We start from the raw sequence: 72,089 nt of genomic DNA, 5'->3' as shown, positions 1-72,089 counted from the left end.
ACATACTGGGCTTTCTGAACATGAAAAAGGAAGTATTTCCAAGGAATGCTTGGAATGTATTCAGCCAGAAAATATATTTAATTATATTGAAACTGAATCCTAACCTTATTATAGATGACTACTCTTGCTGATAGCTAAGGACAAAGAAGGATTTAAGGAAGGAATTGCAAAAATATGGTCAAGGGGCATAAGCACTAAACAAGGTTAAGGGACAAAGGTGCTAAACTTACCATACTTTAGCCACATTAATCTTTCCATTAGTACATTAAAAAAATCACAACTTTCCATCTCAAGTCATTATGTTGATGGGGTATCTTTGATCTGAAAAAACAGCAATGATCCCAATGGGAAGTAAGAAGTGTTTTTGATTTTTATCTGTAAAGTCTAAAATTCCTTAGGTGAAATTCAGTATGAAATGCATCCATGCAATGATGAAGGTGAGTGAATATGTCAACATCTGTGCTTTATTAAAGTTGGACTACTTTTACTAGGCACTGAACCAGAGAGACCAAATACCCTGATAAAACCAGAAACTCCAGGAAGGGTTCTTTGAAGGTATTTCTTGCTGTCATGTAACTGAAAAATAGATCTTAATGTTATTTTCCTACATGTTTAATAGAACCAGTTTGGCCCATTGCACATGGTGATCTGAAACTGTCATCTTCTAAAAATGTACAGGGAACGAGACAGATTTCTCTTGCTCACCATGGGTATCAAATGCATCATGAAAATGTGTTTTCTGATTCCCTGAGTAATGGCACTTTTAATAAAATACAGCTAAGTGTGGCTAGTTCCAGAAACCTAAAATAAATAATCAGAAGCATATGTCATTGGGACTAATTGCTAGGATCTTGGGCTTCCAGAGATGCGATCTTTCTGATGAACGAATACTGTAAAGTGAATATTTTTAAGTTCAAAATTCAAAGGAACTATACTGATCCTGTCACTTGAGTTCCTGTTTAGCTCAATGTTCTGCCTAGTTAATGAGTTGTGGAGTTAAGCCGACCCAGCAGAAAGGCAATCAATGCTGCTCTGGAGACACCGATGATTGTGATTTCACAAAGAGAAACTCCAGCATAAGAGTAGGAGGGAAATGGAAAGTAGAGGGTGTGGAGATTGCTCATTTAAACTCTGTGTTAGTGATGGAATAATTCCTTAATCTAGGTGAGCTTCAAATTAGGTCATACTCTCACTGCAGATGCTCCATTTCAAGAAAGAATGACTCTAAATGCATCTCTGTGCACAGACAGTAACCGGAGCTTTTCTTCATGGCTGGGGAAACATGAATACATGTAAATTTGTGCATTTTTACCTCAGTTCAATTTCTATATATTCATATATGGAAAAATTCAACTTGCGTTAAGTCAGCAAGAGGCCAAAAAATGAGGTGCCATACAAAATATAAAATATGATAAAAACTGCTGAAGACATCCTTTCTAAGCTATGCAAAGAAGATCCATTGCAAAAAAAAAAAAAAAATCATCTGTCTGGTTGACATTAATTCAATTACTGTTCAGGGTATACTTCTGTGTATTTCCATAGAATTTCTCATGTCTCTTTGAAACGTGCTTGTTAGCTATGCCTATAACTATGGCAGACTTGCAAATTCTGTGAGACAAAAAATAATTTAAAATAAAGGTATTGGAAACCCAAAAGTAAATTACAAAGTAATTACAGAAGAACTTTAACACTACATAATTGGATTGGATGTTATTCCATCAAGACGTAAAGAGAGGGAAAATTATTCAGTCTTTCACAGTTCAAAGAACTTTTGTCCTATTTCTAGCAAATTGCTCTGATGATAATACAAAAATATAAAATCAAAACCACAAACTGGTATCAATGTCAGTATAATACTGACTCTGGAAGTTCAAAGGAAATTTGTGACACATCAAGCCAGCTTAAGGCCACTGCATTCGGTTGTAAGAACCAAAGTTTTCTTCAGCCAGCACAGAGAAACTGTGATTATCTGTGGGTCTCTGATATGTTTTTCCCCTTGCTTCCCCATTTGAAATACACAGGAATGTAGAAGGTAAAACAAGAAATTGATCCATCATAGTCTTTAGTGCCAAACCTCAACCTTACAAGATTCTCTTCATGTGCTTAGGCTAATTCCTGCTTGGATATAGATTCATCCCAAAATTCCAATCCTCCACATCAGTTCAACAAAGATCTGCTCCAACTCTCCACTTTCAGCAGTAGGTGGACATGTTTTCCCTGAAACCATTGGGTCCCTGCAATTGGAAATTCCCTTGAGCTGTAGAGTTCAAAGCTAGACACAGACAGTACCAAAGTTCAGGGTTACATATACAACTAAGTAATTGCCATTCTAGAAAACCCTCATCTCTAGTTTGCCATCAGTGCAATCACAGCAGAATTCCCCCCCTAGTATTCAAACTTTGCAGAATGTCATGTGTCCTAATATTCCCTTTTCTTTCTCCTTGAGCTCTGGGCATTCGTCTCCTTATCAAAGAACCTGTTCCAAAGCTCACTCAGGGCAACAGAATTCTTGAAGACAGATTCAAGAAGCAAAAGCAGTTACTGTGCCTGTAGGTGTCATCTCTTTTCAGTGTGTTTTCCAGTGTGAGATAATGCTTGCTTTCATTGCTGCCAACATGTAACTATCTTCTATGTCTTCTAACATACCTGCTAAGACTTTGGACATTCCAGCAATATTTTAAGTCAGAAGCTTTTGAAGCACAGGTCATGACACATTACCCAGGTGTCATAAGCCTATTCCCCTTCCCTGCCTCTGTTCTCCCTCTAAAACAGACTTGCTTTGTCACTTGCCAGTAGTCCTGGAATCGCAGCAGCACTCTATAAATCACTGTGCCCATTCCTGCATGTTTACTCTGATGCCCTGAGGGAATCAGCTTGGAAGGTTGTGGGACACATCCAAGAAGGTCATGTAGAACACAAGCACCTGTGGAGTGACCACAGGGAGCAAGGATGGGGACATCTTATCACAGAAATTAGCAAGATAGATGACACCAAACAGCTCATGATCCAGTTCAGTTTTTAAGTGTCCAAGGATCTCTGAAGGACACAGATGGAGGGAGACATATCAAAACTCACTGGTAACAAGCTTCACAAAACATTTTCTATTTGGATCTGCCCCTTAGTAGCACAAGGACACAAACCTCCTTGAAAGTCTCTAAGAACTGTACTCCCTGGTTCTTTTTGTATGTTGTGGACAAAGGAGAACAAAAAAGAGGTCTTTGGAAAACTCTGTCTTCCCTTTGGATCCTGAGATTGTCAAGTGACTGTGAGAGTCTGTCCAAATTTTCCCTCATTTGCCTCACGATCGTCCTTGGGAGACCACTGAAGAGAAGACCCCCCCCCTTCCCTGTCTATATCTGGCTCTGAAGGAGAAAAGTCACACGCCACGGGCCCTGAGACCTGAAAGCTCAGTGCAGAGCTATTGTTTTCACAGGAGTGTTTGCTGTATGCTAAGAAGAGGGCACCATGCCCCATTTGCAACAATAGCAGCTCTGGAAGCTGTCCCACCTCTCGGCCTGGCTGGACTTCTCCTGAGTGTCAGGTGGTCTCCCACAGAAGACCCTCACCTGTTTTACAACCACCGTGACAGACAGATGGAGATGTGAGAAGCTTTTCCATCAAGGACTGAGACATGAAACTCCTAACAGGCCCCTCTGCTCCTTCCAAGGACTGGGACTGACACCCCCAGCCCGGGGGAGGTGTGTGGGGGAGGCAAGCTGACCAAAGCGAGATGTTTGCCTGCAGGTTGTGACCACTGGAGCAAGAAAACAATGGCTCTCATTTACTGCTGAGAACATGGACTACCTGTTACATCTGTTCCCTATTGTATCTGTTTCTCCCCCCTCGCAATTTTCAGTAATAAAAACCTCTGAGTTAGCTAGAGCCTTTGAGATCTCCCCAGCGTAGCAGGCGGACCCTCGGCTGGACTGGACCAAAGGACTTCGTCTCTGCATTGGTAGCTATATCCCCTCTCTCCCTCTCTCTCTCTCTCTCTCTCTCTCTCTCTCTCTCTCTCTTTCTCTATCTTTTTCTCTCCCTTAATCCTTCTATCACATTTTTGCTGTGGTTATTTCAATAAAACTGCATTTGTTTTGATTATCACTGCAAACCCCCTTGTACCGTGTTGGTTTTTGCACTCTGAGATCATTCCTACGAACCATCAGGTCATCTGTCCACTAGGACGGACCCTGACAGTGACCTAATGATGAAATCCCTTGTATCTGCCTTAACCGTGCAGTTAGCAAGAAATTCCCCTTGCACCAGAGCTGTATGTGTCCAGTTCCTCTGGTGTGCTTGGCTGATGATTCCCCATGCACAAGCAACTCCTTGACATGAATCATGGCATCTTAAAAAATGCTCTTGCATTGCACTACACAGGGATGTGACATATAGATGCCAACCAGCAGTAACTTGGATGTCATACGAGTGGGAAATAAAAAGCTTGATTTCTGCTAAAATGAAATAATATGGATGGAGGAAGCAAAGCATGTTTTGCTTGCAGTGAAATCCCATTTGTGTGCCTGACACCAAAAATAGCTTCTTTCACTGAGAAAGTCACTTTCATTTTTTCTTAGGGCTCTAGGTACTTGAATGCAACTTTCTTAATCTTTTGGTACAGACTTATAGCAGAAAAAAGCCAGTTTCAGATGATCCTTTTTAGGGTAGTGTGGAAGACAATATGATTTAGGACAGAGGGATATTATTGCAGTCTTCTGGCCGTGTCACCTAATAGCAGTACAGACTTGTTTTTGGCTATGGGTTATGCCTGATGTGCTTGTAGGGAAACAACTCTGAATTTAAAGCCTTTCAACAGAGCAAGGTCCACAGAGAGTGGCAGTAGTCTAATGTCCCTTCCTACAAACTTTACCTTATTTACACCTTTGGATCATCTTGGCTCAAACATTGTTGCTATAACAGCAAAATATTTAAATACTTCAGAATATAGCTGAAACACTGGTGTCCTGGTTTGCGTTTTCCTGAAAATGCCTTTTTCTGGAGGTAAGCTTATCTAGTTCATATTTCAAGATACATTAAAGCTATTGAGGACAGTTATACAAAGCCAGGTCCTGCTTCATGAAATGTGTATCCAAGGCACAACTCCTCTTTTATGGCAAAATTTTCAGAAACATTTTAGATTTAATTCCAAGAAAATTGTATAAACACTGTTCTAAGGTGATCACTTGGTGCTGCAAAATTGTTGGATCTTTATTTAGCTGGATATGTAATTAAATCTTAGGATCAATAGCAGGGGTGGATTCACTTGTTCTGGTTGTGAAATGAATGTTTTGAAAAATAATTTCTATTAAGAAAAATATGGTAAACCTGCAACTTTTAATGCCCTTAGCAGGCACTTCCCAGAAGTGGGGCTGGGAATGTGCTAAAAAGGAGGTAAATGTAATGTAATTGTGTTGACTGCCAAGTCGAGGCAAGTCTGATTGCTGACAACAATTCAGCAAGCCAGGAGTTATCTTTATGCCTTTTGGCTTGTCAGGAGAATTACATTTAAATTGTTTCTAGAGCTGAGAAATGTGTAAAAATTGTGTCCCTCTTCAGGAAATCATACTGAAGAAGAACAGATGACCTCAGTATACTAAAGAACTTAAAAACTAAGAAGGAGAATTAATTTATTTTTCATTGATGATCCTGTACCTGATTTTAAATATGGCAGTCCTCCAGCTTCTATAAATACTAGGTTGTATTTATGTTGTTCTTAATTAGTTTAGACAATTAGTTGAAAATTTTTTACAGGATTCCTTATATATATATGCAAAAGGCTTTTATTACCTGGATTTATTTACTGCGCTCCATAGGTTTTGATAGATCAACCAAAGCAAGAGTAGGGGTATTAAAACACTGGAGAAAGGAAAGGAGAGGAGAGGAGAGGAGAGGAGAGGAGAGGAGAGGAGAGGAGAGGAGAGGAGAGGAGAGGAGAGGAGAGGAGAGGAGAGGAGAGGAGAGGAGAGGAGAGGAGAGGAGAGGAGAGGAGAGGAGAGGAGAGGAGAGGAGAGGAGAGGAGAGGAGAGGAGAGGAGAGGAGAGGAGAGGAGAGGAGAGGAGAGGAGAGGAGAGGAGAGGAGAGGAGAGGAGAGGAGAGGAGAGGAGAGGAGAGGAGAGGAGAGGAGAGGAGAGGAGAGGAGAGGAGAGGAGAGGAGAGGAGAGAATAAAAGTTGGAGAGGGAAGCATCTTTTGGACAATGAGAAGCTGCCCATTGCGTTCTTTTCTTCCCCAATCCCTCTGACTATTTGACCACTCTTTCTGTGAAAAACTTCCTCCTTAATTCTAGCCTGGATCTCCCTTGGTGCAGCTTGAGATCAGGGGGTTTATTGAACACAAAACTAGCTCAAGAACAAAGAGAGGCAAAATGAAGGTGCCAAGGTGAGCAGGAGTGTGTTGAGGCTGGGGCAGGGAGGTGGGTTTGGCTGTAAAGTAGTCATCCTGCCCTACCCATGGAAAAGCTTTGGTGGGTGGCTTTGAGCTCTCCAGGAAACAGGGGAGGGTGTCAGGAGTCAGTGGCATTTCCCCCCATCTGCATTATCAGCCATGGTGGGTAACCTTGTGAGGAGGAAGGCAATCTGCTGGTGTTTCTACTGACCAAAACTGCTTGGGGTTTCCCCTCCCTATTCACAGAATCACAGAATCACAGAAATTCTAGGTTGGAAGAGACCTTTAAGATCATCGAGTCCAACCCATGTTCTAACACCTCAACTAGATCATGGCACCAAGTGCCACATCCAGTCTTTTTTTAAACTCTTCGAGGGATGGTGACTCTACCACCTCCCTTGGTAGATGATTCCAGTATTTGACCACTCTTTCTGTAAAATACTTCCTTCTTAATTCTAGCCTGTATCTCCCTTGGCGCAGCTTGAGACTGTGTCCTCTTGTTCTGTCTGTTGTGAAGGCATTGTCTTTTCTAAACATCTGGAACGTAAGTTAACCCATTATTTTTACCCAGGCAGAAGAGAGAGCTTTCCAAAGCTCACAGGGATTGCAGCTTCAGCTCAGTGTGTACTGGGTAAAGCAGGACATGGCTCACTCCAGGAGTGCTGACCAGAACCAGCCCCGGTAACTCTTCCTCCCCCAAGGGATGCCTGGCCTCTGCTGCTCCCTACACCCGGCAGACCCTGCCCAGGAGAGAGCAAACAAAGGGCAGCCACAATCTTCCCTGCAAAGCATGGGACCTGCTCCATGCACATAACTCATTTACAGCCCATCTGCCCTAAATTCTCAAGTGGGCCGGGATTCCTACATGCCTTCACTTCACAGGCAGCTTGGGCACCAGGAGGCTGTGAGAAAACTGCTGCGGGATTACAGGAGCATCCCCTCGCTCCAAGTGCCCTGGGCGACTCTGGCCAGTGCTAATGTGCATTGCAGCAGCCTCTCCTGGCTCTGGAGATGACTTTATCCTCCGTTCCTTCAAGATGGAGCCTCACATAAACATGGGCAAGAGAAGAGGACCTCAGAAAATGAGGGAGGTAAAAACCACCTCAGCATGCCTTGTTTCCTCCTCAACATTCTGATTTTGCTTCAAACACTGTGCAATGAGTCCCAGGCTTTTCTTGTCCTCTTAGAAGGACCTGAGTGCTGGCAAGGGGACAGAGTGACAGCCCTGATACGATGGCAAGAGACACTCCCTGTTTCTGGGAAAGGAAGAGAAGATATCCCTAGAATTTGAACACATGTGAATTTTTACTACATACTAGTGCATGTCCATGGAATGTCCATGGAATCAACTTCCCTCATTTCTGCTGTAACTTCTTGACCTGATCCCACTTTCCCAGTCCTCACTGGCAAGATAAAGGAGAATGTTCTCTAAAGACCTGCTATATCAGCTTTCTGAGGCCCCTCATTATTACTGTTATATAAACAGATGAAAATAGAAATTAATCTCTTTATAGCCACTCACAGTCACTCAGATTTTGACAGAAATGGGAAATCACAGCTAGAAAATCAAGATCCTGCCTTTCTTCCCTAAACTTGAAACTACAGATTAATTTGACAGATGTCTGAGCCTCATTAATATTCTGCTATTGTCTTTCTCTGAATAATGAGCCTGATGATCACTGTGCTCCTTTGGGACAGGCAGGCTTTAATAGTACCCTCATTACTATGAAAATATGAAGACCACAGTAACTGTGGGCTTTTTCACACAGTCATGAAAAATGCATTTGAAAGGGAATTTTGCAGTCTTTCCAATTCTGTTAAAATACTGTAGGGGAAAAAAAATAAATACTTTAAATCTGTTGCAAAGGGATTGACATAACTGGGAATGTTTTCAGCTTATTTTACAGGCTTTGTTCATGGCAAAGCTCATTCAACTAGCCAAGGACCCAGTGGCACTGTGCCTATGTCAGAGTGGCTGTAGCAGGAGGAATTCCTGGGGGAACGGGGCCACAGCCAGTGCTCTTCCATCCTCTGGTGGTTATCAGGTTCCTACAATGGCCTTGTAAAATCAGAACCTGCAGCATATCTGGATCCAGTAGCTCTTTAATCTCCTTTGTACTACTGACACCAGATCATTTCTGCTTTAAAATCTCACAACTGAGGGAGCTCAGAAAAAAATTATAAAATGGAGGTCTATCTTTAAGATCAGTTCAGGAATTTACTGAGGGAAATGAGACATGGCTGGGAGAGAAATAGGAGAATTAATGCAAGATCTGTTCGGGGAGTCCGTTTTGGTTTGGGAATAAGGCCAGTTCAATTAGCTCACTTGAAGTTCCCAGAAGATCTCAGGAGGACAAAGAAAAGATGGCTGATGTAAGATTTTCATGGATTTCTGGATGTCAAGATCCAGGCACAGCTCCTGCTTTCCTGGCACTCCTATCTTCACTTTTGAGTAAGGGGACAAGAATCATTTCAGGAACTGAATGAGCAAATCAGGGGGCAAAAATCATCTCTCCAACCCAGTTAAATAGGTTTGTCTAATTTTTCATTCCAATCTAATCCCATGGGAATTACTAGGCTAAGATTGCCACTTCTACCACCCAAGTTACTGACTCCTGTTCCCTTTCCCAGATTTGCCAGAATTTTCCCTCTGACAAAGTTTTCTCCATTTCTGTCCTGAAGAGGATTCTGTTAATATCTCCCGTCCTTTTGCTGGCAGCCTGTTCCAAAATGCACAATCCTGATTTCCTCAGGAAGGGTAGAATATCTTCTCTTATTAAAAATACCAAAACACAAGCCTAGCCAGAGGTGTGCTTTATTTGACGTGAAGAGATGCAGTAAAAATGCTTCCCTGGGACAGCTTGTGTTTCAGCCATTCTGCAAGGATTTGGCAAAGGTTTCCAAAGTTCTGCTGGACTGTTGGCTTGAGACTTTGTTAACCCCTTTAAAAAATGGCAGTTTCCACTCTTTCCATGTGGAAATGTAGTGCAGATAGATGGAAATTTCCAAGTCTTTGGAGCTATTGCAGAGGCAAAGAGAAAGCCTGAGTTTCCTCTGATTAATCACAGGGGAACAGGGTGGAGAAGGATGATTAAAAGCTTCATTTCTAAAATTGGCTCCAGCAGCATTTTTCAAACACACAGTGACCCAAGACAGTGGCCAGCAGAGTATTCCTTCCCACCATCATGCATGGGAAGGAGGTTGACCTGCTGGATCTGTTCACGAGAAGGCCACTGAGATGATCCAAGGTCTGGAGCACCTTTCCAATGAGGACAGGCTGAGATATTTGGGATTGGTCAGCCCATAGAAGAGAACGTTTTGTGGCATTTCAGTCCCTGAAGAGAGCCAGTAAGAAAGATGGGATAGACTTTTTGCAGGTCCTGGCATGAACAAGGCAGAATAGTTTTAAACTAAATGAATGTAGATTTAGATTAGAAACAGGGAAGAAGTTTTTTACCATGAAGGTTGTAAAACACAAAGAGCAGCTGGTAGAGGTAATGGGATGTCTTCACTGATGGTGAGGAACAATGATCCCATGACGCATCCATCACCATAGTGGTCACTTTGCTGCTCATTTCTAGAGTGGTTGGGCCAGCCATGAGCTACCTTACACTACACTGATGTTTACATGCAGCCTTCAGAGCACATCACAGGACTTTGAGTCAGCAGACTTAATAATTAGATAATATTATTAAAGATAGGTTATTTCTGGCTTCTGTAGCAAGAGCACAGTTTTCTGTGTAAATCAACTCAAAGATAAGAATTGTTCTCAAATGCTGTGGGATTAAACCCCTCACTAAGTGATTATGTGCAGTGCAAACACACAGAGAATTGGAAGCCAGGGATTTCTCTCAACTCAGAGGAGAAACCAGCTGAAGCAGGTTATATCTCTCAAATCCCAGCAATCATAAATAACAAAGTTTGAGCTTGTCAGTGCTAGAACACATTATTTTTCTATTTAAAATTCTTGAAAAATGGGAAAATTACATTAAAACAGACATCAGCAAATATCATTCTAAAGACATCTCTGGCAGGTAGGAGTCAGTTCCTCCTTGGGTTATCAGCTCTTTGCAGGGTTACACACATGTTATGTAAAAGTGTATCCAGAAGACAGTATTTCCAAAGGGAAGTGTCTCTGAGAAAACAGGTTGTGGTTGGCTACAGCTGACAGAAACTCACTAATATATACTGAATTATCAGTAATTCATCACCCCCACAGTGAAGAAAGAAGGTGCTCCAAGCCTCAGTTCCATCATTTGCATTCCTGCCAGGCATTAACACACTGCAGGTCAGAGAGCACTTGTGTCGTACCAAAGCAAGCAAACTCCCACTAGACTGATAGAACGAGAACAACGATCCCACTGCAGCTCATGCCTGCTCCACCAGGAGAGAAAGGGTGAATTTTTGGCTTCAGATTCACAAGATCACAGAACCAAAGACATAAGTAGTTGTCTGCGGTGAGGGTTTTAATGTTCTTAGATTCCACAGAAGAGATCCCGAGCCCAACCCTGCCACATGTGCCCGAGGAGGGGTGGGGTGGCACTGCCTGGGGGAGGCAGGAGGGATGAGGAAGATGCCCAGGGCTCTGCCTGGCTGCAGCACCTGCGTGCAGATGCACGGGCAGTACTCTGTGCCCAGCTGCCCCTCGCAGGACAAGCAAGTTTATCCATGTCAAACTCAGACCAGACCCTACAGATGAGTATCTCCAGTGATGGCAATGTCACCACCTTACTCAAAATACTCTACTTGTGTCCCATGTTTGGTTTGGGTTTTAAGTTATGCAATCTCAGAAACATGTAAGCACACACTGCACACGTGTATGCACAAACTACCTTTCTCCTGCTCCAACCAGGGCACTGCTTTCACTACATCTTACTGAAAAGTAAAACTGAATGCAGGCAGTTCTTAAATTGAAGATCCTGCAGGTTGGTATTTTCAAAAATCTATAAGCTAGTAATCTTTATTTTAATGCTGAAGGTGTATATTAAAATCATATGAATAACAAACACTTCCTATGTCAATGATGCCTTTGAAAGGGTTTCTCAGATTTTCTTTCATTCAAGTTGTGCTTGCAGATGAGCAACATCATAGTAATTCCTGCCTGCAGTTTCTCTGCAAAAAGACCAGTCTAGAAATCTGAACAAATTGAATGTACTGACACGTGTTTTCTTGCCCAATGCCCAGCTTCAGGAAAGACACAGTCATCATGCACAAGACTCCAAAGCTATGTGCACTGACAGTTAAAAGATCAATTCCAGGTATGTCAACAGCCTTTTGGGCAGCCTTCCAGTCTGGCAACTTGAGTGGATCCATTTCAAAACAAAAAAAAACAAAGGAAAGACATAGATGGGAATTAAGGGCTTTGAAACAGAGCTCCTGCACTCCTGCAGCAACCATCTGGTCAATTATTTTGAAAGCCTTTTTTCTTCTATATTTTTTCTGGGTTTTTTTTTTTTTTTTAATGAGCTATTTTACCTCTCAAGCCTTGCCAGCAAGGGAACATTCATGAACCCAAAAATGGAGTGAAGAAAGAAGTTCTACAGTTACATTCTAGGTGCAGCTAAAAAGCTATTGCTTGAAAACCCTTGCCTGGAAAATGTGAAGAGAATTTGAAAGAAAAGGTATGACTTAATTGTGGCTATAGTATTTCTAATACTCAGACAGGGAAAGAGTCACATATGACTGTGGCTGATTAACTGAGCTACATCTTGAGGAAATCTAAAAATATTAAAGTCTTCCTAATCTTGCCCCCCCCCCCCGCCCACACGAGGTTGGGGCCTATCACTGAGGCTTATGCCTATTCCCAAACCTCAAACCTGTGAACACTGAACAACACAGATGAAAAACAGAGCCTCATCAGTGCTCCTTCCCTTAATTTGAGGTACCCCATAGCTCAAATTTGCCTTTCCAAAACCAAGAGAACATTAGCAGAGGTACCAGTGAGAATTAGCAGATCAGCCACTCTCAAAGTAAAGAGAATCTGTAAGGAGGAAAGAGGCAATTGCTAAGTTATGTGCCTGCAAACAAAAGTTTAGAGAAGGTTTTAAGGTTTGGTTTTATTCCAGCTCTCTCTTCCTTCCCCTTAGCTCCACCTCTGGAAACATCACACTACAGCAGGAAAATTTGGCTGCCACTGGACTATCTGCAATGCCAAACTTCACACCACATGTGCTTGTCTGAGATCTCACATATCTGATGGCTGCAGAGGAACCAAGGAGGTGTTCCATTTCTTGTGGCTTGGACAGACCCACGCCATCTACCAGATTTTGAGTGCTTTGTTTTCAGTAGACAGCTGGATTCCTTCAAGTTGGGCCAGATTGTGGGAGTCACTCTGTCATATCAGTTTGGGGAACACGGGTGTTGACACAGTGCTTGAATGGAGAGACCTTCAGGGAGTTTAGAAGGTCCTGCCAACAGGACTGAAGAAGTGCCAACAGACAAGGCTTGAGAGGTGAAATAGACAAAGACATGGAAAGGCAGGAGGATTCACAGACCCTGGGCATTGCTTGGGTAATGCACATAGCTGAGCCATGCATGTGGTTACAGTAACTGGAACCCAAATGCAAACGCCTCTGGGGACTCATTAACATTCAGCTTGTCTCAGAGCACAAAGAGCTTTGTGGCACCAAATTAGGCCCATTAATTACTGCCTACTAATCCACATTTCCTGGGTGCCTAAGCACTGTTTCTACCAGCAATTTATTCCCAGCAAAGGTTCACCTGTTCCAATTGCTCAAGTGGTCTTTTTCAGAAATCTATCTGTTGCTTTCAACAGAAACAGTACAACAAAACCACAAGTAAATAAAAGGAAAAATACAGCAGCTTTAGCACAGAACTTGGAGTTTACACTTTTAGCACTTTTAGAACTTGCAGTAAGAGCCAAAGATCAGAAAAGTCAATGACACCACTATGATTGTCTTCCATGGGCTATAGAAAAGAGTGCTGTCCAGCTTTTTAGAGAGTTTGCTCATCTATTTCATGTGCACTCTAATTTAAGCGACAGAGAGAGAGATTCTCCAGCCCTTGCTTGCATGGAACATCTTGGTCCCAAGAGTGGAATGGTTCTGACAAGCAAGTGCTCTTTTACACACAGAATACATACCAATGTCTAATCAAGTCCCGGAGAAAGGAAGTAATTTCTAATAAAGACACTTCCCCCTTAAGCTACATTCAGTTAGACCACATTGGTGCCAGTCTTTCATATCTCATCTATCTCTCCCTCCATCTCCCACCTCTCTTAAAGCTGCTTCCCTGGCTTCAATCTCTTGCAAGAACAAGGAGAGGAAGAATGATCAGATTTTTCTTTATTACATTTCAGAATCTTTTAGCTTTCAAAGGTTAAATGCAAGACCTCTGTCTCCTATAGCAGATCACCTACCAATCCACTACTCCAGATCTAGTACATGTGCAGAGGAGAAGGAATGTTTCTCTACATTTCTCTGGCCCAGCAGCACAGCAGCCTCCAAAACAATTTCCTCTACGGACAGAGAAGCAACATCAGACTCAGCACAATTCTGCTGCCTTCTGTAAAGGATCAGTTTATTTGATGAGGGCTGGATCTGAGGCTGTACAATACTGCAGTAGTTTAATTGACAAAAGTCATGGAGACAGCCAATCCAATTTGGAAAACAGGCAGTAAGTGCTACAAGCATGACTGACCTCCACAAACATGAGAATTATTCCATCACCACCCTCCAAAAAAAAAATCCCTAAACTAAATCACATTGCAATGATTCAGAAAACTTCTGGGCCTTTTAATCAATTAATTAATATCAGCAAAATTACTTTATTCACTTGCATACTAATTAATTTCCCAAGGTTTTATGCTACATACCCTTTCCTTACTGTCAATCTCTCCCATTTAGTATACTGCAGGTTTTTAAAGAACTCTTTGTACAAAATATCACATAAATGTAATGAGTGAAAGACGGTAGGAGCACTTTTTTTACTGAAAGAACAGCACAACATTAGACAGCAGTCAAGAAACCTTTAGAAAGACAAGATTTTATTCCAAGTTATGATTGAAATGCAGGGTGGTCCCCCTTTACCAAGATTTTGGCAAGTTAGCTCCACTCTAATGTGCTCACATTATTTTTCAGAACAACGCCAATGCATGAATAGCCATGCAAAGTCTCAGTTCTGCTTCAGTATCCTTTTTCTGAAGGAAACAAGGACGCGCTGCTTTCAGGTAATGACATAGAGCTTCTAGTAGCTTTGCTTTTTTTAAAGGACATTCAGCACAAGTTTCAAGCTAATTTAGATGTCTATGTGTCAGTGACCTCTGAGAAGAGCACAGCCAGGCAGAACTGATGAAGCCATCAAAGTTGAGCCTGGGCCCAGGTGCAGCAGCTTTGGACCTTTCAGGAGAGTAGGCAGCAACAGAATCCATCAGCTCAAGGATGGGGCCAGGCAGGTGGCACACAAGGAACAAGGAATGCAGCAAGGAGCAAAGAAACAGCATCATGGAAAGTCAGAGGGACTGGCAGGAGCAAGGGCAAGATCTGCTGCTCTGAAAGATCTTGGTGTCTTAGGCAAGCAGTGCTACCCTACGGTCACTTCCATCTCTGCCTGAGATGGAATTTGAAATTAGCAAAGGAAAGCCTAAGACAACTTCTGCTTTTGGCAGCTACCTTGCCTGTGCATCAAGCTGAGATGCCACAAGATGAAAGCTGAAATTTGATGATTCCTGAATTTTAGTGTAAAGCCCATATACACATAGAAAGACAGTGATGTCTATTTCACCAAGTTAAAACAGCGCTGAGGTAGCTTGGATGTTTTCAGATAAAGCTTTTAAAAATAATGGTAGATAATCTTTTATACACTTTCTGTTTCACACCTAATCTTGTTTTTGAGCAACTATGATTACCCTGCAGAATATTAGTTTGGCTGATTTACCAAAGGTTTCTTCCAGTTTCATGTTGAGCAAGAGCAATACTGCCTATGCCTAGAGCCAAACCTACTGAAATCCAAAATAAATACTTCAGCAACTTTACTGGGTTGGGCAACAGGCCTCAGCTATTTCAGGAGTAATAGTGCTCCATTCTTACAGTCCGAGCATTGGCAGGAGGAGGACAGCACATCAGCCAAATGGCAGGAAGATGTAGGGACACAGCTTGGGGTATGGCCACTGGATCTCAGCAGGAATTCCTAATTCCAGGAGTTACCGGTGAGCTACTGCTGGAGTGTTCAGCTTGTCAGCAGAGAAATTATCACTGTCATGGCACTAGAGCTATTATCTCTAAAATCTAATGAGATTTTAAAGAGTGCAGTAGCTTACATGGTACAGGCTCAGTTACTATGCACACAGTCTTTGTTATTTCCCTCAAGGCTGTAGAATAAATAAATTACATTTACACATGACTACTGAGGGAAAAAAACCCTGAAAGTGCCTTTTAAGGCTGAGTCATTGGGGATCCTATCATACCTGTGTCAGCTGAGAGGGAAAGATTTTCTTAATCCTCCTTCCCTGTTGTCCCTATTAAGATATAGTAGAAACCGTTCCTCCATGAGAAGGTAGACTTCTCCGTGGGATACAGCCATTACCAATGACTGGGAAAACATCCAAGCAGGCTTTACATCTGGGAGACAGCAAACAATAGCAGAAGCACAAGCTCAGAGGACACTGGGAATTCCCTGCACTGCTCTGTCCCCAGAGAAATCAGCCACTTGTGTGCACAGCAAATGCAGGACCAATTCACCTCTCACTGTGTTCCCAGCCAGCCCAGTAGCTCTGCATGGAACAAGTTCTGCAGTGTCCACATTTCAACACATGGAAAAATGTCATTTTTCTCTCAGGTTTGGCCTTGGACATGTGTTACCACATTTCATCCTCTCTTCTTCAGAACAACAGCATGTTTATTTATCTCCTTGATTTTATTCATCCTACACAGGTACAAAAAATCAAAGGTATCTACACATCCTGTAATGCACCACTGGGCAGCACAGCTAAAGCCTGTTTTTCTCTCCCTGTCTCAGCCCTGTAGGAGAACCGAGGCCATGGCATTTTCCTCTAGCAGGGCTGTTTGTGTTGTACTTCTGGGTTTCTTGGTGCATTGAAAAAGCCCTTGAAGTCAAGCTCTGCACAACATGAGGACAGAGTGAGTGAGTAATGACAAGTGCCTAAAGTGCCCTGGGATGTCTCGTACTCACTATTACACAAATCACTCCAAAGAGAAACTGGAACAGAGCCTAGGACTGGCAGCACAGGATCCAGAAATGTCTCTATAGTGCTGGGGAAGGCTTTGCTGTGACACAGTTCTCCCTGCACTGAAACAAGCCCAGAGAATCTCTGTAAGCCTGATCATCCACTGCCCTCCACAGCTGTAAAATACACCAAGACAAATGACATACTCTGCACTTAGTCTGTGCTGATGTAGAAATAATCCTTCTCTGGAATTCTTTTTTTATTACTATGAAAATATCACCCCAAGTGATTACATTCATGCCTTTTCTGTGTTGGACTGCAGAATCCTCCTGCTGGCAAAATTATTTTTCCTAACATAACTAAATATGTATGGAAAACTGAAACAGTACAGCTTCTTAAAGAAATTAGAGGCCAGAGGTGATGGGAAGTGTGAGAAGGAGGAACATTCCTGGGCCCACCAAGGAGAGGTCAGTGTGGCAGAAGGACGAGGAACATTGGCTTTCTTTGCTTCCAGATGCCATTTCAAACCCAACCCAAATGAAGACTAAGCCTGAAGTGGTTGTCCATGAGAAATTAACTGGCACTGCAAGGTAGCTAAGGGTGGAGAGGCACCTCCAGCAAACACAGCCTTGGGCCTGACCCCCTGTGATGCTGGAGGCCTGCTCCAAAGGACCAGCCCTGCCCTAGCACACAGCTCTTGCTTTGCTCTCCGCAGCAAAACCAAAACTCTGCCAGAGTTCAGTCCCTGGAGGAGAGGGAATCATGGGCTCCAAGGAAACACTGAGTGTACACCTAACATGCCTCACTGGACCCTTTGGAAAAGGAATTTTGCCAGCTCACAGCCTGTGGGATCAGCAGCTGGCTTCAAGCAGGTCCAGCTCAGACTCATTCCTGACAAACCACATGGTCTCACAAGCTTCCAAAGGCTGGCAGAGACCAAGCTGGAGATGGCAGACGATGCCAGTGTTTGTGGGCCAGACCCCAGCTGGGCTCAGTTCCATTTGTAGGTGACCTTCACCTCTGATGGCACTGACCCTGGCAGCTCTTACAGCTTGAGGACCAGAAGTTTTAAAACTTCTCATGGAAAGCATCTGATCTGAAGAACTCGAATTTTTCTCATGCTTAGGAGCACCTTAGAATGACAGAAGCTCTGACCTCCGCAGACCAGAAGCTTTTCATTCAAGTTTGTTTTTTCTCCCATTACCTTCTCTCAATACAGTGATTTTGTAGCCCCTTGTCCTGCCGGGCCACGCGGGGAAAGTCGCTGCGCGCTCCCACGGCCCCGCAGCCGGCGCTGCGTCCGAGCCGCTCCCAGGCCGGGATGGCGCCGCTGGCTGCGGAGCAGCGCTGCCCTCTGCCGGGGAGCCGGGGCGGGGCACGGCGCTCTCGGGGACAGAGCGGCGTGCCCGGGCTGCGGCGAGCCCTGCGTGTCCTCCCCACGGAAAGGAACGCTTGTGCCTGGGCTTGCGCCGGGCACAGCACTCGTACAAACACACGGACACGGACCATCCCCTTCCAGCCACTGCAGGAAGAGAGCAAAATCAGATTTCACCATGTAGAAATAGTCACCCTTTCACAAGCTCCAGTGTGCGGCTGGTTTGCCTCTTACATCTGCACACACACAGGAGAAAAATACTGCAACCCTGTGTCGCTATTGAGTAAGAAAGCGGCATGGACTCCAAGAAGGCTGATTTGCACAACAGCGCTTTCATGCGAAAAACTCTTCTCTTTTTATAGATAGGTCCGAAATATTCCACTTGATTGGCTAATTAATAAAAACACTTTTCTCACAGACAGTCCTTGAGAAGAACAGAAAAACAGAGTAGGAAAATACCACCTGCAGGTTGTTTATAACAAGTTATCATCGGTTCTCTATAACTCCCTAAAAAGTCTCACAAGTCTACTCTGAGAAAACTAACCTCATTTTCTTGCTCTCTGACCAGACTGTCATATCCACAACCCTCCTTGCCTGCCTTGTGGGGTTTGTTCACTCCTCCTTCGAGTATTTGTCTCCTCTTGGCTCCCAGCATGAGCTGACTTCTTCCCAGCTGGATTTCTGCTCCATTGAGCCCACCTCCTCCAACAGCCCCCGCTACCTATTTGGGTTTCAGTGTTTTAGTACTTCAGAAGTGTTCTGAGGCATGACAGGAGCCCCCAGACCTTTCTCACCGTGCTGATCATAAGCCCAGAGCCTCAGGAGTGCTTTCAGGGGGATCAACCTCACAGGTACAGCGGAGTCTTGTCACTGAATTACATCTTGTTGCCCTTTCAGGCACCTCAGGCCTTTCATGATTTCTATGCATCATGGAAAAACTCTTTAGTTCCCCACTAATTGCTGAGTTAGGGAGATACCCTTGGGATTTCAGTGTTTCTCATTGTTCCCAGCCATTCCCTGGATGAGATACCACACAAGCCACATCCAGGAGAAGATAAGATGTCCATGTTGTCATGGAAAGAGTCTTGTGAGTCTTGCTCTTACCCTCACCTCTACTGTTTCTGCACAGGGAACCTGCCTGCAGCCAGTCCCTGTCCACTGAGGGGCTTTGCAAGGACCAGGCCCCCACTTCCCTGTGTCTGGTTCCCCTTCCCTGGCCAAAAACTCAATTTGCACTCTGCTCTCAGTCAAGATGTCATTCCTTAAATCCCCTGCTCAATGCACCTGAAATGTGTCCCCTGCAGAGAAAGAGTCCAAGATTTTTCTGGAAGGGCAAGGAATGGCAGTGACGAATTTAACACTTGTGCCTGGAGTCAGAAGAGACTTGTGCTAAGGCACATGAATCATTGGGAAGAGCATCTAATATGGGGAGAATGACAGTTTCAAGTGAGACAAAACCCAGCTGTTTACTCAGTCAGATCTTCAGTGGATGAAAAGCTCACTTGGAGTCCTTGTAATGTTTGGATTTTTGCTAAAATCTGTACAAAAAAATTGCAAGCTGCTTCCAGGGCTTTCTGTACAGGTGCACTGGCAGCTGTTCAGCCCTGAGAGTGGGCACTGTTAGAATTAATGATAAAAGAAGCACAGACACAGGCATCCCCCTAAGCCAAAAGAGCATTGATCCACCACCTCAGCTCCGTGCAGAGCTTGGGTCACATGGTCTGCTATGCCTGCTGCTCCATCTCCAATGGAGCTGCAAACATGATTGAGAATTCACAAAAGGACCCATACTGCTTCATTTTAACAGGGAATGAAATCAGGGATTATTTGCTTTTCCTACTTTTTTTTTTTTTTTTTTTTTTTTTTAAATTCTCATTTCCAAGCTGTTCCTGGAAATAGTAACAGGTTCTGAGATTTTAAAGAGAAAAAATGACAGAACAAAAAACTGTTTTGCTAACATGAGTAATGTTTTTGGCATCTGTAATGAAGTCAAGCTACTGGTTGCTGTTCCATCTAGAAAACAGTAATTTCACTGAAAAAATGCAGGGACCAGCATTTCAACAATAAGCAGCTCACCCATATCATTAATGTGAAAAATGCATATTTTATGATTGGCTTTTCACAAATATTAAAATGAATATTATATGTGTTGTGTTACAAAGTTATGCTGTATTAATTCTCTTAAGTAGTGTGCTAAATATAGTTTTAGGTTATAACAAAATGTTAAAATAGAAACTATGCTATGTAAGATACCTTTTTAAAGAAAAGACTCACAGTGAGATAGCAGTCACAGGATACCTAAATATTTCAGAAAAAAAGGATTTTGTTGCCCTCTTACCAGAAGAAACAAACTTCTTCCCGCCTCCCTCGGGCTTGAAGGCACCGTTAGGATTATGAGGAAGAAGGTGATGATGACCAGACAGAATCCTGTGTTTGAATCAGGCTATTGTTTTCAAGGGTTAATCCTCTGTTAATGGGTGTCCTTTTTCGGGCTTATGCTGCCCAGAAAAAGGTACCCGGACATCCTTAACTCTTTGTTTCTATTGTCTCATATTGTCCTAATTCAAATTATCCAAAATTTTTATTACTCTAATTATATTGCTATTTTTATAACCATTTTATTACTATTAAACTTTTAAAATTTCAAAACCAAATGATTGGCGTTTTTCACAATTAACACTCTCTTGCTTTTCTGCTCACCTCCAACCCCCCCTCCTTCAGCTTTCTTTAGAACATACATAAGAGATGCTGAACTCTTCTTCTCCAGCTGATGTAAAATTGGGACTGTGTTTGTCTGGCAGAGAAACTTCTTTGGGGCAGCAGAAAGGAGGGAGAGGGCAGAGAGGGAGACCCAGCCCTTTGCAAGCACTGAAAAAAGCCACAAATTCCAGAGGTTTACGTCCAAAAAGGAGACAGAGGAGTCCTGCAACTTTACTTGAATAAAGGGAGAGAGTCCACCGGGGCACACACCAATGGGGTTTCTTTGCTTTCTCGAGGTTTTGGAGGGCGCAGCCTCCTTTTATCCTAAACTTCTGGCTATATGTTGCCCTCTTCCTCTCCCCACTGGCTGAGGCTCAGGGAAGGTACAGCTTTCCAGAACTGCCTACCATATATCCCTCCTTGAACCTACTATTTCACCCCAAAGTTCAGAAACTCAAGCTTGTGCAGACCCTTGTCTGTTCCAGGAGCCAAGCTGTCTGGGCTCAGCAGGAAACCTGCCCTAAGTCAGTAGGGACATTAAGCCCCATTTCAAAGATGTGAACACCCATCCCTTCACCCTTCAACTTGTTTGTAAGGACATTAGCTTTCCTCTCCCAATGTTGCCTGCTGGCCCTGTGTGGACTCTTAGCCTTGATGGTAGTCCCAAGAGCCTCACAGACAACATCACGGGTACAAACTCTGCTCCACTTTCCCAGGAGGAGTATTGAGACACTATTCAAACAAAAGTCCTTTGCTTGAGCATTCAAGTTTAAAAACTGTTTTCGAAGGATTTCACCTAAGTGGTTCAGCCAAGACTAACAAGCCTGTGGCATAAGGAAGGCTGGAGTTTCTGATTCCCAGCCCCTCATGTCTATTTTTAGCTCTAAAATCAGATAAACAATAAAAACCAAAACCAACCAGGCAACTAATGCAGAACCTGCTGGAAAATAAGAGTTGTGCGCTATGGGCTTTCTTCCACAGATAGCTACTTACAAGTAATAATAGCATCAACAGGAAAAATAAAATTAAAGACATGGAGAGAATAAATGAGTGATTAAACTGTTTTTACAGGCTTGTCATCTGGGTGGTTAGGAAAACTATACACTTTCACAGCACAGTCCCAAAGAGTGACTGTCAACACAAAGGCAGGTGCTGGATGTTATAAACAAAAATCTGCCAATATTTTTTGTGAGAAAAAGGTTACAAAAACTAATCAGACCACTGCTGCTGCTGGGGTGCTGCTTGTTTGTTATGGTAATTGCGGGTCATTGTCGTTAATAGTAGTTTTTGTATCGGTAAAAGCCCTGGCTGGGGCTGAGTTAATGGCTCTTCTCCCGAGAAGGGCGGGGACCTCCCCAGACAGTGAAGAGAAGGGACTGAGACATGGGAGGGTTGCATGCAAACTAACTTCAGGACCAGCATGCCATGGGAAGCTACTATTCCAAACACACTGAAAAGAACCCCAAAACAACGAGCCAGTATAGAGTTGAGAGATTGGAGTGATGTCCAAAGGTGAGGAACGGAGTGCTGAGCCTGCGGAGATGCTGAACACCTTCGTGGTCCCTCACCCTGAGCACGGGGGTCGTCCTGAGGCCGGGAGCCAGAGAGGAAAGGGGCACTCATCAACATCTGGGTCACTACACCCTAAAGGCTCCCACGAGGACCGGACCCCCAGCTCTACCCCTATTGGACAAAGCTGTGCATATCCTCCTCTGAGTTGCTCTGGGAGAGACGACAGATGCTGCAGACCCGTCAAGCTGCCCAGTCCTGAGCTGATCACTTTTAATAAAGGCATTAAAAAAGGAGAAAAAGTCTCCTGTCCTGTTTATTTCACCTGGGGACTCATCTGGGATAGCCACGCTGGAAGAGGACACCAGGACTGGCCATCTTGGACCTCCAGGACAGCTGGCTGTCAGGACCAGAGAGATCAGCTCAGGACCAGCGATGCTGAGGAGCACCAGAGCACCAGACTGGAGAGAAATCTGGTGGCGGGAGTGGGAGACGAGCGGGTGTGTGTGTGAGTGAGACGAAGGCCGGCAGCCGGACCTTTGATGCGAGAGTGGCACCCTCAGTACCGCGTTTTCAGACTTCTGTGAGGAAGCTGGCCAGGAACAGGGGGAAGCACGTGGAATTAGTGTGAGTGAGTCGTCTCCTAAGGGGGAAAGAGGGCTCCCCCTCACCGGGCATGCGGAGGGAATAGTTGTATGAGTGGTACACTCCAAAAGTCCTGACAGAGGGAAGTCAGGCAGATTGTAAGTCCCGAGGAAGATTCGGGCAAGCTCACAAGCCCTGCAGGCAAAGTCAGTCCTGACAAAGGGGTCAGGCACAAATCCCAGTGAAGGAGACTGCAGTTTGTTTTTAAGTCCTGATATGGTGAGGCCTAAAATTTGGCAGGTTAGGCAAACTAGAAATCAGGCAGCTGTTTTTCCTGACAGAGGGGAGTCAGGCACGAACCGACTTCTTACACCAGGGTTTTGTGTTTTCAGGTCCTGATAGATATAAGACCTGACGTTAGGAAAGTTAGGCAATCAAGAGATCAGGAAGTTGTTTCAGTGTAAAGTCCTGAGCATGAGGCAAATAAATTCTTCTTGAAATTACCCGTCAGTAGAGGGACCTTTGGGATTTTTTTCTATTGAGACCTGAAAAATGGGAGGGTGTAATAGTAAAAAGACCGGCAAGAGTGTTGCCTTCTGATGCAAGGCAAGGCGACCTGGTTCTGAGGAAAACAGCATGGTGACCCACTCTCCAGGGTCGCTCGGGCCAAGAACACACGCAGGCACCAACGTGGTGGACGGTTCAAAGGCCTTTATTGTCCCGTCTCATCGGGTTTTATAATCGGGGAGGTTTTTCTCTGCGTCAGAGGGTCTTACCTTACTGTAATTGGTTAATAAGGAGTAGAAAGTTACTAATGGTAGGGGGGGTCTACATTCTTGGGTGATCCCTTATCACTAGGCATTAGGGGGAGAGGAATCCTGCTGCTTTCCGTGACATCACAAGATTTTCCAAGCGCCTGCCCCTATCTACTACATCTCCCCCCGCTTTTTCACAAATGAACGAAGTAGTCATATACATAAGTACTGAGATGAGGCATGAGGTTGTTGACAAAGAAAGGGGTTTGGTAAACCTGGGTAGAAAATCTTCTGACTGGCAGTGTTCCCTGGTCGAATTCACAGCAGTTGTTGCCGGCCTATGAACAGGATGTTGGCCCGTTCTAGTTGGGTCTGAACAAATGAGACTAGCTTGTTCAGCAGGCATGGTACGAAGGTGACAGCTAAAAGTAGCATTGCCAATGGACCTATTAGGGTAGAAATTAGGGTGGTTAGCCATGGTGATCGATTGAACCAGGACTCAAACCAACCCTGTTGGGCTTCCCTGTCTTTCTGTCTCTGAGCCAGTCTGTTTCGGAGTTCTGCCATGGAGTCTCTCACAATTCCCATGTGGTCTGCATAGAAGCAGCACTCCTCCTTCAAGGCGGCACACAGGCCCCCTTGCTGCATGAACAGGAGGTCTAGTCCTCGCCTGTTCTGCAAGACTACTTCTGAGAGTGAGGAGACTGACTTCTCTAGAAAGGAGATGGATTTCTCGATCCTCTGCAGGTCCTCGTCAATTGTTGCCTGCAGCTGTGACAGTCCTTGGTGCTGGGTCGCCAAGGCTGAGACTCCTGTGGCCGTCCCGGCTGCTCCTAGGCCCAGCAGCATTGCAATAGTTTTACCTGTTACTATTTCTCTTTTGTGGAGCCGGCTGGGTTCCTCGAAAAGGTGATACACTTCTTCATCTGCGTGGTACAGGACCCTAGGAACAATCAGAACTTGGACACAAAAGTCGTTAGAGTCATCAAATTTGGCAAGGAACACACAGGGACTCACTCCAGATTGCTGGCAAACCCACATCCCAGACGCAGATGGGACTACCCACTTACTGTTTTTCCTGTTGGGTTTGACAACTTGGGTGCAGACATTGCCTTTCCACCTAGCTAGGGTTGCATTGCCAAAGCATCTGCCCTGGCCTGTGACTTGACTCAGGGTGATTCCTTTGCAGGGGGTGTCCCATCTACATTGGTTGGGTGCATCTGCTGTGGAGTAACTGAAGGGAGTGTTTAAAGTGACTCCTTCATAAAAGGGAGGTTCGACATTGTAACAAAGCCAGCAGGATTCGGTTAGGTTAGGGTTAGATTCGTTCAGGGATAGGAAGGTAGCTTCTAACATACGAAGGATTGGGTCTAAGTCCAACCCGGCTGAGTGGCCTATCTGAAAGGCTTCTGCATGGCCGGTTGGGATATCAGCGACCCTTGTGGGCAAGGCTTTGGGGTGGGTCATGTTTCTCCCTTTCGGCACACTTTTAATCACTTTGTTGGGTCCGACCGCTTGGGGTGCCGACGGTTGGAGCCTAATAATTCACACATTCACCCTCTCTTTTGACCCTTGAAGGACTACTGTCCACGTTCTGCCTATTGCCCAGCTAGGGTGATCTGGCTGCAAAACTGTCATGTTGTAGTCTGTGCATTTCCGAAATTCGGGGGTTTTATGGCGGTTTCAATAAAAGTTTCCGTGGAGGAAGAGGGGTGTTTTGCAACCGGTGGGTGCCCAGGTGAACTGTAAGAATTTGTCGGGCTCTTGTGGATCCCACCCAGGCCCCGACGGTCTGGCATCTGTGACAATGGTTTCGCAGCCCCAGTGCCCACAATGTCCCCATCCTGGGTGATTGCAGTAGCTTTTCCCAGGGTTTGAAGCTGGGCACCAGTAGGATAGGTACATGTGTGCGGCGTGCAAGGAATGGAGGTCTACCTTTGGTTGTCCTGGAAACAGGTTGGTGATGCGGAGCACAAAGGATGGGGTGTTTGGTGTGGTGATTTCTCTGAGTGCTTTGCCACTACTAAGGTGTCGCATGACCCACCTGAAGGGCCGATGGGGGTAGTGATCTGGGCTGGCTTGCCCTCTGGCAACAAGCTCCAACAGCAAAATCACACAGAAACACCCTTGGTGCTTGGGTTCCACCCGTGCGGGTCTCTCGGGTGCTGCCTGACGGCTTGGTGGTCGGTCGCTTTCCTCTGGAATGTGGATGTACGCGTCGCGAGGATGTCCCACGAGCATGTCCTGTAAACAGAAACTCGCAACTCTCATCAGTCTCATTCTGCTCGTTATGGAGGTCCGGCTTAATTGACTTAAGTGGACACCACCTGATTTTGCCGTCCTTTTTGACAGCTGTGTACCCTTGCCCCGTGAGTATCAACCTCCAAGCCCCGTTCCCATTCACCTAGCTCGTTTCTAATTACAACCTGCGGGCCATCCTCTAGCGTTCGAGTGGCCCAGTGTTTTTGAACAGGACTGTTTGTTTCATCTCCCCTAGGGAATTGATTCAATGCCAGCAGAGCGGTTGCCAGCATACGTGCCTGATCTCCTGGGGGAATGGCATTGGCAAAGCCCTCTGCTTTCACCAACACTTCTATCGGCTCTGTTCCTAGGTGTCTCAAGGCGAGTTTCCTGCCTTTCATGATGAGGTTACGATGCATTCAATTCCCGGGGAAAACGCACGAGCAGGTCTTCCGAGCACCACCCATTGAATCGGTCGGGCCTTTTCAGAAGGTCCTTGGGCCAGTGCTCCCACTCCCCCCTTCGGTGTAAAGTGGACGTACAGGTCCAGTGGCATGGCTGGGTTCCACCTGGCAAGTATGCCAGTGGACATCTGGCTTTCGATGAAGTCGAGGGAGCTCGTTGCCTGCGGTGTCAGCTCCTTGGGATCCCAGGGGTTCTTTCCTTTCAGGAGGTCATATAAAGGGTCCATGACCTCGGGAGGAACTAGGATGATGTTGCGAAGCCACTGTAGCGATCCGACCAGGCGTTGCACATCGTGGAGTGTTTTGATGTCTCGACAGACCTTCGCCTTGGTGGGTGTCACGTGGGAGCTTGTGATCCCCACTCCCAGGAAGGTCACGCAGGGTCCTCTCTTGATCTTTGCGCTCGCGATCTCGAAGCCGTTGGCCTGAAGGGTTTCCGTGATTGTGGACACCAGGTGATCTACTTGGCTTGCTGATGGTGCAGTGACTAAGATGTCGTCCATGTATTGAATGATGGTTGTGTCGGGATAGGAGTGTCGGACCGGCATCAGTGCTTTGTCCACGGTGATTTGGCATAACACAGGGCTGTCAACAAGACCTTGTGGAAGTACCCTCCATTGGAAGCGGAGGTTGGGCTGCTCGCCGTTTCGAAATGCCACGGAAAAGGCAAACCGTTCTCTGACCTCAGGGTGCAGGGGTATCAAAAAGAAGCAGTCCTTGATGTCCAGCACTGCGCACGGCTGCCCTTCGGGGATGGCTGAGTTCGTGGGTAGCAGTGTCTGGACTGGACCCATGGGTTGGATCATCTTGTTCACTTCTCTCAGGTCATGGACGAGACGATAGCCTTCTCCAGACCTTTTGGGGATCACAAATACAGGGGCGTTCCACAGGCTGATGGAGGGTTCTATGTGACCCTTTTGCAGTTCGCAGCCGACCAGTTCTAGCAAGGCTGCCATTCGAGGCTCTGTCAGGGGCCACTGCTCGACCCATATGGGGTCTGGTGATTTCCAAGTCAATTTTATTGGCAGCGGAGGGTGTACGGCAGTGGCCCTCAGGATAAATTTGTAATCCGGAATCCTAGCAAGGAAAGAACATCCCTTCCCAACAGGGGTGGAGAATTTTGCAAAATGTAGGGGTAGATTGCTACTGTCTGTTCTGGTCCCTTTTTGTGTGAAGCATTAAAGCCACCAACTGGGTGCTTTTCCACGCCTGGGACTGCCCTCCCACTCTGTTCACTGGAGGGACTTCTTTGAATTGCCAATGCCCGGGCCAATGCGCTTGGGGAATAATCGTGCAGTCTGATCCCGTGTCCGCCCAAAACTGGAGCCCTATGACGTGGGGATCCTGACTGCCGTAAAGGCGGCATGTCCCCCACACCATCAGGGGTTCCTTCCCTATTCTCATGGCCAAGGCCACCCAGGGATCCCGCACTGGGGCATCCCCTGCTGGTCCTGTGACACCGGGGCGGCTTGTGGCGGTGGGGGGTGTGAAAGCATTACTGGTGGTGTTGTGCAATTCTGGCATTGCGTTGTAGGTGGGGATGTAAAATTGACTGCTCCCTGTGGGGGCATGGGGTACAAGGGTCCCCTGCCCCACTGGGGGCTGCTGAAGCTGGGCCGCTGCACATTCCAGGTGGGAGGGGACTGAACACGGCCCGGCTGCCCCCTCCCTCTCCCATTTCCCTGAAGCCAGGATCTGCATTCCTTAGCTAAAATTCCCTTCTTCCCACACGCCCAGCACAGTCCCTTAAGTCCCCCTTGGCGTGGTGGAGCATCTGCTGATCGACACCTTGGCTGGGGGCAGTTTACTGCCAAGTGGCCTGCATGGCCACACTTAAGGCATGCCATCACACTGGTTATTGCAATGTGGACTGCTGCTTGGATGGGAGCAAGGTGTTCCTCCTTTGCAACATGTCTGATCATGTCTGCTGTGTTAGACTCAGGTGGCAATGATCTTAAAATGTCCTTGGTGGCTGAGTTGCATTGCTGGCATAGGCAGTCTGCCAGCACGGGACCCTTAGCCTCTGAGGGTAATGAGGAGGAATCTAATGCTGCCTGAAGCCTGTCCACAAACTGAGTGAAGCTCTCACTCTCACTCTGTTTTATAGTTGACCATGGTGAAGGTTTGGCTACTACTTTGGCAGTGGCACAGATGGCTTCCCGGGCAGCACGGGTGGTTGTCATAACCTCATGGGCCCGTAATTTCTCAGCCTGGGCCTGGGGGGTGATCATAGTGGGGTCTCTGCCCATCAGCCTTTGTATGCTGGACCCGTGCAGTGGATGGTCAGCCCCCGTTATCTGGGCTAGCTCCTTTGGGCTAGATCCTCCCACTCTTGTTTAAAAATAATCATTCCTGCCCCATCAAAAATCATTCTGCACGTCTGCTTGATGTCAAAGGGGAGCATGTCATCCCCCCCAAAAACGCCGTCAATAAGTGTGGTAACCATGGCAGAATTAATTCCCTTGTCTGCAATTGCTTTAATTGCCTGTACCTCCTTTGGATTCACTGGAGAATAGGTCCTTCTTTGGTTTTCGCCTGCCCCCCCCCACACGGACTGGGAACACTAGCTTGGCTGAAGGGGCGTACTCGGTGCAGGCTATCTTTATTTTTCGCCAGTCTGTAAGTGGGGTTCGGTCTTTCTCTGATGACCCCTTCACCCAAGCGGGAGCGCTGCAACTAGAGACCTTATATGCTGCTGCTCTCCCTCTGTTAAGGCTAGAATCTGAATCGGAGTCCTCCGATTCCCTCTCAGACTCGTCCCGGCTCGAGTCTGAGTCGGAGTCGGAAGTCGAATAACCGAGCACTTCTGGGCTGCTCTGCCTTTTTCTCGGGCTCCGACCCCGCTCCCTCCTGCGGGGGGCGGACTGTTCCCTCCCCCTGAGGTCTCCCCGCCTCCTGCTGGGGGAGGTCCTTGCCTTATACAGGCTTAATTTGAATAGAGCGCTCTGGTTGGTCTTCCACTTCACCGCGGGGACCACCCCCCCTCCCCGCTCACCCGCACATGCGATGTTAAGCAGGCTGACTGTATTTCCGCCCTTTTCCCCCTCTTCTCTTCCACCCTGACCACGCGGTTGGTCGCCATTTTCGAACCCATATGGCGGCGGAGAGATTTTATCGATCCGGGCAGTTTCTGACCGTCCCGCCGCTTCCCGCGCCTCCTCTGCCAGCGCCCCCCAAAAACACTGCGCCCGTTGCTCTGCCTCCTGCATCGGGTCGGCAATCGGCGGGGGGAAGATGGGTAGAGGAGTCGCGGTTTTGCCGGCAGGCTCCGAGGGGGGGCTGGGATTTGGTGGGCTCCGCGGGGGTTTGGGGGGTCTCCTGGGGGTTCCGGGGGTTTTGAGCTCGGGCTCGAGGGGAGGTGGGACGCGCCTAGCCCCTGCACATCCCCATCTTCAATCTGATCACTTTCCGGGGTGGTCTGTGTCGTAGCTCCCACCCCCAACTGCGGAATGGCTATTAAATAACTTCTCGCAGCTTTCCAGGTTTCTTGCTCTTGTCGAGCTTTTTGCAGATCCTGGATGACTCTGCCCCACAATTTTAGGGCTTTCCCCGAGCCTGAACACATGGTATCCTCGGCCAGGGTTTTTGTACAATTATCCCACACCTCCGGGTGTAAAATATCCACAGGGCTTTCTATAGCCCCCAGCTTAATCAATCTCGGCAATGCGAGAGTCATATCTTTAAGCTTACATTCAATTCCCCATTGTGCATGCACCTCACTTATGACCTTTGCGATAGCTTCCATGATTCGAGGGCGTCCCCTCCGCTGCACTAGACCAGCTGTGCAGCTGCCGTCCTCTCTCCAGGCGCATCCCCGTTCCTTGGTCGCTGATCGGCTCCCGGGGTTTCGGCACCAGTTGTTGCCTTCTGATGCAAGGCAAGGCGACCTGGTTCTGAGGAAAACGGCATGGTGACCCACTCTCCAGGGTTGCTCGGGCCAAGAACACACGCAGGCACCAACGTGGTGGACGGTTCAAAGGCCTTTATTGTCCCATCTCATCGGGTTTTATAATCGGGGAGGTTTTTCTCTACGTCAGAGAGTCTTACCTTACTGTAATTGGTTAATAAGGAGTAGAAAGTTACTAATGGTAGGGGGGTCTACATTCTTGGGTGATCCCTTATCACTAGGCGTTAGGGGGAGAGGAATCCTGCTGCTTTCCGTGACATCGCGAGATTTTCCGAGCACCTGCCCCTATCTACTACAAAGAGACTGAGGAATATACCTCCCAATAGTCCCTTAGGGTAACTGTTAGAGAAATGGGATTCTATAGAGGCCACGGAGGGATTAGATAAAGTGAAGATGATCCACTACTGCATAGAAGTCCGCCCAGAATTAGAGGTGAAAAGAGGATGGCCTTGGTGTGAGACAAGAGACAAGTGGATGTGGCAACAACTAAATAATTATCTGACAGCTCGAGTGCAATACCGTGGGTCTCTAGGCTTATTGTAATCCAGAGCCGGCCCACTCAATACTAAAGTCCACACAGAATCACATGAATGAGACAAAAGACAAGGAGCGCTCTCTGCCACGTGGAGATGAGTATCCAGTTTATTAGCTTATCCAGGGACACTTCTGATGTCTGTGACCACCAGGTAGCAAAGAGGCGGAGCCTCACCTGCGCTGGGGTTTTATGCCCCAGGTGATGGGGGTGGGGAAAGAGGACCCCGGCCAATGGGATAACACTGGGGAGGGGCGAGGGGAGGGACCACCCGTGGGGCAGACCACCAGGGATACAGAGACCAGGGGGGTGAGGGAGAAATCATTTGAGGGGGAATGTACCATCCACGTGACCCAATAACATATTTTCCCAACACCCAGTGCAAACAACTAAATAACTATTTAGTGCAATACCACACTCGAGGACATACTGATCCTGAGCAATTATTGTATGTATTTTGCTGGTTAAAGAATGCTATTGGGGATGAAGGGGTGAGAATTTATAAGGTACAGAAGTAGAAAGAGGGGAATGAAGGAGGGGATGATGGAATTAGTAAAAGATGGGACCCCTTGGATTATTTGCCTCCTTCTGCCCCTCCACCTTATAATCCCCTTCTTCATGCACCTCAAATGGCAGGTCCGGTTCTTCCCCCGGCTGCCATCTCACTACCACCTGCTCAAATTCCTCCTTCTACCTCTTCAGCTTCCCCTTGATAAACCCAGTATCTTCCCCAGTAACCACTCCCTCACAACCCCCTCCAGCCCCTCCAGTTCCTTCTGCATCACCACAAGTGCCTACTACACCGGGTGCATTCTCCACTCCTTCTCCACCTCCGCTTAATATCCACTCAGGCTCTTCTCCCCCTCCCATTGCTGTCCCTTTACCTCCTCCTAGTTGAGACACAGATGCCACCTTGCCCAGTAAACAACTATCACCAAATACAGCTGCTGATCTGCAGAAAGTTCAGGGTAACCCAGATATCCCTCAAACTAGTAGTTTGGCATCTGAAGGTGGGCCGTACTGTAGCACCAGTTCCAAGACCTCCGAGGCAGAGAGACTCTTTCCCCTCAGAGAGGTTCCTATGGGAGGAGTAGCGGGAGGTGTTGGCTTTGTGAATGCTCCTCTAACTGCTTCTGCGGTGAGAGGATTCGAGAAAGAGTTAGGGCATTTAGTTGAGGACCCAGTGGGCGTGGCCAACCAAGTGGATCAATTCTTAGGTCCAAATATCTACACTTGGAGAGAGATTAATTCCATTCCAAATATATTATTTTCCCCAGAAGAGGTCCAGACGATTAGAGCAGCTAACATAAGAATTTGGGAGAAAGATAACCATCCGGGACCCCAGGTGCCATCAGGGGAACAAAAAGTGTCACTAATGGATCCCAGTTGGAACCCTAATCAGGAGGAGGGGAGGAAGGCCATGATGGAATATGGGTCTTTGATAATACGGGGGATCAAAGAGTCAGTTCCCAAAGGAACTAACACCCAATTGGCATTTGAGGGTGCACAAGAGAAGGATGAAGCTCCTGCTCCCTGGCTTAACCGCCTAAAGCGGAACTTCCAGTTGTACTCTGGAATAGACCCAGACACCCCAGAAGGTCAAATGCTACTAAAGGTCCAATTTGTAACCAAGTCTTGGCCTGATACATGGAGAAAACTGGAAAAAAATTGAAGATTGGCAAGAGAAGGACATAAATGAGTTATTAAGAGAGGCATTGAAGGTGTATTTAAGGAGGGAGGAAGAAAAAGCAAGGGCCAAGGCTAAGATCATGGTTGCTGTAGCTAGAGAAAGTGCAGGGTGGGCAGGTCCACCACCAGGAGGAGGCAAGGATAGGCCAGTACTGTCAGGTACAAGAGGGATGGAGACACCTCAAGTCCCTTTGAGAGAACGACATTGCTCTTACTGTGGAAAGGCAGGACACGTCAGGAGGTTTTGTAGAAAGCTTAGTTTCGATGAGGCAATAGCCAGGGAACAAGATAATTTAGGGAAGATCCTTAGAGGTGATGATTAGAGGGTCAGGGGTTTTTCACTTTAGGGGACCCGATGCAACATCTAGAAGAGCCCTTGGTAAACATTGAAGTGGGACCCCTAAATGAAGAATTAGAATTTTTGAGTACATACAGGAACAGATAAGTCCTGTCTCAACAAAGTACTAAAAAGTGTGGTAAAATACCCAAAAACATCTGAGGTTAGACAAAAAACCAGCTAGGTAGAAAGGATATCCAATAGCACCAAAACTGGCCAGTAACACTAAACTTGTAATAAGTGATGTGAAAGTAAAAGTAATGTTGTCTTTTTGTGTTTGTGAGAGTGAGTCACAAGCAAAGTCAGCGTCAACTTCCCGGGCAGGTAGGAAGGGGGCAGTGGAAGTGTGTGTGTGACCTGCAAACCAGGCTTGTGTCCCCCGGGCGGGTGAGGGAGCCGTAGCTGTAAGAGCGTGAGTGACACGCAGACAGCCTCATAGGTGAATGTGCACCAGAGGCAACCAGAGTCAGGGCCCTTCCAAGAGGCCCAGAGATACTGAGACCTGTGGGCCAACCCCAAGGTGAGGGGCGGGGCTACAGGGACCCATGATTTACTAGCAATAAGGATCCAGTTTGTGTCTTGAGGGTGTGAAGGAATGTGTGAAAGTGAATGAGAAATAAAAGAGAGCGAATGTAGATGAATTAGAATAGAGGTAATGTAGATTGTGCATTATAAGTTTTACCACATCTCCTTAGAGGGAAGTGTATTGTGTAGAAGAATAGTGTGAGAAAAAAAAAATTTAAGTGTCAGGGGTTGAAAGAAAAGTAGTATTTAAGCTGTAAGTGAAAGTAAGAACCAGAAGCAAGAGAGAAATAGATAAGATCTTGAAAATAGAACAGAAAACCAGTAAGTTAAATACACAGAAAAATAGGAGAATAAAAGGACTTTGGGAGTTAAGTTAGCTAACAGAAATACAACTTCTTGCAAAATACAGAGTATGCAGAAGTTGATGAGAGAAACATGCAAGCTATGGAAAAAGGGAAATTAACCAATTGTACATTAACCAGAGAAACTGAGTTTTGATAGAATCATAAAATAGCAGACCATTAATGCCTATATTTGAAAGCCCCTTTCAGGTACTCTTCATTGCTAATTTGACTGTGCAGACCAAAAGAAAAAGGTTGGACCCACATCACTCTCACCCCCTGGCATTGGACCAGGATTCAACATCAGTTTTTTCCCTCTGGCATTCTGGCATTGGACCGGACTCCACCCCATTCTCCTTCTGGCATTGGACCGGACTCCACCCCTTTCTCCTTCTGGCATTGGGCCAGAGTCCCAGTTTTTCCCTCTGGCATTGGGCCAGAGTCCACATCACTCTTACCTCCGGGCACTGGACAGGATTCAACCACATCATAAGTTAATTCACCCCAGTACACCGTGATAAAAGGACCAAAAGATTTAAAGTTGACTCTCAGAAGGAAGAGTCAAAAAGACTGAACTGTATGGGAAAATAATTGGTATCAGAGCTCTAACATAGCTTAAAATGTTTCAAGACAGTTCTGTGTAAAATATGTTGGTAAAAAGTTTAAGACTGTAAATAAGTACTTCTGGTTAAGTTCCCCAATTTAATTCTCAAGACTCCATGTTAATCCTCTACAGAGCACTCCCCTAGGAGAAACCAAAATTGGTAGGGAACAGACCAAGAGAGGTTTAACCAGAGAAGCGGGTAGAAGGGACTCTAAATAGCTTGGAAGCTTCTTCTCAGTAAAATTCCCCAAGAGGCAAGGCCGGGTGGGCAGGCTCTGCCAGATGACCCATACCGGACTCTTGGGAAGGGTGGTAATGATGGCTGTAATTGCTGGTGGTGCTCTGGGGAGCCCAGCTGAGCCGTGCAGTGAGTGCTACCAACCCCTCTATGACAAGGAAGAAGTGAGCTCCTGGTCCAGAGTCCACATCGGTTCTAACCCTAATTGTTAACCTCTCCCAATTGGTCCTTTATCAGAAAAATAAGAGAATGCATTGGATAGCCCAGAATACTGCCACTTTTAGGCAGCCACTCCTGGGAGAGTGCCCTATAGAAGAAGCCTGGTTGTGCTTTAAATGTGATGCTGCTGAAACAAGCTCAGTAGATCTAGTAAAAAGAAAAGAAATGGTAAAAACAATAAGAAAGATAGTTTGTAACAAGTATTTAGCAGTAAAGTATTCAGCTACCCAGTGGATCCCAAGAGATCAAAACAAATTACAGTCTGTTGAAAAAAAAGAAAGAGATGAATGTACCCACTATGAAGTATTTGAATGTTACTGAAAAAGGTATAAACACCTCTTGGAAAATGAAAGAACTGTGTAAATACTGAGAATGCCCAACAGAAACTGATAACACATTTCAGGAGAGCCCTATTTGGAGGATTGCTCTTTTTTCTATGCTTGTTTTCCTGTTTCATTAAAGTAGTATTGGCCATGCAGACCAGCCTAAAGAAACTAAGAAAGGTAACAAAGTTAAGTAACCATGATTACCAGAGTGCACAAGAAATTTATAATCAATACAAAAAATTAAATATGAAGCTCATGAGTCAAAAATTGTAAGTTGATGTGAGCTTAAAATGTAAGCTCGGTCAAAGAAAAAGAGGGGGACCGTTACAAACAAAAATCTGCCAATATTTTTTGTGCCAATATTGTGAGAAAAAGGTTACAAAAATTAATCAGACCACTGTTGCTGCTGGGGTGCTGCTTGTTTGTTATGGTAATTGCGGGTCATTGTCGTTAATAGTAGTTTTTGTATCGGTAAAAGCCCTGGCTGGGGCTGAGTTAATGGCTCTTCTCCCGAGAAGGGCGGGGACCTCCCCAGACAGTGAAGAGAAGGGACTGAGACGTGGGAGGGTTGCATGCAAACTAACTTCAGGACCAGCATGCCATGGGAAGCTACTATTCCAAACACACTGAAAAGAACCCCAAAGCAACGAGCCAGTATAGAGTTGAGAGATTGGAGTGATGTCCAAAGGTGAGGAACGGAGTGCTGAGCCTGCGGAGATGCTGAACACCTTCGTGATCCCTCACCCTGAGCACGGGGGTCGTCCTGAGGCCGGGAGCCAGAGAGGAAAGGGGCACTCATCAACATCTGGGTCACCACACCCTGAAGGTTCTCACGAGGATCGGACCCCAAGCTCCGCGCCTGTTGGACAAAGCTGTGCATATCTTCCTTCTCCTCTGAGTGGCCTTGGGAGAGATGACAGACGCTGCAGACCCGTCGAGCTGCCCAATCCTGAGCTGATCACTTTTAACAGAGGCATTAAAAAAGGAGAAAAAGTCTCCTGGCCCTGTTTATTTCACTGGACTCTCTTTTCAAATTTTGCTCACCTTGCTGTACCTACACTAGTTGTCATGAAGCAGAAAGGGTACCATCCTTCTTTTTCTCTTCAAGTTTATTTTAACCCATTCAGCAGCATGATGGAAGCTTTTGAGTTCCCAGTAAGTTACAGTAATGGCAAAACAAAATCATTTGAGCTACAGCAATTTGAAGAATTGACATTTTCATTCTGCATTTTAGACAGCAACTGACAATTATTGGGAGATGTTGCCCTCATCAATTATCCATCTTTGGTTAATAAAGAACCAGCTTTCAGTAGTCCAAAAATAAGAAAGGACATAAACAATTGCATTTTTATTATCAAACTTGCGCACAGGCAAAGAAAGCATAATCCTGGGCAACAAAATGGCCCAAAGCAAGGATAAAACAATTATAAAATTAATAAAAAAGCATTTGCAAAATTTCAACAGAAAATATATTTTCCCACAGATTTCTAATTAGGTTAATCTATTGTAGCATAAAAATAATATTGATCACATTGTCAAAAAATGTGTCCTAATAGAAATATATCAGGAAGCTTAATTTTGGTATTCTTCAAACTTTCTGAGCATGAGAGAGTGAATCTTTTCATGTTATTTATATCATATTTATAGTTTAGTAGTGCCCAAAGTGCATTGAAGGTCAAAAGAACACAGCAGGATACAAACATTTATTTTAAGCTATATTGCTTTCAAGACTTTACAGAGTGCCCAGAAATGGCTGGTTGTCTTTTTTCATTGCAGAATAATAGTAACATCTGTAGAGAGGCTAGACCAGAGCTCTAATGAATCGCTGGACAACAGCAAGAATTTCTCTATAGAAAAAACCTCAGAGACATATTTTTATGGCTTACAGGACAATCTGAAGTAGCCCAGATGCATCATTTTTATATACTCTAATCTTTGAAACTTAACCTAGAAGTTCCTTTAGAGACAATTTGATTTTTAAGTTATATCCACAAACGATAACTTCATCACCGGCAGTGCCAAAGTGAAAAGTAGTACTGTTAGCATTCTCATTGCTAAATATTTTGTAAAATTTCATAACCCCTCATTTTAAAACCAGCACTTGAGTCTATCTATTAAAATGAAACCATAAAGTGTAAAATAAATGACCGCAAGCTTTGAAATGATTGGTTAATTAATTTGGGAAATTTTGGAATCAGGATAGTAGACATAAAGCAACTTTTTTCAAAATTTGAAATAAGTGTTTGGAAAAAAATGTAAATTTTTAGCTGCTAAAATTGCATGTGTAGATATTATGGAAAAAAACTTCAGATGCTGTCTTCTTTTAGGGAACGAGCAATTCAATGATACAGAAATGAGAATGCCAGATGTGTATCAAGGTTCATTACAAAAAATTCCTTACACATTTTTAGGTGGGGTTTTTTTGGTTTTGGTGGTTTTTTTAAATAGTAAATCCCCTGCTTTGGGATTCTCTCTCATCAGAACACCTTTTCTGTAAAGTACTGGCAGAGGATCCAAGCTTCAGGGAGCTGTCATTGCCATCTACATCTGTAAAGCTCTTTCCCATTTGAAAGAAAAGTATCACTTTTGAAGAAAATTCTTAGGAGCAATAGTGAGAAATTTGCCGTCCCTGATTGAAGCTGTTGCTGGAGGCCAGGCATGGTTTGCTGACCTACTTTGGTCAAGGATTTTTTTTTCAGCCTACAGCCTAGGATGAGACTCTGAGACTGCTGGGAGAGCCTGGCAATGTGCAACTGATGACAGATGATGATGAATTGGATTGTCACCAGCACAGCTTTGAACATGAGGCTTGTCCCGGAGGTACACAAAAGGAAACTCAGTGCAGTTTCTTGGGTTCTGCTGCTAAGAGAGCAAGAGGTGCAGAAAAACAAACACCAGAATTGCTTAAGACTTTGGCCAGCCAAAGACCAGCCCAGCCTCTCCAGCACAGTAGTGTTTGTGCTGGCCTGCTGTCCTGGGTGGGGACAGCACCCGGCCTGGGGACAATCACCAGCATGTGGCTGCTCCCTCGGTTGGTGTGAAGCTGCCATACCTCACTGAGAGCAACAGAGACAGTGGGATCAACCAAGGGAGTATGTCATGGATGTGTCCTCTGCCTCAGCAGTCAACCAGCTCTTTCTCCAGGCCAATATGACTGCTCACACAGGCAGACAGCATGGAGGTGCACTACAGAACCATGTGACAAAACTAGCAGGCTGCAGAGCGGGGGTTCCAGACTATGAAGAGCTACACCCTGTGTACATCAGCCAGACCCCATGACCTAGGCAAGAATACTGATCAGTCACTCTGAGGAATTAATTTTTAGGGTAAAAACTACCGGGAGTCATTTCCTTTCCTATCTAGAGGGGCATGGAGGTGAAATTTTCACAGGACAGAACACCAGATACTGCTAGCATTTGCAATGTTTAATACAGGTATTTGTGATACTGATTCCTTATGTCGCTCCTTTTGTCATTTCAACGCACTCCAAAGAGACTGAAGTGTGGCCAAGTCATCTATCCAACTAATTCACCAGTAATGCTTGCTCTTGTTCTGCACATCACTGCACAAACTGAAATGTTAATGGAGACGCTTTCCCACCATTTTGTGCCTTCCAACTTTGTAACACAAAATTTAAAGGAGCTTGCTGCTGTTGGCTGGGTTAAGAATTTATTTTCATCAGAGTAGCTCAGATGTGGCTGTGGTTTTGTAGATTTTTGCTGGAAATAGTGTTAGTAATTCAGGGATGTTTTCATTATTGCTGAGCAGAATCAAGGCCATCTCTGCCTCTCACCGTCCCACCAGCAAATGGACTGAGGGCTCACAAGAAGCTGGGTGGGGACACAGCCAGGACAGCTGACCCCCAGTGATCCAAGGGACATTCCATACCTGCATATAAAGCTGGGGGAAGAAGAATGAAGGGGAGGACTTTCAGAGTGATGGTGTTTGTCTTCCCAAGTCAGTGTTAGGCATGCCAGAGCCCTGCTTTCCTCAAGATTGCTGAACACCTGCCCGCCCATGGGAAGTGGTAAATGAATTCCTTATTTGCTTGTTTGTTGTGTGTGAAGCTTTTGCTTTGTCTCAACCCATGAGTTATCTAACTTTTCCAGTTTTCTCTCCCATCCCACCTGGGAGGAGTGAGAGAGTGGCTGTGTGGGCTTTAATTGCTGGCTGGGGCTAAACCAGTCAAGTAGGTGTCATGCAGGAGCCAAGATGAGGTTTCAATATCCTCATGGATAGTGAAAACTCCTCAAACTGTGCCAGTGCAAATCTCAAGATGACAGTCATACATGCAGTAAATTCTCCTCCTACAGTATAATCAGGCAACATTGTCCCTGTTTCAACTGAAGTTGAGAAAGACAGCTGAGTAGTGAAACATTCAGGATAAAATCTCCAGCAGCACCTACTTGGAATGCTCAGCTGAGCACAGGTGTGAGCATAGCCCTTTGGGAAAACGTAGTCTGTGGCAGAGGTTTTTTATGCCAGAAGTTGAACTCTAGATAAAAATGAGAAGTAGTGCAAGAAGTGCTGCAAATTATAAAGAATTACACATTCTTGCAACAAACACAGAAGAAATATTTTTTTCTGGGGATTATTTCAACCAACAAGAAAAAAAAAAAGAAGTATCATGTTTTAATGATAATACTTGAAAGGAAGAGCATGAAATCTAGTGTAATCTACACGAATTTGTTAAAGATTTGGATTCATTTCAAGTGTATGAACACATACATTACTACTACCAGTTATGTTTTTTCTTGTACCTCTGAATGAGAATTATCTGTGATTGTTTGCAGGCAAGGAGAGGTAGGCTGTTTACTCACTGGCTCCAATGAGAATTTGGCTTCCTCTTGAAATTCAAGGAGAAAAATATAATGCTGCTCTTGAGAAAATATTATCATAAATCAAAACTTATTTTTCAAGTAGTGATTTTCAGGGTTCTTTCCAATGGAAATCTTGGGTTTCTCAAGAAGTAATGCTTATACAAGCAATGATGTCTTAAAAAATGCTCTTTAACAGTGCTATGTAAATTCTCCAACTATTATTCATCCTATTAAAATAATTTGGAATTTATAAGCCCTCCATCTCTCCTGGCTGGCACAGTTTCCTTATTAGAAATTTATTCCCTGCCAGAAATGGTTTGTTTCTATCTGATGATCTGAAGCAGTTCCTTGTAAAGCCAAAAGAATTTATTTATTTATTTATTTATTTATTTAGGTAACTCACAATTTGGAAGAGGAAAAAGAAGCAGGCAGCTAATTTAATGTGAGACTTCAAATATGAAGTACATTGTTTTAATAACCAGATACTTGGAGTTTGATCAAGTTGATATTATTTATATTATGATCTGATTAAATCTTAATTTTAGAGAAAGTCTATTGGTTGATTTCCCATAAGCATGTGAGGCTCCTACAAACAACCCAGGTAGTGGGAGTCCTTCCAAGGCTTCCTCAGAGCAATATCCTTCGGGGAATGCATACCTAGCTGTAGGTAAGGTAAATATTCACGGCTCCAGGTTACAGTCTGACTACAGTAATACATAACCATAAACATGATATTGGATACAAGCTTGAAAGTGTGTGTTACCTCCCTGATTTTGTTTATTTATGTGTGTGGTTTTATATTTGCATACTGACAAGTCAAGTTTGATAGTGATGCAGTGTGGACTCTCCGAAGTTTGAATGCCTCCCTAACTGCAATGAAGTCTTGCATTTTCTAGCAGTCTGGTATCCCCCACAAAACTGTTATCAAATATGACTTGCTTCTAATTAACTGTCGTTCTGAATCACAACCTCATTTTTTATGGAGATGAAGCCATCCTGCAGACAACACTGAGATTCAGACAACACAAGAAGAGGACAACAAAGGTGAAGCGTGGAATTTAGTATTTCACATTACTGCCATCTCCTGTAACATAGGAATCAAACATCAGAAACAAAATTCTGTGAGTGGACAGATAATTCTAGAGTACCAATAAGGTGCTGTGACCCAAATGAATAATTTGCACAGTGATTCATTGGTTATATCAGAAATCTAAAATACATGGCATAACTAAACCAAAGTTTAGGTTTTATCTCTACACTGTTTTTCAGACTAAACATTGGCTTCCTTTTTGCATGTTATCTATTCTTGCAACATAATCTATTCTTATATTAACCCTGTTAATTGTTTTTACATCTTTGTATTTACGTCTTTGTCACAGACTGCCTATAGACATAAACTAAAGAAAAAAGCAAAAGAAATTTTGAAAGATACAGCAGGATATTCATATATCCTGGTAACACCCAGAAGGACCATTAAGGTGCATGGACTCATTACCCTGGACTTTAAGCAAATAAAAATGAGACAAGCTATTTCCTTAAAGGTTTGCAGTCTCAGACATCTGAGGGTTGGAATGACCTTATAAGCCAACTCACATTTCTCTTCAGTCTTAAAACAATTGGCAGCTGTCTACTTCTTGCTCTAGAGATTACAATCACAGACAAACGCAGTGGATACTTAATTAAGGTATTTCCTTTTTTACATAATTTTCTGTTCCTAACCTCTTTCTACATCTCTCTTCACTGCACAATAATCCTCACTCTCCTGTTCTCCTATGTGTTTTCTCCTTTCTGGCACACAAAGCTCACTTATATCCAGGCTTCATCCTGTGGTACTTTTCTCAGTACAGCTATGCTAATGAGAGTTTCACTGCACTTCACAGAATGAACTGGTTCATGAGGTGAGTCCTATCTTCAGCTATACATATTTTAATAGTGACCAGTAAAAAGAAGATCCCACAACAGGGGTGACAGATTTCTGCTCTCTAGGAAGTTCTTCTGTGTTTGAAAACCCCTGAGTTTCAGCAAAAATTGTTAGATCAGATAAAATGAAATAGCTCCTATTATGATAAACCTAAGTTCTGTGCTTGATTATCTTTAAAACAAGGGTTGAGTCATTTAGCCCAGCCTCAAAAGATTTCCTGCAATACTGGACCACCATTGCTCTATGGAAAGTTTACAGAGTTGTTATTTTCTTCATCTTGTTCTAAATACATTGCAAAACAAAAATAGTCCCCAAATCCCCCTCCTTCAGCCTGTTCTCCACAAAGCCAATTCACCTGAAGCATTTAAATTGCTGTCAGTAGGAAGCAATGATGATGCACTGCAAAACACCCAGGGACTATAACCAGGTAAGAGCACACACAACTGCTAATCTTTAGTAGCAGCCCATAATAACTGTCACTTCTGATCACCATGGGAACCAAACAGAGGTCTACTTTGCAGAAAACAGATCAGCAGTGACTCACTGACTGCTTGAGAAGCATGATTATTGGGAATTGCTAGACTTGTGTGGGTGACAGGGAATAGTGATGCCATTTCAACCATAGTCCCATATAGCAGTGTCTCCTTTGCCAGACATGCAGGATGAAAACAAGTAAATTAGTACTTTGTGTTCATTAGAGACAAATTTCACCTCTATGATTTCCTTCAGTTTCAGCCTTGTGTGGACTTTGCTAGGAAAACATTTCATTTCTAGTGAATGAAGTTCTAACTGAGCTTACACTTGCTTTTACCAGGTCTTCTGCAACTCTCTTAGTGACAAGATTTAACCCTTGAGCAACATAGAGGCTTAGAGTTGTCACATCATCTGAACTACACCAGAATGTGTATGGCACGTAAAAGACAGGCATTATTTCTGTCTGGACTACCCAGAAACAGAGAAGTTGGGCACTTACGGCAAAGCTCCTGCATTAAGTAGAAAGCAAAATAAATGCACTGTCTCATTAGCATAATTTAAAAGAGAAGCTTTGAGGTGATATAGTTTGTATGAGACTAAAATTTGCAATATAAGATATTTTGTGTTGTTTCAATCTTACGTTTTCTACTCCAGAATTTTTCAAGATTCATGAATTCAAGCATAATATTTCTGGGCTACCAGAGAATTTCAGATCAGAGACTGCAAGATTATTAAGCCCAAAAGAACTCTTTGCTGAATTATTTCCACTGGCTCCTCAGCTCTGGCTGGAGAAACAGTAATCACTGCAAGGAAAATGGTATTACAGCCCCAACATTTAAATGTTTATCTTTCCCAAGTGGTAATTCAAGATGTTTTGACAAAACCGAAGTATATTCCTTAATAATAACTCTGTCATTCAATGGCTCCTTGTGTTCTGTTCTCAGTTTTCCCATTGAATCATCTTTTGAGTGCCTAAATATTCTCCAAGGATGCCATCACATGCACAGCTGGCAGCTGGCATATAGGATTTATTTTTTGTTCCTCCTCCTAATAGAAATATCCATAGATTGTAAGTTTTGAAAGAGCAGATACACTCATTTCTCCATGAAATAACTTGTGCTTTTCTTAACAAAGGCGGCTCACCATAGAGGACTTTTCATGAGCAGAAAATCAGTTCCCTAAGTGGAATTTGGCCAGGACAGAATACAGCATCCTGTAACACAGTTTCTAGATTCATGGATCTTTGGGAAAACAAAAGACAAGAATCTGCAAATTGAGACAAGAGCATGGCCATAGCTCTTCAGTTTGATGGCACAGGCCTGCATAGCATAAATGAATGTATGTCTATTTTAGATGTTCCAGTCTATGATGCTGCACATTTGTCAGTTGGTCAGTAAACTTTTGAGATTAAACGACACAGAGGAACAAAAATATTAAGAAACTACTGTACCTCCCACACATTCAGAGGATGAAACATTAAAGACCAATTTTGCAAAGTGCTCCAAGCTTCTCTGTAGCTCTGCACAGGAAAAACAAGCAATGATGTGAACCAAGCAAAGTACCCCTTGCCCCTGTCCCACCACCAGCTGCGAGGAGCTGTTCATCAGCAATCACCTCTTTCCTCCCTCTGCCCACACATGGGGCTTCAGATGTCACCAGCAGAACAAGATGTTCGAGTTTAGCCCTGTCCACCTTTTTGATAATTCTTCCCAGCAACTGAAGGACAGAACTGGATAAACAACTGGGTTGATTACTGGCACCAGCAGTTGGCTTTTTGTGCACAAGCTGAATGCTGATGTATTCTAGGATGACTGATGCTTTTTCTGCTTTGGGAAAAAAAATCGTGATCAGGTCAGGCATTTCTCTGTACTAAATAAACTTTTGCAAACCATTTTGGCCATTTGTGGAATATGTGAAGTGGAAACTATACCCTCATGCTATGGTAAGCAGGTAGGAGAAAAGCCTGCATGTTTATCACCCAGGGCAACTTGAGTCCTCACCAGTCTGGCTTGCAAGAACAAGACACGGCAGATACAATCTACAGACTTTCATTCATACTGAGAGATATTTTAACACCACATCTTCAAGCTTATTTAATCTCAAGCTTATTTCATTTCAGTTTGAGGTCGACAGTCAAGAATGATACAGGAGCTGGAAGCCTGAAATCATTGATAACCCAAGTAACAGACTGGTAGAGAATAGCAATAAATAATGTCACAAATAATTAAAAGAGGACAAGCAAGGAATACTTTTAAATATCTCTTTTTGCAAGCCTCACATCAAACTACCACTATATAAAAGTGAAAGCTGCAAGTTACTGGAAATCATAGTCAATGGTAGTTCATTGGTAGTAATGGGTATCAGTGAAAAGTGCAGGAATTTCATGGTTCACAGCAGCTTATTTCTTCATGCCCAAATTTTATGGTTTGTTGTTTTCTTTTAATTTTATAAATGGTCATGAATGTACAGTAATATATTAATATGGTGCAGATTGGGTGGGGGTTTTTCTTTGTTTATTTGATTATTTATAGTGTATGGTGTATCAAGTCCCATTAAAAAGAGTTTGACTAAAGAATGCTGCAAAAGGCTTTAGTAGTTTAAATACTTATTTAGCCATCTGTAAATGTACAATCTGTTTTATGTTCTATGAGAAACTTACAATTGCTATTAACTTAATGAATTTTAAAACCTGAACAATTTGCTAAAGTAGTAATAATGCTCATTCTGTTTCAATTTGCCATACTGGAGATGCTTTCAGATGAGACAGGGATATAAAACTCTAATAGTGATCAAAAATACTCTACAGGTCAGGAGGATGCAGCACTGGAGTCTAGTCCCACTAGCTCCAAAAATACTATCACTTCATCCTTATGCAAGGACATATTATTATTACATGGAATGGAACACATAATAGTTTATTTTGTTAGTATTTTTATATGTAATGCGTTATAAAAGAGATATAGCTAAAGTAAAATATAAACAGACATGTAAATAATACAATGAAGTATATCGTTCTTATTTGAATCAATTTCCTTGAGCAACATCTTTTTACAAGGTGAAAATTAAACACTAATATTTGTCACATGGTATAAAAGGGACAGTAATAATTATAAAGAACCTTAAAGTCTTAAGCTTGTTTCATCCTATTCTTAATATTTCACAGCAAAAATATTAAAATTTGTAATATTCCCAAAAAGATGCAAACTTGTCAAATATATTACTCTGAAGTAAAATAACAATTAATTTACAGGAACCTACCATAGAAACTATTGAGTGGACAGTAGTGATGGTTTTCTATATAAAATCTATCAAACTTTTTTGAGGAAATATATGAAGCATAGCTGATAGCTGATGGAATCTGCAATATGGCCACAGAGAAATAAGTTGCAGATCATCAAAGTTAGCTCTTGAACAGCAACATCCACCATGAGTTCACTAATTTCATCTTTCACTGGAGAACAGCAGGAGGTTTCCATAATGCAACTATCACTGGAAAGGAATTCAACACTGTACTTTAAGCTTTACCCATTGCTGGAACTTGGAACAGTTTGGATTTTTTGGTGCTCTGATCTCTCCTGCTCTCTGGAAGGCTGTGTAAATATCAAAATCTTCAGCACAAAGACAGCTCTCTCCAAAGCACTGGCAACTGTTCTTAATAGACTGTTCCAAAAAAAAAAAAAAAAAAAAAAAGAACATATTTATTTAGGTAGAGTGGTAAAACAATAGTGGAAAAGCAACACAGGAATGTTCTATACATAAACCAGAGAACTAGGTTGTCACTAGAAGCTGAGAGATTTGTAGTCCATGAACTTCAGACACACACGCACATAAACTTGTGGAGCTCAGAGGAACCTTTGCAGTTTTGAAGCTGCTCTTCTGTGCAGCTTGAATCAGCATGCTCTGATCTTGCATGAATGAAGGCAAAGCATACTTTCAGTTATTTTAAATAGCAAAAAAAAAGTCAAGTGATTGATTATATCCAGCCTCAAGCATTCAACTAAAGCACCTAGACAAGGACCTAAGCAACTCAGACTCTGTTCATAAACCACAGATGGAAAGCTGCAATCTCAAGATGGTGCTTGAGCCTTGACCTGGTCAAGGGTGATGGTGTTTCTAGCTTAGACATCTCAGCCAGGTTACTGAAATTAGCTGTGAAGACCACCTGAAGTTCTTCCTGTTTAGGACTGCTCCTACCAAAGTTCTGGGGCTTTAATCACTCATATAATAAAGGCACTTATTATATGTGTTCTGCTCTACAAGGCTTGCATCCAGCACCGGCATCCAGACAGTCAAAACTGTTTCTCTAGGAAAGAGCTCTACTTCTTATGGAAATTGTTGGCAGCTTAATAGTTTTCAGCTCCCCATTGGCTAGACATCAAAACAATTCCATATCAAAATTTGTCAATGTTTATTTAGTTCAAGTACTGAATGGAAACTTGATTTGTTTTTATTTTTTCTGCAGATGTGAACTAATAAAGCATTTTTTTAAATTTAGTCAAAACTCTTCATTTAGGAATAGAGCCTATAAATCTTCAATGTTCTATTATAGCAGGTGGAAAATGAAGCCCCCACAGATACTCCCATAGCACGGGGAAAGCTCCAATACATTACTTAGTGGGTGACACACTATGATCTTCAAGGTCCTTCCAAAAAAGGAGATGTTTTCTAACTGCAAAACCCTCATTCCTGGAAAAATCTTTGTCTCTGCAAATGCTGATCTGATGTACCTCACCTCTTATGGGAGGTCTGAGTACCACTAAGGACATTTGATTTTTATTTGCTCCCAAATGAAGTTTCCTTGCTTCTCAATTTTCACCAAGAAGATGACTTTACTACTGTCTAATTTATATCTGCACCCACTGAGAACTGGTCCCTGGTCCAGCCTTTAGAAGTTACTATGCAGCTGGAGATGTAATTTGGTGGTTCCCAGACCAACTGAGAGCATCACAGGGAGCATTGCTGCCTTGTTCTGTTCAACAAATGCATGCCAAGCACATAATGTTAATGTAAAAAAATCAAAACATACTGTACCTCGGGTTGCTTGCATCTTGATGTCTTTATTTCCTTCTAATCTTAATTAGAAAATGAAAGACAAAGATGGTTAAAATCTTTAAAAAAACAATACACGTGTTTTGTTTAGTTAGTACTGTTCCAAAACCAGCTACTTTTATTTTGGTTAAAAGTGTTACTGTTTTTCATTTTCTTGTTTTGCAGCAAATTTTGAAAGCACCAGTCAGTGACTAAACTTTGTGCTGTACATATGCGACAGCAGCATTTTTTTGTGTTAAATCAAAAGAATATTACATTATTTCATAATTACATGTTTATGACTTGTCAATTAAATAGCTATAAATCTAATGCTTTTTCCCACTGCTCAAAAATATAACATGGAAAAGAAACAGTTTCTGCTGGGTTTCATTTAAGAACAGAAATAAACCTGAAAGCAAGCACTTACTAACTGTTATTACTGGAATTCACCACAATGCAAGTAAATACCTTCAAAAAACTAAAAATAGTGCTGGGGCTCTGCAAGTGCATCTATCACAGCCTCTTAGTCCTAACAGGGTTTTGTTTTCTTTCAATTCACAGAGCAGTCGGAGAGTGGAGAAGATGTTCAGAAGACCATGCACCTACACTGTCAGCATCTGCTCTAGGATCCTTCTGCAAAAGTGTGTTAAATTTTAAATAAAAGGAAACAAACCCTTTGACAAGTATAAACAGCCCCACAGCATTAAGAGGCTTCAAGGCTAGCCAGTCTGTCTGAAATAATAATTGATTTTTAAAGGACATACATCCTACTAGATAAAATGATCCCCAGAAAGCAAGAGAAAATAAATCTACAACCTGCCAGTACCTTTGGGTGCAGCTTTCGTCTGACTGGGAGCCATGGCAGCCGCATCTGATGGCAGGCCCACGTACACCCCTCCATAGTTCCTGGTGGAAAAATAATTACAGGCACATCAGAGCTCAGCTGGGACACTTCTCCTTGTGAAAGGAGGTACTTTTTCACTCAAATTCCTGATGTTTATCATGAGATCCCAGCTGTCTTGTGACAATAATAAAACCTGCCCAGCTTCTTCGAGTATATCCAGCAGAGGACAGAGCTAATCTGACACTGATGTTTGACACTGGGACCACCAAAGCACCACACTTCAAACAATGCACACCAATTAAATAGCACTTTTACCTCATTAATAAATGCAACCTGCCTGCCCCTGCTTAGGGTCACACTTAGAGAAAACTGATAGTATAAAGGAGAACAAGTGTCTTAGGTACTTTCATGGCCCAGCTCTCTCCCTCTCTTCACGGAGTTGCAGAGGATACCTTCTGGCTCCGAAGAGCCTGTATGAAATGCAGGGACAGATAAAGGGGGGTAAAAAATTGGGTCCTTAAAGCCTCTACTGTGCCTTTTATTACCTGCAGAGCCTCCCTTTACACTGCTCTGCCCTGTTAGGTGCTGAATTAATCACACCTTCTCCAGCTCCTGGGAGTCTGAGCCAATTTCTAATTTGCTTGATGACAGACTCATACTTCCTTCAACTTTCAGCCCAGCAGAGATCTCCCACAAGCACTAATGTCACCTTCTGTGGCGGTGATGGTGTGAAGGCAGAGGCCACCAGCCCTTATTGAGCATACCACCTACAGCTGCAAGATAATGTGCTCTTTTTACCACCAAGCTCCCACCTCCCTAGCTCAATAACAGGCTGGGTGGACTCATCAATACCTGACTCTGTGAGAGATTTCCTCCTCTCTTTTTGTTTCTCCTCTGCTTTGTTGGTGTTGCTGGGACTTAGGAGGAGGGAAGGAAGGATGCAGAACTGGCAGCAGAACTCGCTGCAGCCTATTGCAAATAAAGCTAACCCTGGTTGAGCAGAGCACCTACCTCCTTTTGTCATCATCTGATATGGATTCTTCTGCTCTGCAACATCAAAAGATACAAAGTATGTTAGCAGATTCTTTCTTTCAGGTGCTCCATGTCCATCTGGGTAAATTCAGAAGCATTTTGAAGCATTACTGACCCCAGTTTAAATTAGGGCATCCACCATTCAACAAAGTACTCACACAGGTATAAAAAAGGGACAATTTACCAGTATAAGGTACAGAAGAAATAAAGGATTGAGAAAAGATGCAGCTTACTTTTTATGACCCCCACCAGTGAGATCTGAAAGTAGATTTGGGAGCAGAAACACATGAATTAACACTATTCCTGAGTGAGTCCCCACAACACTCCCCACATAAAAGGAACATTAAGGCTCTGCACGTAACAGGAACAGGCCTGGACTGCTATTCCCCTGTAAGAGGAAAGAAAGGGACTGGGTGTCTGTGCTGGCATGTGAGTGAGGATGAGGAGAGAGAAACTTTCACAGCAGCTATTACAGAATCCAGAAACTGTTACAAGGCCTCTCTATAAAATGAGGCACTGCAATTCCTGTTGTTTACAGACCAAATGCTGTTAATCATCCCATATAAATGGGCAATTACGTCTCCTTTAACTTTAGGGCAAAATCACAGGTCAGTCTGTAGATCCACAGAGTCACTGAGGTTTGATTCCTCCCAGTTATATCGATGCCAGCAGTTTATATACAGACACAAATGGGACGGGGTCGCTTTGATCAGCATCGTGAGCTGTTTATTTCCAGCATCAGTCTCATTACATGGCTATGGCAATGAAGTGATGCTAACAGCTTGTGGGTCAGACAGCAGACCAAAGAAACTTAATGTTACAACATACCATAAATGCATCTTAGCCAATCACATAGAGCAAAAGCATACTGACAGTAATTCTATCCAATCACCTGTAGCACATGTAGCATTGGTTAAAACAATGGTAGCCTTTTCTCAAACACAATGGCTTGTTTATAAGAGACAAAGCACAGAGCTCTATTCATATTTAACCTTCTAAATATATACTAAATAAACTTGTTGCAACTTAGAAAGTCCAACGTACACAGCCCTATTGTTTTCTTTGCTATGCCTTCACTACAGCTTAGAAACCTTTTCTGCTCCCTTAGCACTGTTTACAAATCTGCTGTATGAGGCCTGTCTTTTTACCACGTTCCTAAAACCTTCTGATTTTTATGGATTCCCACAATTCCCCCTCTCTGTTGACTCAAAAAGAAACATTCATAACTGTGTCGTTTACTACTTGTGTTTCATAGCTCTACTATAATATTGTTTCTTATTATCTGCTTGAGGCCTATTCTTGCTGACACTAAGCATTGCTATGTTAGAGCACAGCAAGTTAATGCTGTGAAGGCCCAGTCAGTGAAAAGGGTATGAGTCACGTCTGACAACAGTTACAGGTCATTGTTCAAAAAACTCTTTGTCAGTTCTATGCACTGTACTGTGTAGTACAGTGTAGCTGAATGGGAGCAGGGGTTAAAGTAACCAGCAGTGACATGAAGGCAAAGGTAATACAAAAAATAAAAAGAATTTATTCTTACTCCTTCAGTGTGCAATGCCTGTGCTGCAGTCTCAGTCTGTGCCCCAACATCAGTCATCACAAAAATTACTCACCCACCTTTGCTTAAATATTCAGATTCTGAGCTCTACTTCCATGACTGGGTATGGATGGGGCAGCAGATGCACTTCAGCTGGGTCTCCGACCAATTTATTTACTCTAAAAGGTTGATGTGCCTGCTGTTTAATTGCTGGGGCTCTATGCCCTTACAGGGCCCTGAAGTCAATGGGATTGTGGCCTGAAGAGCAGAGGGCTCATAGCAAGATACAGTCTTAAGTGCAAGAAAATGCCCTTAAACCTCCTGGGAGGGGAGCAAATGCCTTAAACTACTGCTACAGCTTGGCAATTTCCTGGCATCTACCTTCTTCCTAAGGGACATTACCAACCATCCTTTCTGCATCATCACAGTGAGTAAGGGTACACAGGTCCCTTAATAGTTGAGGCTTGGAGAAAATCTTATTATTCTTCAATTTTGCTAAATTATATTTATGCAGGACATAGCACTCCTCGTCTGCTGTCTTTGTCTACGTCTTACCACTCAAGAAAGACTGATCAATAAACTCCTCATTTCCTGGCCCTCCTGCCATCCCTTCCTGGAGGAACCAGAGACATGTCAGAAGGCATTTCCCATCTCCTGTGACCCCGTGTAGTCACCTACGTCATCTTACAGTCTTCACACACACTGACAGAGAATGCAGAGACATTTTTTCTTGAGGACCGTGAAGCTGCTCTGTCACAGTGTGGGCCAGTTTCTCCTGAAGAAAATGGAAAGCCTGTGTATATCAGTGGGTGGAAATGAGGATGTATTTTTAGGTGGAAAAAAAATTCTACTTAAGGAAAGGGACTTTGGATCCCAAAAGATCACAGACAGTCATTTCTGTTGAACCAACCAAATGTGTCACAGGCTTGATTTTCTCATATTATTTGGAACATTTTCTATAATCCAGATTAACCATTGTCCAGAGAAAAGAGTTGTTTAAAGGCACCAAAAACTACAGGCACAGCTTGAAGCCTCTGAAATGGAGTTGTAAGAATAATGATCAGTATTGTCCAACAGGAATTTAATGTTGTTTTTGTTTTGGTTTTTTTTATGTTTCCTGGTAGGAAACAGGGCCAATTTCTTCTGTTCCAGAAATGTTTTCTAATATGGCATCACAGACTATTACTGTAACTCTCTCACCAAAACAAATTATCCAGGTCGATGATTGAGCAGACAAGAAGGTTTTTTTAACATTTTGCTTTCTTCCTTTCCTCTTACTAGCTATAAATCAAAGCAGTAATTTTGCAATACCTTTTTTCTTCAAATGCATGACAGAAAAAATAATCTGGGATTGTACAGACAACAGCTCTTGGGCTGGGCAATGATTGGGGTCAAACTGTTGTAGCACTGCCAGAAAAGAGGGAATGAGCAGAGATAGGAGCAACATGGGAGTGTGAGAGGGAAAAGAAAGAAAAATTTGGACGATGGCACTTAAGGAATGAGCCATTTTACACACCTTTCTGGGGGCTCGGGAAGGAATGCTGCCCCAGTTTATTTACTACACACCTCTCACCTTCACAAATGATGGCTCAAGACCCCCTTTTGCAGGGCGCCCACTAATTTTGCATGTTTAGTGTCTGCTGAGCCACTGAGACAGGTGCTGCTTCTGTGCCCAGGCTGAGTGAACATGGGTGGCTCCATGGAGCAAAGCCACAACAGCAATGCTCAACCACATGGCAGTGAGACTGGAGAGAAGCTCCTTTGGTTTCAGCACTGTTCCCATTGCCACATCTCCTGGGCTCACATGGACACAAGAGTCCAGCAGTCCTCCAGGGACAGCAAGCTTAGGATAAGCTTTTCTGCACCAGGAATAGAAAGCAAAAGGAACTTAACAGTTCAAGGAGCTTTCTGCTGACTGGCTGCTGTGTAGCTGCCTCAGATGCTGTTGACATCAGCAGAGTAGCCGAGAGCATGGTTCTCAGCAGGTAGCATGGGCAGAGTTCTGGAGCCAGTGGGCAGATTTAAGAGCAAATCCACAAAATGGCATTCTATTTACAGCTGAATAAGTGTTTCTTTTGGTAAGGTTTTGTCTGTCCCAAGAGTCATCCTGTCACCCGAAATCTGAAAAAAACACTTTGTTCATCTGACAGCTTTTACATCCATCATTCCTATGTCCATTTGATGGTAAAAGAAGCTGTCATTTCTCACATATTTTAAATGTCAGATGACAGGCATTCATACCAATTCTTTTCACCCACATTTTTCTTACCTCAGCTTTTATGGCTCTGTTTGTTCCGATCATTATAGAGACTCTTTCTAGATGGGCTCAGTAGTCCCACCAGTAATGATTCATTGAACTTTGAACACGTGACAGACCAACTACTCCTCAGATTCTTGGTGTTTCTTGGTTACAAGTGCCTTTAATTTGTATTTGATGCATTTCTTCTCAATATTTTGAAATGGAATTGAACTGTTGTATCCTTTCCTTCCTAGTGTAACTAATCCTCCCCCAGACTTAGCTACACACTGAATACCACAGGCATTGCATTACTTTCTAGCATATCCTTTACTTCTCCTACAGCTAGGCTTTCCCAATTAGCAGTGATGAATGTTTCTTGATTAATGGGGCTGAAGCTGGCTGGCAGATCCTGGGTTGGAGCACAGAGGGCAGACATGCTCTCGGAGCACGTGTCCTTGTCACCACACAGCCCTCAGAGAGGAAGAGCCCTTTCAGAGGAAGATCATATCATCACCCCTATCTAATTGATGGAGAAACCCCGGGCCCAGAGGGCAAAGCAGCTTCCTCACAGTCACCCAGGAGGGCCCCGAGCAGGATCCAGCCCTCTTCGCTTCCATCTGGCTGTGCACTCCAGGAGTCATGGTGCTTTGGCAATAAGTCACAGTCAAGAAATGAGAAACCTCATGTTAGAATAACCAGATTTGGTATCCAAAAGCATGAAAGGATGGACACACCTAAATGTTTTTCTGGATCAAAAGTGCTATGACTGAAATTTGACAGCAAAATAAAAAGATAAGGGTTATTTAAAGAGAAACTTTAGCTGATGAAAGTAAAAGGTGTAAAAAAAGTTTTGTGGATCTATAATATTAGTTAATACAAATCCGCTTTTTTCATTTCTATGAAATGAAAATAATTTTGCTGATAGTTTACTTCCTTCATAAAAATCTTCTGTTAAGTATTAGAATGCCTGATTAGGGCTTTTGGGTCATCGCTGCCATTCCTCTTTAGTAAGTGTGTGCTTCTAACATCAAATAGAAGGTTCAACCATGCTATTACTCATATGGGTTGTTTGGCTGGCTTCACTGTCCCAAATCTGAATGAGTAATAGCTCCAGAATAGACCCTTTCACTTTGTTGAAGACTGCACAAGGAATTAATTTTTTTCTATGTTATTTTGATACTATTTTGAAACATTACAGATGAAGTCACACTAATAAGTAGGATGTTCCCATTTTAACTCCTGCAGCCAGGCTCTAAAAATGCTTACACACAGTTAAACACAGTTCTATATATACTCACAGTTTACATATTCCATACCTTTAAGCACAGGAACATGCCTACAACATTCATAATTCAACAGTGCATGAGATTTTGAAATTTAAAACTACTGATGAGCAAAAAGAAAGATGCAGTTCTAAGTCAGTCCTTAAATCATCTAAAATGAACAATAAATAAGGTCCTGCTGTAAATTAAACCAGTGTGTTTGTAAATACAGGAGTACTGAGGGCAGTGATGCTGCAGGCTGCTTATAAGATTACCTTCTGTAATTTATTGTCTGGCACTGCAAGCCCATAAAACAGACTACAGAGGTAAGACAGATCTCAAGAGTATCTGTGGCAACAGTGTTGATCAGCCAAGTGACACCTGTTGTTAGTTCTCTTGTCCTTGCTCTGTAATAGCAAGGACAAGCCTGTTGTTAAGCTCTTCCCTCCACTTGTTTATCTGACTTGACTGCCCTCATTTCTACACCAGGATTCCTCCATCTAATTAGAGGAGTTATTCTAAGCGAAGTAAATAAAACCGAAGGATGTTCCTATTGCATAACATAACAATCTTTCCCAGCTAGTGGCGAATACCAGTAACAAGAAATAAGAGAAGGCAAGACCTTGGGGAGGAGTTCTTTATGGTTTTCTTTGGTAGAAAAATACATTTATGGCTGAATAAAGCTGTTCCTCTGCATTCCTGTATCAGCAAGTAAAAAAGATCTTGCACATTTAGAGAAAAACAGGATGGGTAGGGCTGCCTCTGCTACCCTGTGTCAAACAAAGAGATGCTATCTTTAATGCAGAGAATACCTAGAGAAGGTGGGTACTTTGGAAAGGAAGTTGGACAGGTTAGTCAGTCTCATGCAAAAGAGAGGGATTTTGTCTCAGTGACTTTCTAAATCTCTCACTGGGCCTGGTGGAAATGTATGTGCTGGCTTCATACAATTAGATGGCCTTTGGAAAAAGGTGCACTGGCACATGATGGGGAAAAGCAGTCTGAAGTAATATAACCAGCTCTGCTAGAAAACTGTCTCAACAGAAGCAGAGAAAAGAAATTTCTGTTAGAGAAATAACAAGCAAAGAAATCTGTAGAAAAGTAAACAAGACAAGGAGTTGTTTTGTGGAGATGAAAGCTGTCACTAAAGACAGTAAACATCTGGTTGTGTTGATTATATGTTAGAAGCCAGATTAATCATGTATGACTAAATCTAGTATAAGGCTAGTATGACTGAAAATATGTCCAGGGTTATATATTTAAAAGAGTAGAGAAGAGTAAGTACTTACATATCTTTAGTAGTCCCTGTAGCACCTAGGACAAAAAAAAAAACCAAAACATGTTTACTAGGTAATGGCATAATCCTGTAAACCAACCAACAGTGCAGTAACTGTTTTTCTGTCTTTCTGTCCTAAACAACACAGAAATAGCAACAAAAATTTGCCACTGTAAGAGAACACATTTCTCATGATTGCTACATTTATCCTTAATGATCATCCACACAATCCCTTAAATCTATCACATCTGGGCCAGACTCAGTGGCCCAGTGTGAAAATGATGCTGCTGTGGACCAGTGCCCAGGTGCAGTCACTCAAGATGGGAGCAACATAAGAAAAAAATACTCTTTCTGAATTTTATATGCTTCCATTTGCTCAGAACTCTGGTGGTTTTGTCTGCCACAAAGTTGGCACAACTAACCAGGCAATTACTCCCAAACACCTGATTATTCTGCCACTTGATGCAGTTGTAGAGCTGGCACCACATGTATAAAATGCTGCCTCATTCTTCCTGCCAGATAAACAAAGTTTTATAAAATGACTAGCAGAACTAATATAAACATTGGGAAACAACCCTTCAAAAGCCCCAGACATCTAAGGAGATCAACCACCCCTTAATTCATCTTGCTATTTAACAAAAAACCAAAGAGACAAAAGCTGCCACCTGGCTACCTGGTATAAGTGACTGACTTTTTTGTTTTGGTGACTCAGATGTTTCTTGCTGGGAGATAAACATTTACCCAAGTACAAACTCTTTCTTGCTCCTCCCAAGTTACTAATGTTATGTTGCTCTTGCTAGTATAGAATTCAGCTGAGTAACCAGTAAATTATCCCTTCTATTAATTACAGAAGTTAGAGAGACATTAGAAAAACCTTTCACTTCTCCTTTCCTCTTAGTACTTAGCTGGAAAAGGTGATCTGAGCTCATCCTGAAGAAACGGAAGTAGCCAATCACACAATCACAAAGATTTTTTGAGTTTGGAGGTAGGTTGTGTTTTTTTCTCCCACGGTACTTCATTTTTTGGAAAACTTTTATTTCTTCTGCTGATGAAAAATATATACAAATAGCAAATACCTTTCATCTCTCTTTGATGTGTAAGAATATGCCTTTTGCATTCTTATTTTTAACAAGAAGAAGTAATAGACCTGGCAAGGCTTTCTGGCTCTGTCTACCTGAATGGATTGCTTGAATGGCAGAAAACATCACCCTTTACAGCTAATTCCTGAACACAATGCCATTCCTATTTCCTATAACCTGACTATCCCTCATTTTCTCGGCAACAACATCGACTAGACTCGTACACATTTTTTCTGTTAGTCTTACTTCCAGAGTCAGCAAAATCTCAGTATGGCTACATGTATCAGCGGAAAGCCTTACGTAAATTGGAGGGAGTAGCTCTAGTCACAATAAGCTTAGGCCCTTGCTTTGAAACCTTACTCCACCAGGCAGCCCTCTGAGACTTTTCGGCTTTGCGGGCACATCTATGAAGCACTACCTGTACAATTAATTGTACCCAGATGGAAGGCTGGCATTGCTGTGCGAGCTCAATCTCTGTCAATGTAGGGAGACATTTTCTGCTACCAAGGCCGGTTCATGCAGTCAGCTCAGCAACGAGCCTTCAGGGCACCCCCTTGTACCCCTAGACAGAGCCCAGGCATCGGCAACACTTCAGACAACATGCGTTTTGAAAAACCTAGCTGGACCTAGCAGGATTTTTAATTTTTTCTAGAAGAAACTATTCCTTTGCTGTGTCTATTCTGCACAAGGGGCATAACTTTCTTATGTTTTAGTCTAAACTCTGTGTGATCAAAATCAGTTTCTCTAAAAGGTTCACGGCCCTTTCAGAGGCCTTTGCCAAGACTCTTCTGAGTCTAAGCACCTTGGATGCCGATCTCAAAAATTTGTCTTGCTTGTAGGAAGTACGGCAAAAGTACAGTGTTTAATATACGAACTGAAACCTCAAGCCAAGGGAGAAAAATTGTGCGCCAACAGCAGCACTGCTATGCTCCCCAGAGGAGATAATCAAGTTCCAGTCAATCACTGGGCATACTTCAGTGCCATGTCCATGTTCAGTGCCATGCCTGTCTTCAATGCATTATGGTACAAATACATCCTCACTCTGGAGATGGGAGATGTCCCTCAAACCCATCAGCCCGAGCTTTGATAAGAGCTATAAAATTCCATGTTTGGAAATATGCCACTAACGTTCACACATGGCAGCACTTGTTTTCTTGGAATATTAGGAAGGGTACACTGCTGAAAAATCACTGCAGTGTTTTGAAATGTATTTCACACAAAAACTTTGAGAACTGAGTATGATCAAAACAAATTCACTTTTTAAGAAATCAGTTTTACTTTTACAATAAATTTAAAAATACATATAAAAAGAAAAACATTGTTTTCTACTTTTTTATAAGCACAGCAAACCAGTTTATCCTCACTTTCATTGATGGAATTCCATTAATTTCAGTGGGGTTTATTTCTCACTTTCACCAGCAAAAGTGAAACAAGTGTTTGGTTCAAATTCATTCAAGTATCACTAAGGTACCTGACAACAGATCTGAGAGTGTTTCCAGTTACCAAAGGAGTTCTCTTCCTGCAAGAGTTCTGAGCTTGCAAATGAACATAATTTTAGCTAGGTGTACTATAAAAAACTCTCTATGTAAAAACTTCTAAATTTTTGTTCATTAGGGAGCCTGAACATTCCTTACACATAGATATTATTTCTCAAGGAACCAAAACCATCTCAGTTCATATGGACATGTTTATTTGTGAAGTCCAATCCATTCACCCTCACCCTGTTACTTCACCAACATATTTGTCTAACTCTTGCACGTTTAGTGAGCAACACAATTTTATTGCTGCCCAAATTCCTTCTGTCAGAAGTTCAGCCAAAGAATCTTGTTTACTCCCAATCCACAAACACTCTACAGCTCGCTCCATAGCAGCAAGGCCTACTGCTCTCATAGATATGATGGTTTCCATAAATTACTTGAGAAAAGGCTCACATATATAAAGCTTGTCCATTTTTTCCCACTATAAGAGCCTGGCCTAAGAAAAGGCAGCACTTGACTCCATAAGCCTTGTCTTGATAGGCTCTTGCTTGCTTGGTTTTTCTAACCGAACCTCAGCAAGACACTGAAGAGTAGCTACAAAGCCACATCCGTAAGAAATAGGAAATACTGAATTGTCCTGAATGACCTCTCTGCTCATACCATTTACACAGTAGAATCACGGCTGCATTTTGGTATTTTAGAGCTGCAGAAGGAGAAGAAAGAGTACAGCCTGCAAATAATCGTGGCCCATTCAGCCACACATTGCTCTGAGCCCCAGTGATTACCGAAGAAAAACATTCTGTCTAGAAGAGTGGAGCTGTGATCCCTCAGAAAAACCCCACAGCATTTAAACAGTAAAAAGTCAAAAAGAAGATGAATTTATCCCAAAGCATCCTCCACTAGGTGAGAGGGGGTTTTGCTCTTTCAGAACAACAGCAGCTTCTCTTGGCGATACTGCAGGATTTTGGTAAATGCAGGCCTAAAGCAAAAGATTGTTGAGAAACATTTGTAGCCACTGAGGATACTCTTCTGTGCTGAGAAATGCATCATGAGTGAAGGTGAGAGGCAAAAGCTTCAGAAAAGTATAAAAAGCATGAGATGCAACCCCTCACATAAATAAAATGGATACAAAAAATGCCAGGACCTGACTTTTGAGCAGATTATGAAACATTTTTCTAATACTTTTTAATGAACGATATCCTATGGCATTTTCTTGCACACCAAATTGTTACAAAAAGCAAAAAAAAAACCCTCCAAATTACACACACATACATGCAATTGTTAAGAGTGAGTTTTCTATTGCAGGCTTCTTTCTATTGCAGGCTCCAACAGTCAGCAGTAAGGAAGCGCATTCTAACATCCATGAATTTATTTTATTTCTACCCCCATTGTAACTGATGACAGAATATCATCAATTTGTTTCACGTCAATTATTTCTTCAGCTCATCAGGTGGGAGTTCGGTACACAGATTAGACCCAATCAATAGAATGGCACGATGACTTCCTGGGCATTGCACCAAACTTGAAGTTAATAAATCTGTTAAAACTTGGTGTGAAAGATCTCCCTCATCATAACTTGACTGTACTTGAAGCTTTCCACAGACAAAGAGCTTCTCTATATATTTAAATTAAGGCTAGACTGACAGCCTCCAAAGAGTACTATAATTTAAGGTGCTGTCATTGATACTACACTAGATATGGAAAGGAGGAGGCAGTTAAAAATTTTTAGTGAAGAATCATTAGAATTAAGGGAAATGCCTTAACTTGGGGAAAAAAAAAAGGGAATGAATGTATAAGAGCATATTTTAAAAAGACGTACACAAAAAAAGAAGAGCTATTGTTGTGCTTCTAAAACTCGAGGAAATAACGTGAAAGAAGGATATGTAAAATGAGACAACAAAACATAAGGAAAACAGCAAGTTGAGACATACATAACTATAATCCATAGTTAATACATAAAATAGCTAGGTAATTTAAGAAGGATGCATATACATCAGTTTACTTGGATAACTGAAATTGCCATTTCTCAGTTGAAGAGATTTTGCCACTGTCTGATACTCTGGAAAGAACATTTGAATGCTGTGAGTTATATTGGTGTTCTGAAGTACTGCACCACAGACAGAAATGTTATTCTACATCATGTCTATTAGTTTAGATCTCACAGACCATAGAGCTGAAAGGTCTGATGTCATTCTAGCCATGCAACAGAAGATAATATCATTAGCTGAACTATCACTATATATACATCTGCTCAGAAAAAATCAAATTAGGCTACAATAGGAATTTTACCAGAGTAAGAAAATGGTGATTGGTGTAACACATTTAATGTGTTCTGTGAAGTATGCTTCAATATTTTACTTAGTCATATGATATGACAGAGTGTTACAGGTTAATTACATGTTATGTACCTCTAGCTTTGACATTACCAACTACAGAATAGTCATAACTTTAGCATTAAAAATGTAGTCATGCTGTGCATGCCACAAAATTTATTTGTATTTACACAGCCTTCACATCTTTTGGTGAAATTATGAGTTGCATTTTCCTGAAAAGCTCAAGGATTCCAAGCAAAAATGGAATATCCCCTTTTTAAAATAATTTTATTTTTATTAGACACACTTTGTAAGGAATGTTAAATGAAGTAAATAAATAGTAGACATCCGACATCTTGCTTTTATTACCAGCTGTTTGTTATTTTAAGACCATAGACTGCACAGAGTAATTCCTGACTGACAGTGGTGAAATTGAGAAGTGAACGGGACCTTTCAGAGCTCCATTGGATTTGTGCAATAGTAATAATTCCATTATACTAAAGATGGGGTTTACATGGCATTGTTAGTTTTTACCTGCACTAAGTCCTTAGAGATCTGTGGAATGTTTCTAAAGAGCATTTAAAAGTTTACAAAAAATGCAAGTTCAAATGTATATGTAAAACATATAAGTAAGTTTAACTATCAAAGGGGTCAGACCATCAGTGAAAATACTTAATGTATCTACAAGCCAAAACCTGTTCAAGACAACTACCTTTAATGCAAAGGAACACATTTAAACAAACTTTGAGTTCAAAAAAACACTGCTGTCAGAGTTAGTCTATTTGACATTTACCCATTTGTATCCTGGTACAAGTTCCACAGGACAGTCAAATCAACATCAACTTAGAAACTACCACAAATGGACTAATAATTGACTGAACAGTCTCGTCTGAACTTCTCTGGTGCTATCCAGCAAACAGAAATCAGATGTGAACAAGCATCACCTCAGTGGTATGAAGCTAGACTGGTCATATACAGAAGGAACTTCCAGTCACAGCAACGTGGGAATCAACTGAAGGGAGAGAATTCATGTATGCAAACTGGACAGCTCCAGTAAGAGCACTGAGTGTTCAAGCAAATTCACACAATGTGTTCTTTATGGGTGAGAGAGGCCTCTGATGGACAGACATAGTATCTAAAACCTAAGTTATAATCATTTAACAGAAACCGAGTAAGGAATGGCTGAATCACATTCTCCTCCAAGCGTGGAGTGCAGAGTTGAACAGCATCGCACCCACAAGCATACACACATATGTACACCCTAGAGAAGACAGCATCATTCACACTCACAGGCAGGACCAAGTCAGGACTAGCACCACCCAAAGCAGTACTGAAACTCTGGTTAATTCAAATCAACTCAAAACAGTAAGAGATGGGGACCCAGTAATTCTAAGTTGTCCAACCATTATTTTGCATATTTTGAGGAGCTGAAAGCTCACCAGTGCATCTGAAAGACTTGATAAAGGTACTGGAACAGGTGGCAATGTTTGCCAAGTGCAGCTAGGATGAAAAACGATTGGGAAATGCTCATATTATAATTACAGGGTGAAGGTCCACTTACCAGTTTCCATGTACTTTCCTATTCTGCAGGGGCAGGGGGGAGGAAGAGCACAACAGCACCATCTTCCCAGATCTTATCTCTTTTGAAAATAGCAATGAACAAATAAGGGAGCCAGCTGGACTCACCAGCCAGCAGTACACATTAACATGCATGAAACCTCAATCATGGAATATCCTCCAACTTCTCCAACAAGCAAAAGACGAAGATGTCGCACAAATTCATTTCAGAAGTGGCATTCGTGGCCTTATAGGGAAGCGAAGAGGTTGGAGCTGACACCCCTGGCGGGATCGTTACGTCCAGCTCCCGGCCTGAGTTCGCCGCGCCTTGGGCAGCTTCTGTCGGAGGTGGTGACTCTAGCGACAAGCAGGCACCAGAAAGCCGCCGGTGCCGCGGCAGGCCACATCACCCTCTCGCCCTGAGCAAACGGATCAGCCTCGGGAAAGGAAGATGCACTTGCAAGAGGGCGGGCAGCGATTCCCGCGGCTCGGACGGGCATCCCCCGCGCCGGGGGCTGTATCCCCGCCGAGCGCGGTGCGTGCCCGCCGCCGCCCCCCGCAGTCCCGCAGAGCTGCCCAGCACGGCGGGGATGCTCGCTCCGCCGCTCGCCCGGCCCGGCCCGGCCCGGCCCGCCCCGCCGCCCTACCTCGCCCGCCCGCGCTGCCGGCCGTGGAGTTGCCGCAGCCCATGGGCGCTGCCCTGCCCGCGCTGCGCCCGCCGGTGCGCTGCGGTCACGGAAGACAGCCGACGGCGGGCGGAGCCGGGTGGGAGATAAAGCCGCGAGGACCCCTCCTCCTCTTCCTCCTCCTCCTCCTCCTCCTCCTCTCCCCACCCATCGCCTGGGAAACCGCCGGCCCCGAGCGTCGCCGCCCGGCCTCAGCCCCGGCCCCTCGCCTCACGCCCCGTTCCTCCCCAGGGAGAGCCACGCCCCGGGCTGTCCCCTCGCCCGGACGGGCTGGAGCTGCTAAGCCGGAGATATGGCTCAGTCCAGACTCAAGCCTGCAGGACTACGAACGACCCCCACTCTCAGGCAACAAGCCCAGAGCCTCCCCGGGCAGTGGAGATGCTCCTTGGCTCACGCTCCTTGGCTTCACGGGAGCTTTGGGACACCCCTCATTCGCAAAGGGGAACGTCGGCGTAACCACAGGAACAGGCTGCAAACTCTATATCTGCTATCAATAACATCCTGATCAGTATTTTAATCAAATCTTTATCATGGATTTGGGTATTTCTCTCCTTACAAGAAATATGATGGTGAAACTGAAGACCCATTGAGTTGAGAAGAGCTTCAGATTCACTTTCCCCAAGCAATATCAGCAGCGCTGAGAAACATGAAAGATAAGTTTACAAATTCTTCAAGCAATCATTTTCATTCAACATTTGTGTCATTTACCAAAAAGAAATTGACTTTCTGTTAACCCAAACCTGTCTTCCACACAAAGGAGTAAAATATTCTAAAATCTTGATGGCTTGGTTTCTCCTCCTCCATCCTCAAATGAGCAGGAAGCTGAAATCCAATGGATACATCTAGATACAGCTGCAAATACTCCAGATAGATAGATAGATAGATACTACTGCTACAACAAATTTGTTTAAGGGCTCAGAAGGATGTTTTAGAGGTGTCACAGATACATCAGTATGATCATCACATATGCATCTGACTGATAACTATCTTCTACAAAAGGACCAGATATAAAGAGCTGCTGCCTGATCTTGCAGCATGTTCTGAGAAGGGGGTAAAAAAAGAAATCACAATTCTCTTACTGGTTTCCCAAGAAGTACACATTAAAACAAGAAGTACACATTAAAACAAAGCAGCTCCATAAGCAGCAGAGGCAACATCCAGTCTCCTATGGATTTTTGATGTCCACCTCTTGACAAGGGTGTAAGATCTCCCTCCTCTGACCGGCCACCTATTTTCATGTCAATTGCAGAAAGTCAGTATTTCCAAGGTCTTTGTCTATACCTTCCCAAGAAATTGTCTGAACTGAACAACCAGCTCAAAATTTAATAGGACAGGGCTAATGGGCACATAGGTTTGACCGCATAATTTCTTCACCATCACTGGTTCTACAGCAGACAGACAGTGCAAATGTGTGTAGTTTTCTTCAGAAAAACAAAATCTCACAAAGGTTCAAAACCACACCTTTTTGATAGCCAGTTTTCTGAAATTCACACATTGAAAAATGAACCCTCAGGCCTAGCTTTCAGCACCAAGCATCAGCTCAAAGAGAATTTTTAGTGGCAGAGTTAAGAAGGAAGAAAGGGTTCTCTGAAAGCAATGCTGAAAGACATCCTCCTTAAGGCCCCATGGTTTTCTAAAGTAAAAAGAAACAAAAAAAAAAAAAAAAAAAAAAAAAAAAAAAAAAAAAAAAAAAACTCCCAGCAACCCACACTGACCCTATATAGGCTTGGCACATTTTGAAGTATCTATGAGTGTATTTTTAATATGCAGTTTACCTTGTAGGAAGCAGTTGTGGCGAGCACAGAAACCCAGTCATGTCCTCACATATGTCCTCACATAAAGGCAGCTGGGAGGCAAAATTCCCCTGGAGATGCCTTGACACCGAGCCACTGCCCTGGCCACGAGGAGAAGACATGAGGCTGTGGTAACCTGCAGTGGTATTAAGGATGACAGAAAGGTGATGTTACTTCTAAATGTTCTCACTCCTCTACAAGTTCAGTGTATTGCACACAAGCCAAGCACCCTGTGTGCACAAACTAAGGGCTGCACTGTTGTCCACACAATAAGAAAAGAAACTTCCAGCACACCCATCCAAAGCTGGAGTTAGTAGCACTTTCAGGGGACTTATAACAGGAAATGTGATGTATTCCTCTATACAGTGTCTGGGATTGTAATGAGTCAGCCCCTATCTTGGCAGCTCTATTGTACTTGCCTCCTACTACAAATAGGAAGACACATTTTAGTTTCAACTTTACTTGTGTTTTACACTAACAGAGCATTTCACTTCATTACTGAAAATAACTGGTAGCAAAATACAGTCACCTAAGCAAGTTAATTAAATGAACACTTGACATTAAGGGAAGGGAGCGATGTGTTACATGCATCAGCAAACTCCTGCCATCACACACCCTGTGTATATCATCTCCTCTGAGGAAGACTGGGAGATGTATGGATGTAAACTTCTGTAAGTATTTCAGAAGATGTAGTAGAAAAGGATTTCATTATTCTTTCCCTAAATTAACAGAAAATTTACCCAGCTGAGAAAACAGATTGATTAATGGGATTATCTAAATCTGAAATTCCAGTGATTTTCCCCTTTTGGGCGTTTTTGCTTGTCTGAGTGCTTAAAATCCAAACAATCTGTCTGTCAAGCTGGTATGCAAGTCTATTGAAAGGATCGATAAAACCCATTACTTCTGGGTCCTAGGGAACATCCCTTATTTGCACAATAATATATACTTTCCAAAATCCTTTTTTCATTTAAGTATCCACACAGAAACATTATGTATCCATTATTTCTTTCTAACAAAACATTTGCTTACAAAAGGTTAGATCTCAGTTTATGCAAGTATTAGAGCAAGACTTTGATGATCCTTGTGCATCTCTTCCAACTCAGGATATTCTGTGATTTTATATTAAAAAAATATAGTGCTAATTAGCATCTTCTGTGTATTTTTTTTGAACTGTGTCTCATAGACATGGATGTTCTCAAAATTGCAAATGTCCTGAAAATATTATCAGTTCTTCATCAGTAGTTAGCACCATGAGATAATTTTTTTCCTAATCAAACAGGAATTCAATTTAGACCAAACTTGCCCTGTTTAAGAGGCGCAAGTTGCACTGCAAATACGTGGTCAGAGTTTGCCAGTGCAACCACCTTGTTTATGGTTGATTCTCAATTCCATTGCTTTCAAGTTCTACTTCCCATGTTTTCAGGCTACCTTGTTTCTCCCTGTCCAACTTTACAGTCTTGCTAGAGCACTGTTGTTTTATAGCTGGCAACCTGGGCTTGTAGGTTTCACTGACTTCTTCAAATATTATGATACAGGATAGATGGTGCTTGTGAACACTTAGCCAGTAAATGACAGAAAGTTACAACCCAATTTCCCAGTAAGCCTGAAAGGATGATTCTTCTTGAAAAATTCTGTAGTCCAAGCCCCAGCCTAACCAAAAAAAAACCCCAACCCCCCGCTCAAAAAAAAACAAACAAAACCCCCCCAAATTATTTACATTAATAGAGGGGGGAAAATCAAGAACTTCTTAGTAAAAGGTATCATGATTCCACAGCCCTTGAAGTTGCTTACTACATGGCTAAGGGAGACATTGAGAAGATCTTTACATTGCTGGGAACATTTAATTTTTAACAAAAAGGGTTGACTAATTTGATTTGGGTTACAGAAGCCAAATGACAGTCATTACAAAACACAGAGGGCAACAAAAGGAAAGAAACCTACAATTCCCCCTGTTTCTATACCATTTCCTAATAATGGCCATATTGTGGAAGCACTTGCTCGCACCACGTGACCCCAACAGTGCAAGGTACTATCTGGACACATCAAGAATGTTCATCTTTGCTGGCAGTCAGAAAGACAAGAAATAGCTGATGTATGAGATAATAGAGGAGCCAAAGTAGGAAGCAGTGAGATAGCATTACTATTTATAAAATGGATGTGCCTAACAAGAACAAAAAAAAAAAAAAAAATCTATATTAGGTCAAAGGAAAGATCAACCTTATTCAGAATTCTGCCTCTGGCAGCAGCTGAAGAGAACATAGGAAACTCATATGGTATGTGCCCCCCAAAGTCTCCCATCATCCAGCATTTACAGGTCACCGTCTGCCTGAGGCAGATGTATTTAGCAACCCTTAACACATTCTCTTCTATAAGCTTGTTCCACCAACCCTTGAACACATGTAAGACCCCGGCACCCACAGCATCCTCTGTTCCACCTCCAGCCACATTGAATTGAATTGAAGAATCTACTTTCGTGTGCTTTGAGCCTGGTGCCTGCCCACTTCAGCTGTTGGTGGTTTGTTCCTTATATCAGGATAAACATTGAATAATCAATTCCCCACTTCAGACATTTCTGACTTTTTGTTCTTCATAGCAGAATAAACACCAAAAAATCAATATGCCATATCCCCTTCCTTCACCTTTAGTTAGCAGCAGTGATAGCAAGTTGTCATTTTCTGGCAGTTGATCAATAGGTAGTTAGAACACTTTTTCTGAAAGAGATTTTCTGTGAAAGGGTTTAGAAACCCCATTCTAGAGACCAGGTTCTGCTAGTAATGCCAAGTTTATACGACTTGTGCAGGGGAGGGACCCTGCATGGAGGGAGCAGCCACATTTCTTTGCCCCTCATAGACTTACTGTAATCCACGCAGCGTGCCCCCCCTTGTATTACTTGTCAGCAATGAGAAAATGTGGTAGAGGGGTTTTTACATGCCTCTCAGTCCCTTTTCTGGCTGCCTGGCAGCCCCGCACTCACCAGGGGAGTTTTTCAGCACCTGCCCTACACTCCTCTGAGCTCTGAGCTGGTCTTGCCTCACCTTCAGCTCACACCACAGTGAGTAGCCCACAGATGGGCCAGCTACCATCTAACCTTAAATGATCCATGTGGCATTACTTATCATGCCAGCACAGTGAGGAACAGAATCAAACCGCAAGAATGTAAGGGGAAAAGCAATTTGTCTTTCTCCTTGAAGGGACTGTGGAAAGTTTGTCTTGAATATTTCTTTTAAATTAAAATTATGAATCCTTTTGTTAAAAAAGACACCATAAAATGGTAGAACATGTATGTTTATAAGGGTCTGTGGAAGCAGACTTAAAAAATATTATTTAAATACCTCACTTTAAAGCAAAAAAAGTGTATTTGCCAATGCGAAGGATTTTCTTTCCTCCTAAGTCAAGATTTTAATTTATCTAACTGTTCCTGCTCTCATGAAAGTCACTAATAAAATTCTCACTGTTGGGCCAAATCAGACATGAATTGAGACAAAATCAATGATTTCTCCTAAAAAATCTAGTAAGCAATGAACAAGGAACCCATCAGCCAATCAGTAAGTGCCAAAGAAATGTGAAAATTCTGTTAGTGGATATGCCAGCTTTACAGAAATTTCTGCACCCCCCTCCTCCCCGGTCTCTGACAGAATAAATATCAATTAATTTTGCAATAATTCTTTCTGAATGTGATTGTTGTCCACAGTCATGAAACCCCCTTTGTTTTTAAAAGGAGCATATGATTCTTAGCTGATTCACAAAGTAGAAATGGAGCTCAAGACTAAAACATTCAAAGGTATGTGCAGGGAAGAAATAAATCATAATTCAATGCTACTGTGTTCACATCAGTGTTATATCTGTTCCTAAAAAGTCTGGATTTCTTAAAGATTTCTCTTTAAGAGTTATTTTCAGGTGCCCTTGAAAATAAAAAGTGGCCAAATGCTTAAATCGGATACTAAGAAACAGTTTGGAATCCCTTCTGTGCCCAAAAGGTTGATATATATGATGTATGAGATTCTTCTATTAAAGATTTCAGAAAAATACAGGAGATAAGTAAGGTTGCTTCTTACCTCTGAGATGCCTGAAGCTTCATTGTACTATCTCAACAAAAAGCCTCCCAAAGCTCTATTCCAGAGGAGAAAAGCATCTTACTCTCTTATTTTAATATACTATGCAGACAGATTAATTTCTTTCCCTGTCTCTCACTTCATAAATTAATTTGCAAGATGCAGATAATTCAGCTTTTCCAACGACAGCATTACAAAATAAAAATATGAAAAACTGACAAAATGCTAGAGAAAGGACCTTTATACTGTGCTGTCTTGAAGATGTCAGTGCAGCACTGCATCTTCTTGAAACAAAGTCACTTGAAAAAAACATCACTTCAGGCACGTGTGTACCTCAAACACACTTGCTCCATTTGAAAAGCCTAAATTAGTACTCGAGTAGTGCAAGACAACTGCATTTAGATCCATGAGAGGAAACTCTCTCTGCCTCAGAACTGTGTATGAGAAAGGCACATCTCTTGTTTCAAGTCCCACACTTTTATTTCAAGAGGCCCCTCTGTACACACAGCTGTTATTTGTGCACTTCTGTGGGAAGACGATATCCCTGCTTGATTATGTTTTATTTTCCTGCACTTTTTCAGATGCCAATTCTTCCTCTGTTGTTCATATAAATTTCCACTGCAGTTTTCCACACATAAAAATTGCTTTTGCCCTATATTGGTACTGATGCCAACCAGCACAGTCTCTGCCTTGTTTTTGTATGCAGTGTGCCTGAAGACTATCGAAGCAGCAGACACATCCTCACAACAAAAAATGTCTTCATCAAAGCTGTATATTTATCTACCTCTGCTTAATTAACGTCTTAGCTTTTGAAAACTTAGGGAAAATTTGCTAGTCTTTTTAGAGCAGCTATTTATAATTCACACAGACTGTGACTTTCATAACTTGCAAGTGCCATTTAATTGAAATAATAGAATTCTGCTTCAGCAAATACCAACCAGACTAAGAAAAGATAAATGTGCATCAAAACAGCACCTCTCTATATAAATATGGGTTTAACACAAGAAGATGCTAACAATTTTGATTAATCAAAATTTCTGTTATACTCAGCATACAGTAAACAGAAGTTCTTACCATTAGCAATATGGAAGCAGTGTGTGTTAGGTCATTAAAAAGAAAAAGGCACCCACAAATACCGAGTACATATTGTGCTTTGGTGACTTTTAACACACAGAATGTAAGTTCTTGACAGATAAAGTACTAGCAATTTTTAAGCATTTAAGGGTGGCTCTTGTATGCATAATTTCAAATATTTGTAAGAGCAGAATATTTGTACCCATGAAATAAAACCAACTGTAAGCAATCAATAGTAGTTATGTGAGGTCCTCACATGTTCTCATAGGAGGCATCCTTTCAGTACCTATATAAGGGTGACAAACTCCTCTCATTTATAATTAATAAAGATTAAGAAATTCACCCTTGTTAAACACAGACTCAGCTTTTGGAGTCCACAAATAGAGGCAAATGGTAGAGACAGACAAAGAAATTGACAGTTTGGGATTTTCTGCAATAAATACTTTATCTAGTTTCATTTATTCCAGGTTTAACAGCAAAGTGGAGGCAGCACACCCAAACCATCTGTTCCTTAATATATACCTGGAATTACTCCCAAAAGACTGGTATTTTGTTTATTAGTATTTGCATGGCATTTCAAAATACATGACTTGGGGCTCCTAAAATGCACAGAATTGTGTGAAAACAATGAACATAGATTAAAATAATTGCTGTGGAGATTTAATTCTTTGATTTCTGACAGTGAGCATTTAGGATTCAAGGACTTGCTTTTCTCTTTCCTCCAGAATGAGATGGGCCAGCCACTTTCCAAACAATCCCAAATCCCTTCCATCTCATAATAAGAAGAACATGTCACTTATGGAAGGTCTGATGGGGGCTGACAGCCTGGTAGTCCCTCACAGCAAACTTGCCCTAGAAGGCTGAGACATGGTAAAACCACAGGTGCTGGCAGCAACAGTCCTGATGTACAACAGCAAAAACAAGAGATCTGGACTCAAACCTAACAATGACCAGAGCACTTATTTGAAACAAAGACACTCTTTTCTGATTTAGTTTTCAAAGTACTGAACATTGCTCCATTTGGCAAGGCTACAACACAATGTAAATCAAATCTAATAAAACCTCTGAAATTCTGTATGCACAAGCAGTTCTGTTCAGGGGGCCAATGAAAAACTCTGGCAACTTCTGTCATAGATTTCTTTCAAAACTTTTAAGTTAGCTAAAACACTGATGAGAACATTTCCCATTGCATTTCTATTCATGTTCTCCCAGTAACAGATATGATACTGCTCTTTTTGGAGGGATTTTTTTCTTTTTGCTATTTCACAGAAGTGTGATTTGAGAGGGTGAAAAAATAATTAGAAACCACTGGTCCTTTCTGAGAAAAAACTATGCACATTACTAGGTGCTGTTGACTCTAACAGCAGTACATGCTGTCTGCATGCTTCATGCTTCAACTGATAGTTGCTGACCTAGGATCTTGGAAGAACTTACGTTTACAGAGTATTTAAAGATAATGACTGTATGTGACTCTTGAACTAAATGTTCTGGTTTTAAAATGTGAAAGAAAAACAAGGAAAAGCAATATGTTATCATAAATGAACTTGAAAGAACTGAGAAACTATTTACTGATCCAGCCAACATTTATATGCCTGATTAATTTCCAGGAATCTGACAGGCTAAACACAAGTTTCTAAGTTTGCAGGACTGGAGCTGGGCTGTCAAGTCCACAGGTAACATGTGGCATTGTTGCAGGGTTACAAACCGCCTGCCTGCATGGCAAATCACATGATGGAAAGCAAAAGGGTGGGGCAGGTTCTCAGCTGCAAGGCAAATTCTGCACAAGTTCAGGTGCTTGAGCAGTCACATATGGTGGGCATTTTATAGCCCAAAGAGCTGGCCATAGCCTGGTGAGATTCACCTTGCTTGTACCTTGCTCACAGTGACCTTTATCCAAGGAAAATACTGAGAGAGCTTTGCCAACTGGAAGACTTATTTTGCTAACAGCTCTGCTGTCAGCCTCCTAGGGGCTGTGCTCTGTCACCCATGCTGTAAGGGCAACACTCCTCTGAAAAGACCCTCCAAGAGCTACAAAGCTGCAAAAGGCAATCACAATGTGTAGCTTGCAACCTCTCCTATAATGATTCAACTCTGCTCCCCTCACACTCCTCACTGGCCCTTCCTAAAGCAAGTCACCAGCTCGCCACAGCAACAGCCCTGCCTCCAGCAACAATGCTGGACGGAGTGCTCAGCGCACATGCTGCAGAATTCCAGCTGTCTGGCAAGCCCCTCATTTGCAGCAGTAGGTCCAGTCATATGACAGAAAGGGTTCCCAGTATTTGGCTTTCTCCAGACAGCAGAAGAACTTCTAAGCAGCCGCCACAGGAAGAAGAATTGGAAACATCTGATCCTGTGACAGTGGAAGCATCTGAGCACTGTGGAGGAACCCAGCGCTCCGGGGTGAGAGGATTCCTGCTGAGCTGCACTGGGGGTGCACGGACCTGCTGCCTGGGCAGCAACACAGCACTGTATTTTCCTTGTATGACTGTGCTTGGTTGTGTACTTGTGCTCCTGACATTGTCTCAGCAACCTGCTGGGAGGAGTCACTGCCCAGCAGGAAACAAACAGATTGTGGTATCTGTGCTATTTGGGTGCTGCCTAGAGTTTCCTTAATGCTTTCTGTATCATCCTCTGGAGGTTTTGCTGTTTCTCTAAAAATACAAAATGACATCCTATTGCACCACCACATCCTGCTCTGCCTTTGCCCTGGGCAGCACAGACAGGCCCTGCTCAGGGGGGCTTCTGTGGTCTCCAGCA

General features: G+C 43.0%; 1 protein-coding gene across 3 annotated transcripts; it reads right to left on the bottom strand.

The window, feature by feature from the left end:
* Positions 1 to 44,125: 44,125 nt before the first annotated feature.
* Positions 44,126 to 62,442, bottom strand: C4H12orf75 (chromosome 4 C12orf75 homolog). 3 transcript variants are annotated; one of them, XM_058022439.1, is made up of 6 exons: positions 62,375 to 62,442; positions 55,315 to 55,339; positions 48,970 to 49,005; positions 47,931 to 48,020; positions 47,118 to 47,158; positions 44,126 to 45,746 (listed from the first exon to the last, which is right to left on the bottom strand). In XM_058022439.1, the coding sequence occupies exons 1-6, from the start codon at positions 62,415 to 62,417 to the stop codon at positions 45,739 to 45,741; spliced, it is 243 nt and encodes an 80-aa protein (XP_057878422.1). In that variant the 5' UTR covers positions 62,418 to 62,442; the 3' UTR covers positions 44,126 to 45,738. The 3 variants fall into 3 exon arrangements, with proteins under 3 accessions (XP_057878422.1, XP_057878421.1, XP_057878423.1); XM_058022438.1 differs by lacking the exon at positions 62,375 to 62,442 and having other exon boundaries at positions 55,315 to 57,147; XM_058022440.1 differs by lacking the exon at positions 62,375 to 62,442 and having other exon boundaries at positions 47,118 to 47,153; positions 47,941 to 48,020; positions 55,315 to 57,147.
* Positions 62,443 to 72,089: the final 9,647 nt, after the last annotated feature.

This window comes from Melospiza georgiana, chromosome 4 (assembly GCF_028018845.1).
Source record: "Melospiza georgiana isolate bMelGeo1 chromosome 4, bMelGeo1.pri, whole genome shotgun sequence".
Taxonomy (NCBI): Eukaryota; Metazoa; Chordata; class Aves; order Passeriformes; family Passerellidae; genus Melospiza; species Melospiza georgiana.
The sequence above is the reverse complement of the archived record's forward strand: the minus strand, read 5'-3'. Positions and strand labels throughout refer to the sequence as shown.

Coding starts and splice junctions, on each gene's coding strand:
- C4H12orf75 (XM_058022438.1), bottom strand. CDS start 55,385: ATGCCATTACCTAGTAAACATGTTTTGGTTTTTTTTTTTGTCCTAGGT. Junction 48,021..48,969: donor TCAGATGATGACAAAAGGAG/GTAGGTGCTCTG, acceptor TTTTTCCACCAG/GAACTATGGAGGGGTGTACG. Junction 47,159..47,930: donor GCACCCAAAGGTACTGGCAG/GTTGTAGATTTA, acceptor TTTCTAATTAAG/ATTAGAAGGAAATAAAGACA.